The sequence below is a fragment of the Nycticebus coucang genome, chromosome 19 (genome assembly GCF_027406575.1).
Source record: "Nycticebus coucang isolate mNycCou1 chromosome 19, mNycCou1.pri, whole genome shotgun sequence".
Taxonomy (NCBI): Eukaryota; Metazoa; Chordata; class Mammalia; order Primates; family Lorisidae; genus Nycticebus; species Nycticebus coucang.
In genome coordinates, this window is record NC_069798.1 from 55,103,681 (window position 1) to 55,175,769 (window position 72,089).

At 41.9% G+C, this 72,089-nt stretch overlaps 1 protein-coding gene across 1 annotated transcript; it reads left to right on the forward strand.

Moving 5' to 3' along the window:
- Positions 1–13,739: 13,739 nt before the first annotated feature.
- On the forward strand, positions 13,740–30,198 carry SEC11C (SEC11 homolog C, signal peptidase complex subunit). Its single transcript, XM_053571739.1, has 6 exons — positions 13,740–13,921; positions 21,786–21,895; positions 25,656–25,805; positions 27,937–28,056; positions 29,327–29,384; positions 29,997–30,198. The coding sequence occupies exons 1-6, from the start codon at positions 13,835–13,837 to the stop codon at positions 30,048–30,050; spliced, it is 579 nt and encodes a 192-aa protein (XP_053427714.1). The 5' UTR covers positions 13,740–13,834; the 3' UTR covers positions 30,051–30,198.
- The last annotated feature ends 41,891 nt before the right edge of the window (positions 30,199–72,089 follow it).

Below are 72,089 nucleotides of genomic sequence, written 5' to 3' on the forward strand. Positions count from 1 at the left end.
GACAGTTCCTAGAAAGAGAGGAGTGGTGTGAACATAGTCCTATAGATGCCCACCACATCACCCAACAGGCCACCTGCCCTACTCCTGGTACTCTCCACTGATTTTTACTTCCTCTTCTGAAAGCCCATCCTTCTAGGTGACACTTCTGCTCAGAATGTTCTGTGGATCCCACTGATTTGTCTCAGAGACCTAGAATCTTTGAACTTTAAGGGTCTTTAGAGCTCATCTTAACTTACTCTTTAACAAATGCATGAATTTCCCAGCAACCTCTGCTTGTATGCCTCCAGGGACCAGGCACTCAATTATCCCTACAAGAAGATCTGTTCCATTTTCCAACTGCTGACCCATCTTCCCTCTAAAGCAGCAGTTCTCAACCTGTGAGTCGTGACCCCTTTGGGGGTCAAATGACCCTTTCACAGGGGTTGCCTATTATCAGATATTTACATTATGATTCATAACAGTAGCAAAAATTACAGTTATAAAGTAGCAACGAAAATAATTTTATGGTTGGAAGCCACCACAACATGAGGAACTGTATTAAAGGGTCACGTATTAGGAAGGTTGAGAACCACTGCTTTAAAGTGATGTCTTTCACTCAGTTGATGTCCTAGGTCATCTTTTTGGTATCTAATGTCTGGCGTGCCCTTGAACTAGTTCAAGGTAGTTGTGATTCCATCCTTTAGACCCCTTTAGCATGTCTTCTTTTTTCAACCAGAATAGCCTACTTTTCTTTTTTTCCCATCCAAGTCTAATGTACTCTTACATCCCAGTCCTCTCTCTCTGTTTTCAAAGCTTCTCTCTTGATGAGCTGTAGTTTATTTATTTATTTATTAAATCCTAGCTGTGTACATTAATGCAATCATGGGGTACAATGTGCTGGTTTTATATACAATTTGGAATATTTTCATCAAACTGGTAAACATAGCCTTCATGGAATTTTCTTAGTTATTGTGTTAAGACATTTATATTCTATACTTAGTAAATTTCACATGTACCCTTGTAAGATGCACCATAGGTGTGGTCCCACCAATCACCCTCCCTCCACCCATCCTCCCCCTCTCTTTCCCTCCCTCTCCCATTTCCCCTTCTTTTTGGGCTATAAATGGGTTATAGCTTTCATATGAAATTGGTTTCATAGTAGGGCTGAGTACATTGGATACTTTTTCTTCCATTCTTGAGATACTTTGCTAAGAAGAATATTGTGAGCTGTAGTTATTAACATCATAAAACTCTGGCAGGTGGATGCCAAGGATCCTCTTAAAGAGTTCTGTTCAGTGCTAAAAATCATGCTCTGGGGGGACTGCTCAGCCCAGAGAACAGACCCCTTGCTGCAGACAAGATGAAGCTGGTATTCCACCACTGGTGACTCTCACTTAGGGCACTGTCATCATAGTCATGATTACATTACATTTGCAGCCTGTGAAAACTCCCTTAGTTTCTGTCACTTGGACCAGTATTGAGCACAGGCCGCCTTCTGCTCTGCTTTCTCCTTGCATGGCTGTCTTTTTCAGCCTTGCTGCAGAATCCAGAAGTCATCCTGATCAAAAGCAGAAGCCCTACCCTATTGGTGCTGGTCAACCCACTACCCCCAGTTCTGAGAACAGCTTTCTTCCTTATACCTGAAACCTAGTCCCCATCTCATGGAATATAGGCTTTCTGCTACTTTACCCTTGTGGGATAAAATTAAGATCTTGGCCCCCATATTAATGTCCTAAAACTCTGGCAGGTGGATGAGTTGCCTTTCTGCTGAGACACTTCCTGCATGGTGAGCCTGCCTGCTAGATTTCTACCATCTGCCCCTGGTTCTTCTTAGATGTTGGCTGTCAAAGCTGACAGCTGGATTGAACACCTGCTGCCCTACTTCTACCACAAGAGGCGCTGAGCCACATGTACTATCTTCTGAGACTTACCCTGGGGAACAAGGACCCCAAAGCTGCCCCAGGGGATAGGTATATGTTCATATTCAATGTGCCCAAGTATGCTCTCTGTAATTGAACATTTGCCAAAAGAAATTCCGTTATAAAATCAAGGACAATTTTAACAGAAAAAGGTTTTTGATGCACATGTTAACATGTGTGCTATAGATTGTAAACGTGCGCACAATTCTTCATTGTGCTTATAATAGAGTGGAGTCTATCCTCCTAGCCCTTGAGTCTGGGTTGCCTTGTGACTTGCTTGCTTTCTTATTCCCATTACTCCTGCACCCTGCACTCCCCTAACCTTCCTGTGAAGCAGTGATAGCTTTCTAAATACTGTTACAGCCAATAATAAAGGGTCAAATTATTACAGACACTTACAAAATAGCTTTACTGAGATATATTTCACATAATATGCAATCCACCCATTTAAAGAATGCCATTTAATGCCCTCACTAGACACTGAATCTGCTGGCACTTTGATCGTGGGTTTCTCAGCCTCCAGAACTGTGAGAAATAAATGTTTATTTTTTATGAATTAATCAGTCCAAGGTATTTTGCAATAGCAGCATGAACAGACTAAGACATTAGCCTATAGTTTATCTTTTTGCTCTTAATTAGTAGAAATACTTTTTCCAAAAACACTCTTAGGCTTGAACTTCCCCATATTCTGTTTCAAATAAAATCAGTTCTTTTAGAGAGTGCTTCAGAGTTCTCTGTTTTCATGGACTTTGTCCACTTGCCGAAATCTCTGACCCACGACTCAGGGAGCTGAGCAGGCAAAGTAGCCCTTTGTCTTCTTGGCTTATCTCTCTCAGCACAGAATCTGCTGGAGAAGTGAGCTGGGCAAAGACCATCAGCTCCAAGGCTCATGGCTGGTGCACCGGGGGCAGAGGCGCCATCCCCTGAGTGGGAGCTTGATGAAGAAAGGATGAAAGTACACAGACTTTTCGTTGCACTCATCAGAAATTTAGCCTCTACTTGTGGTTAGAAGGGCTGAGAAATGCTGGCGCCGGGGCCCATCTTTGTGAGCTATGGCGACTTCTGATTGGGTGGGGAGAGGGAGTGGAGCTCGGATGGATTGAGAGAGGGGTGGGGTGTGGTGCGAATGCTCCGAACTCTTAGTGTGCCTACTGAGCTTTGACAGATTTTCCTGAAAAAAATGTTTCTTCATTTGTTGTATAACCTTTTTTCAATTTCTAGAGATTTTTAAACAGTCGTTTTAAAGAAAATTTTACCAGTTTTACTTGTTCCACTGGGTCCTATGTCTGTGGAGTTCCTCATGCTACCGTCCTGGAAGGGACCAAATTACTATAGACTCTTTCTTTTTTTTTGCAGTTTTTGGCCGGGGCTGGGTGTGAACCTGCCACCTCCGGCATATGGGGCCAGCGCCCTACCCCGTTGAGCCACAGGCTCAAGACTATAGACTCTTAAACTCCCAGTAGGGGCCATAGTCTTGAAAGTCTGGACTTTAGACAAGAACTAGAATCCACAAGAGAGAAATGGCTTTTGTTTTCTTTTAGACCCAAAGCTTGAGTGTGAAAAGCATTTGCAGACCCCTGGCCCTCCTTCAGTGCCCCTGACTTTCCGTTTCTTCCATACCTGCTCTGGTCCCTGAAGATTTGGGGGGTGGGGGAGTGTATTTAGCACATTGCACCTTAATTGTCTCAACCCCTCCCTTGATTTGTAAGCTTTTAGTGGGTCAAGACCATAATTTTTTCATTTTGTAACCCTTAGAGCTCTTCTTAATTGCTGATACATATAGAATGAATAAATAAATAATAATAAAAGATGCAAACCAGCATATCACTAAATGACATTCTGCTTGCTCCTATTTCAGTGCCATCTCAGTTTCAAGGGACCCAACCTCATTGAAAGTCACCATTCTGTGGCTCAAAGGGGTAGAGCGCTGGTCCCGTATGCTGAAGGTGGCGGGTTCAAACCCAGCCCTGGCCAAAAAAAAAAAAAAAAAGAAAGTCACCACTCTATCTGAATTTCAAAATGTGAGTTACATCTTTCTACAGTCCTGATCATTTACCCACTATTCACAGACAGCCCCAAAGGACATCTTGATACTCCAGGCCTTTCCATTTCAAGCCTTTAGCAGTTGCTGGTCTCTTTGCCCAGAGTGCTTTTCCCCAAGGGCACAGAATGGCTGGCCCCTCCTCTTCATTCATAATATTATAAAGTGTCTGAAATGATCCCATTTTTTTGTTTGCTTGTTTACCATCTGTCTCCATGTTGAGAATCATATAAGCCAGGACCGTGTCTGTCTTGTACACTGTTGAATCTCCAGGTTCTAGAACAATATAAGTAGTAAGGATTCATAAAGGTGGATTCATAAAGTAAGGATTCTTTAAACTCTTCATTTTAAACATAGACTTGACCTTTAACAGGGTCAAGTCACCCAGTCACAGAATTGTCACACCTTCACGTGTAGTATTAATAGTTTTGCTTCATTTCTCCATGTCCACTCTGTTAATACCCAACATGTTCGTTGCCTCACCATAGACAGCCAAGCCTGAGTCACCCACTATGGGGAAGAGGAGTTCTGCAGAGTCTGAGACTAAAGGTGGTGAGTTCTTGACTTCTCAGGTCGAAGGCATCATTCAAATGTAAGATCAAAAAGATACAAATAGGGAAACTATCTAGAATAATCCATTTTTCTTTGAATCCTCTTCAAAATTCCCTAAGGTAAGGCATGGAACGGAAGGTAAAAGAAGAATCAGAAGAGATTACAAGGGCCATCTTTGACTCTGCCCCTTTCAGGTGAAGCCTGAAGGTGGAATGAGGTATAAAGATACTTGTCCTTTTTAAGAGTGATAATTCTGTACCTCTGAGTGTCAACAGCCTTGCCAGTGTCCCCTGAGCCACAATGGTATGGGACAATAGAATAGAGATGGGTTCGTGAAGTTAGTGAAGAGAGGCTTAGAAGGAGAGAAAACTGCAGACTCAAAGACACCTGAGGCTTCGGGTCTGACTGCAAAAGATCAGGGGGGTCTGATCAGAGACATGGACAGAACGTCAGGCATTTTAGTGGGCAGTGAGTGCAGAAGCCAATGACTCAGAGGGGTTGCTATGGAAGAGAGGTCTCACTTAAGCCCAGTTGAGGCAAGTTACACTTTGGAAGATGCTAGAATAGAAGTGAGATAGAGCAAAGCAAGAGGGAGAAGCTGATACACATTGTGTCCCTGAAATCACAATTCTGCTTCCTTAAACTCACTTGCCGTCTGGGGGGGGGGGGAGAGTGGGGATAGGAGAGTTTTAAAATGATGTAAAATTGACCAGTTTTAAAACTGAAAATGATTATATTCTTTTGCTGCAAACTGAGCAGAAAAGGGCTACAATATGACTTTTCTAAACTATAGGAAAACAGAGCTACATTTTTTTTCTGTCCAGAATTCATACTCGCCACAGAACACTAGAGGTCACAACTTTATTTCTACAGGGGAGGAAACTGAAGGCCAAGGAGTAAGATGGGTGGCTCCAAGTGACACTGTTATGTGTGGGCACAGCCAGGAGAACAGCCTGATTTCCCGGGTCTTGTTCCAGGGTGCCCAGCATCACGGAGTGTTGCCTTCCTGCGTCTGATAAATTCCTGCAGAAAGCATTGAGTCTCACTGATGTATCAAGCATAAGAAAATGTCTCCTGAACATTAAAAAAAAAAAATAGAGTATATAGTTAAACTTAAGAGCCAATTTTATTTTATTATGTATGTATGTACGTATGTATGTATTTATTTTTTGAGACAGAGCCTCAAGCTGTCGCCCTGTGTAGAGTGGCATGGCATTACAGCTCACAGCAACCTCCAACTCCTGGGCTCAAGCAATTCTCCTGCCTCTGCCTCCCAAGTAGCTGGGACTACAGGCACCCGCCACCATGCCCGGCTATTTTTTGGTTGCAGCCGTCATTGTTGTTTGGTGGGCCCGGGCTGGATTCGAACCTGCCAGCTCAGGTGTTTGTGGCTGACACCTTAGCTGCTTGAGCCACAGACACAGAGCCAAGAGCCAATTTTAAAAGGTCTTAACTTTTTTATGTCAAGTAGCATGGGACATAAAATCAAATCAAAATAAACATTTTTTCCTACAGTTCTCTCTCCTCTCTCTTTTTTACGTTAGTCCTGACACTTTTCTTGCATAAAATTCCTCAAAGCTGGTTGTAGCAACTACAGGAAAAGGGAAGTAATCAGAACAGTCCACGGTCAGGTGGGGGAGTAGAGGGCAGTAGCTGAGACATGACTGCTTTGACAAGAGCACTTAGGTGGCAGAGGGGGAGGCAGATTGAGGAGGAGAGAGAGGCAGCCCAAATTTCCACCCTCTGCTTATGACATCCCTGGTGAATGTGGTGCTTCTGAGGCATATCCTTCTCCAGAGGCAAACGATGGAGTAGGCAGAGAGTGACTCAGAGCTGGTGTCTGGCACCATTAACCAGGTGCCTCTGATTCAGATTTGAGATGACACTCCTCATTCCTACCCAGTGTCCAGTGTTTTTGCTGGGGCTAATCAAATTCCAAGTCATCCATCAGATGTCTTCCTGTTTGTGCTGCACTAACGATGAGTCCTGCCTCTCTCCATCAGGCACAAGCAGACCAGGTCCCCAAGATTCTGTGGTGCTCGTGATTGGAGCTGCTGTTGATTTCCACCCCTTTCAGGGTGCAGACTGCAAACCGGAAGTTGAAACTCCCATCTGAGGCTGGGTCTGCTTCTGCAGTCCTGGTGATTTCCAAGGGTAGGAAGAAACTGAGGAGAGGCTGTGAGGTGTGGCAGATGGCAGTGAGTTTGGATTGGGCAGGCCTGGATTCAAGTTCTGGCTTTGTCATCTCTTTGCTCTGTGACATTAGGCATTTTGCTTATCATCTCTGAGAACTTTTCCCCATTTTCTGTAACATAGGTCTTTCTTTGGCAAGAATGAAAATGAAAATAAATATAAGATGCACTTAACTAATAAAAATAAACATATAAAAATATTAGCTGTCATTTCCTCTGTAGCAGTTGTGTGCCCTACTCATAAGGGCCACCCTGATATGTGAAGGGGTTTCTGAATTAGAGTGTATACTTTTGATTATGGCTTACCTAACTTTACCTGTTACATGGTGACAGGTGTTACATGGCGCATTTACAGCTTTTACTGGATCTAAAAACTATGTCTTATTCACCTTTGGATTCCTGGTGCCCATTGGAGCAAATAATTTAACAAACAAGGAAGTGAATCAATCGTTGTGTAGGAGACTTCCTTAAGTTCTATTGCTGACGACCTCAACTGAGGGGAGTGGGGGGATCTGGGAATTATAAAGAAAGAATGTGTGGTATCAGTCTGTGTTTAAGGGATTTCATAAGGAAAATCAGTACGTTTCTTTTTCCATGGAAAAGAGAGAAATGCGGAGTGATACTATGCTTTGGTTTAAAATATACTATAATAAATCAAAGAGAACTCTGTGGTGATGAGCACCCACGTAGAGAGAGGAATCCTTGCTTCATAACACCAGTTAAACTAGATCTCCCCAGATATTGGCAGTAGAGCTAAGAATTCAATTTTGTTCTTTTTTGTGGGTCTTTGGGTGGGAACTCTTCAGGTGTGTGAAGATGCTTGGAGACCTCAGTTGACTTTATTGACTTCCTTTATAAAAACAAGTCAAGCAAATAAAACTGGGGGCTGGCAGCATCAAGAAGTGGTCCAAGTGGGGGGTCTGTAAGATCGCCTCTGTTCACATCCATGCTGAGGGATGGTGTGGTTACTGAGCGCACCCTGCCCTGTGAGTGGGGCTGGAGGTCGGAAGGATGGGTGGGTAGGAGAGGTTGATGAGCGTTGCTGCTTCAGCTCTTTTTCCTTCACCAAGTGGGCCTCTGGTTTTTAGGGGCTGCTGCTAAGGAGGTGCAATATGAACTGTCTTGAGCATAATTTTTGCTAAGTGGTAGTTCCTTGCTCCATTTTCATTAGAAAATTTAGGGGCTGTTCAGAACATTTCAAGACAGGCTTTTTGATTGCCTAGTCTTTCAGAGGAGATGCCAGCTTTTGGGAGAAATTTGACCAGAGATGCCAGCTTTTGGGAGAAATTTGACCATGATGGTTCTTAAATCCCTCTGAAGTCATAAATACTAGACAGAACAATTGGCCAATAGTGGGTGATTCCAGCTGCAAAATCACCCATGGCTGAGACACGCAGATTATTTTGTTTGGCGTGTAGGGCTATTGAAAGCATGCTTACATTAAAAATTGCCTTAGTTCTCTTTGGGTCAACAGGACTTAAATATCTGATCATTATTTTAAAAATAATTCCTTAAAGCCTAGTCCAACAACTTAAGTTTTTTCCTTCCTTCTAGGTTTAGCTAAGTGTGATACTGAAAAGTCATTTCTCTCTTTGAGCCTTAGGCTCACTCACTATCTATAGATGAAAAGCTTTAACCATGTCCCTTCTAACTTTGACATACATGACTGTCTAAAATCTTTATAGTATGGGATTCAAAATTAGTCTTTCTTGAGGGAAATGAAAAATTTTTTAGGGGGGAATTTAAATTTTAAATGTTCACCCTTTGGTTCAGTGATCGAATTTCTAGAAATTTTATCTTACACACACACACACACGTACATGTACTGCAACATTGCTTCAAACACAAAAAACTGGAAACAAACTAATACGAAGAGGGAGGGTAGGACTGGAAGGCTCCTCACACTGGAAAGTGACCAGAACTGCATGGAGAGTGGTGAGAAGAAAGGAGATTGCATTTGTGTGTAATGTGGGTTTTCAGTGGGAATATTCATGTGCTACTTGCATGATTAAAAAACCCAAACAAAACTTATTGAGCCAGATACTGTGTTTGGTGGTTAGAGCGGCTTTTTCAATGATTAGTTATACCCTGCAGGGTCCAGTCAAGAGGCAGAGATCAAACCAGTAATTTGAACAAGAAAAATTTAATTTAACTACCAACTTATAATGGTGGATTAACTAATAAGGGGTAAAGAGAACAAAGAATATAGGCGTAGCAGATACAGGGAGGAGTCCCTGCTTATGGGGCTAAGGCAGTGTACCCAAGGAAAGAACAAACGTGGGAGAGACTGCCTCCTGGCGGCTGAGATTTAGAGGGTGTGGCTGTGACCCACTGGGTTCCTGGTGCCCACTGGATGGCACAGAAGTTCTCTGAGGTGTGAAAGGCTGGGAAGACAAGCAGGAAACTGAGCTGGTGTTGGGCTCCACCTCAGGGGTGCTAGCCCTTCCTCAGTGGTCTTCCTGACCCTCACATCCTATTTTCAGATGACTGTCTTTGGGGTCACAACAAATGGTTCCACAGCTTTCCAAAGGCAAAACAAACACGAGCCTCACTCAGTAGTTAGAGGACCTGCGGAATGTTAAAATGCAAGTTTACCCCCTGTTTCTCTAGTCAGGAGAGGACCAAGTGTATGTGAATTACACCGTAATCAAGTGGGACCTGCTGTTAGAGCATCTGTAATGCAGGCAGAGATATGGCAGCGATTTCAGCCACGAACCCCAACTGTGGTGATCATTGCACTGATCATTGATAATAATAGTGAGGATGAGGACGATGAGGATGACGATGGGTAACATTTACTGAGCACTCTATGCCCTACTTATGAAAATGGTTTTTCATAACATACTCCTGCGAGGCATATGTAACCATTATCACTGTCTCCAGTTTACAGATGAGGAAACCAAGGTACAGAAAGGTGAGGTCACTTGCCCAAAAGCCCACACAGCTAGTAAGTTTTAGAACCTGGATTTGTACCCCAGTCTTATGCTACAGTCTAGGCTGTAAACCTCTCTGCTAAGTTATCATTCCAGTACATAGACTGCAAGCTGTGGTTTGAGCTGTGTTCCCCCAAAAGACATTTCAAGTCCTAATTCTTATTACCTGTGAATGCAACCTTATGTGGATGCAGGGCCTTTTTCTGCAGCTGTGATCAATTTAAGATGAGATCATATTGGAGTAGGGTGGGTCCTAAATCCATTGACCTTAGACTGGACTGACCTATGACTGTTGACCTTGGAAGAAACAAAGATCCAGAGGGAAGACAGCCATGGGAAGATAGAGGCAGAGTTAGGAGTTATGCTGTAGAAGCCAAAGCATGCTGGAGACTACCAGAAGCTGGAAGGCTTTGAGGGAAGCATGGCTCACCAGGACAACGAGAAAGCACATTTCTGCAGCTTTAAGCCACCCAACTTGTGGCATTTTGTTATGGCAGCCCTAGCAAGGGAATATACTGCAAAAGTGAGGAAGACTTATGCTAGGATGCTGCGGTGGCTCTGTGCAGGCCAACGTGGCTCAAACCTCCACTACAGCGACAAATCCCCTCAATGGTGTATGCCTAAATTTATAAAATTGACAGTTTACAGAGTATTTTTAAATATCCCGTGATTGTCATAACAATCATGCCTGATTGTTTTTTAAACCATATGTCCAATATGGTTTAAAAAAATAAAATTTAAAATAGACTTTGTTTTTTAGGTCAGTGTTAGGTTCACAGCAAAAATGAGAAAGTACAGAGATCTACCCATCCACCCCCCGCCCCATGCATGCACAGCCTCCTCCATTATCAACTTCCCCTATCAGAGCGGGACATTTGTCACAATCAGTAAATCTACCTTGTCACATCGTTGTCACCTAAAGTCCATAGTTGACATTAAGTTTCACTCTTGATGTTGTACACTCTGTGGTTTTGACAAATGTGTAGAGACATGTATCCGCCATTTTATTAATAGTATCATACAGAGTCCCCCTGTGCTCCATCTGTTCATCCCTCTCTACCTCTAACCCCTGGCAACCACTCATCATTTTACTGTCCCCATACTTTTACATTTTCCAGTGTCACATAGTCAGGATCACATAGTAGGTCACATTTTCCGATGGATGTTTTTCACTTAGTAGCATGCATTTAGGTTTCCCCCATGTCCTTTGACAGCTCATTTCCTTGCAGCTCTGAACAATATTCCATTGTCTGGATGTAGCGAAGTTTATTTATCCACTCACCCAGTAAAGGACGTCGTTTGTTCCCAAGTGTTGACAGTTATGAACAAAGATGCTGTAAACATCTGTGTACAGGCTTTTGTGTGGACGGACGTTTTCAGCTTATTTGTGTAAATATCAAGGAGCACAATTGCTACATCACATGTTGACAGTACGCTCAGTTTTGTAAGGAATTGCCAAACTGCCTTCCAAAGTGGCTGCAAGAAATAGTTCTTATTTAGTGGACGAGGAAAAGAATTCATGGAGGTTAATTGACTAGTCTATGATTTGACAGCACACGGGGATTTCTACTAGTGACTGTACTCTCCTCACCCAGAGCTCAATCTAAGCAGGGCTTACAGGCTAGCTCCAAAGGATTGCCTTGAGGCTATGGGATGGGTTTGTCCATCACAGAATTCTGAACTCTCAGTCTTCTCCCCAAACCTGTTTCACCCACAGATTTCCTCTCCTCTGTTGATGGTAACTCTATTACCAAGCTCCAGCGCAGCTTGTCTTCTCTCAAGTCATACATTTCAAACTTGGTTCTCCTCTTTTACTCATACACGTCTAAGCCCAGGTGCTGAGAAACATTTTCACATCAGATACCACCCCTAGAGCCACTTCCTTTCGTGACATCAGGTAAGTTGGCACTATGCATGTCAGCATTCCTAAACCACGATGGCAAGAAATGACCACGAACCACATAAATATATTCACTAAACCCAATCCAAATGCATCTCAGTTGCTTCTTAGCTGGATCCCCAGAATGCTCCTGGTTCCTCCAACTGGAGGGAAAGTGTGATCGAGGTGATGCTGAATGTGCAGAAATAGAATTCTTACCTAATAGCAATTTGAGTATCTTTATTCTGAAAATTTTACAGAACTATGGCCATGTTTCTTTCTCCCAGGCCTTGGAAGCACCTTTGCAAGCGAATGGTCCCAAAGCTTACCTTTCATTAGCTTCATGGTAAGTCAGCTCCTGGCATATTTTAAATCGCAATCTGTTCCCTTGCCACAGAGCTACCTATCCAACTCAACTGCTTTTCTCTTTTCCATTGCACCACCACTCTTTAGGTACCATTTAATTTACTTATCTACTATGTCTGCCTCTGGTAGAATATAAGTTTTATGAAGGCAAGGATCTTTGTGTAGACTAAAAATAAAATCCTAAGTAACTTACTTACTGGATCCCTTCTTGGCCAAGGGGACCCCCAGAAAAACCTAAAAAAACTGAGATCCTAGCCAGGACAGGATAGGAAGTCAGATATACGTATTATATTTCTCCCCTTTGAGGTTTTGACACAACAACTGACCAGCATTAATGCAGATCATAAGACTGAAGTACAGACTCTTTGGCAAGAAAATATCAAATTATAAACAAGACCTAAGGCCATGCCAGGCAAGGGTTAAGACATGCACCCATACACTTAAAGAATAAACTATCTTCTAAATACCATAAGATTTTTCTTTTTCTCAAGCAGCTAAATGAGCACAAGCTTCAAGATAATCAATATTAAAACAAGTGCAGTTCATGCACCAACAGATGCTGACCAACTAACATCCTGTTCCACAAGCTTTGATTGGACAAGACACTGATTTCCTTAGCTCTCTCCTGATAAGAAGGTAACTAGTTATGGCCAGTTTTACAAAGGCTGAGCACTAGAGGGCCTTTGTGTCCTGTAAAGACATTTTTTGACATATAGGGCCTAATTGTAATATATTTAAATATTAAGCCTCCACCCCAAAGTGAACATGGGTCATATGTTACACGGCTGTTTGTTCAATACATATGTAGCAGGCGCACTTCGTGAATATCCATAAACCCCCGTATATAACCTGTTGAATATGTATAGTTGGCCAACTTGTTTAGCATAAATCCTTGCCTCATCCCCTCCTCCTTGGAAGTGCTTGTTTCTGGTCTTTGCCAGAGGCTACACTTCCCAGCAGGCTACACTTCCCTGCAACCCTTTAGAAAAAATAAAGTTCTCCTTTCTGAACTTACAGATTGTATGATTTCTAAGTTGACACTTGTGTCTCAAGTGCCTACAAGATCAGTTGCATAGGAGGTGCTCCATAAAGATTTGTGCATAAATGAATGAAATAAAAATGTATAAATTAGTAGGCAAATGAACTAAAAGTAATCTAGGATTCGGTCTGTGTCAATCCAGGATTTGGAAATTTAAAAATTTGAGTTCTATTCCAGACTCTGCCACTTAGTCTTGGCCAGGCCAATGAACTGTTCTGGGCCTCTGCTTCTCCGTGTGTAAAATTAGGCGGTTATTTATTCACTCAGTTAGCATCCGTTGCGACACAACTATGGTCAAGACGCTTCAAAGATGCTAATTTGCATTCCAGCGCTACAACTTTTTTCAGAAAGCAGAACTCAGCGGTGTCAAAAGTCCCGCCTCTTTTCGACCCCGCCCACCTGCTAGCCTAACATTAGGCCCCGCCCCGATTCTGCTCAGCCCACCTACAGTGCAGAAGCACCGCCTTCCCTTCGCGGTCATCCAATGGCCAAGATACACATTTAGAGGACTGCGAGGGGGCGTTAGGTGTCTTCATGGTGCCTGACCACAGTCGGGAAACTCAGTTTCTCTTGAGTTTTCACGTACCTGAGCTGCCCCCCGAGATATACAGGATCATCCACTGCCCCATGTTCACTCCGAAGGGTCGGACGAGGCCTCGGAATCCCGTCGCTGCCCTCCTTGAGAGCCCTGGGTCTTCACTGGCCAAGGCTCTCGCCCCGTAGCACTCTGGGAGTGGTAGTTTTCTTCTCCTAGGCCCCTTCCTGACTGACTGGTGGCCAAGACTCGCGGGACTACGATACCCAGACGCCCAAGCGAGTCGTGGTCACGTGTCCACAAGGACGCGGGGCTGGTGGGCGGGGGCCCGGCCGGTGCTCCACAGCTGTCTGTGACACCCGGAGCCGGCCGGTCGCTTGGGTCCCCAGAGACCCCACCATGGTGCGCGCGGGCGCGGTGGGGACGCATCTCCCCGCGTCCGGATTGGACATCTTCGGGGATCTGAGAAAGATGAATAAGCGCCAGGTAACGGAGGCCGGGTCGGGGGCGCGCCCGGGGGCCGGCACCGGTTTTGTTTGCGGGGAGTCGGGGCTTCCCGGCTAGGGCTCTGGAAAGGACAGTTGCTGGTGACTACAGACGGCGGCAACACAAAGCTCCCACGTTTCAGAGGCCCTGGGTTCAAATCTTCCCAGACCCACGTGTGGGCGTGTGTGTGCGCGCTTTTTTGCATTGACAAGATCACAAGTAGAGGAGGGTGGCCAGGAGGGGAAGAGAGTAGAAACCCTGAGCAGTGGATGTCAAATGTGGTTGAGAAAGCCACAGGCAGTCTGTGGGAGAGATGACTCGAACGCGAGTGACAGCTGTCTGCGCGTATTTGAAGGGCCACTCGGTGAAGAGGGAGCAGATTTCTCTACGAGGCTCTAGTCTAGAGGCCTGACTGCCCACTGGTGGAAGTGGCAGGAAGGCGGGCGAAAGGGAAGATCTGACATAGGGAGCTGTCCAGTGGTGCCTCCCAAAGCAGTTTTTCCCTAACCACTCCTCGGGACTGAATAAAGCTCCTTATGCCTAGGAAGCTTACAAGTGTGCTCAATCATTGTGGGCTGAACCAGTGTTCCAAAAGGAATTCCAGAAGTCATGGGTAACTTCTTTCTAAGATTCCATCATTTCAGTTGCACCATCAATGTAGGAGGCAGTTTGGGTCTTTGGGCAATTAAGGTTGATTTCTCACTCCTTTCTAAGAGGACTTAAGGAGGAAACTTTTCTTTTGCTCTCTCCTTGGCCAGTTATTGGTCATCATTACTGTCTTCGGGTCTTTATGTCTTCAATTTAAGTAGGGACTGGTAAGGATGCCCTCCCGGTAAGGAAAAATGATTGCTTAAGCTTTTAGGTAGAGTATCTGGAGGACATATAGGGCCTAAATATCACGATGGTTACTAATAATACAATAGTAAATTGTGCTATGAAAAATGGAACCTTCCTAATATGGAGTTTTGATTGTCTTTGTAAAGGGCATTAATTCTCATATTTTAATGGCATCCAGTTTCATTTGTTCCATTATGGTGAGATGTGGGTTGGTGGCTATGGCAGGACACAACTTACCCTGTTGAATTTTTATGGTGCATATGTGTGTTTCCAAATAGCAGTTCAGACTAGTGCGGTAGTATGGGAGAGTTTGGTGACTTGGATTTCATTAACTGCGTTTAGAATCTGGTCGTAACTAGTGCTCATAATTGATGAACTCGTGAGTTTCCGTGATTAAGATGAGTTCCAATAGAAACTATCACTAGTTGAAAAACCACCAGCCAATGTCCAGAGCTTTGATGTTGTTCACAAGAAGGTCTTCCAAGAGATAGAGCTTTATTTAAAAATCTAGACTTGGCTTGGCGCCTGTAGCTCAAGAGGCTAAGGTGCCAGCCACATACACCAGAGCTGGCAGGTTCGAATCCAGCCCGTGTCCGCCAAATAACAATGACAACTACAACCAAAAAACAGCCAGGCATTGTGACCAGCACCTGTGGTCCTAGCTACTTGGGAGGCTGAGGCAAGAGAATCACTTAAACCCAGGAGTTGGAGCTTGCTGTGAGCTGTGATGCCAGGGCACTCTACCCAGGGTGACAAAAAACAAAAAAAAATTAGACTTACTAGTTAGGTTTCTAAAATATCTAAAATTGGAACTAAGAAAATGCTGGGAAGGCTATGTTAACCAGTGTGATGATAATGTGTCAAACGGTCTATAAAACCAGTGTATGGTGCCCCATGATCGCATTAATGTACACAGCTATGATGTAATAAAAAAAATTGGCACCGATTATTGATGGTTATAATGGGCAAACTTCAGACAAAGGCCTTCTGATGTGTGTATCGATCCCTAAACCAGTTTGCCCTTTAAAGGATCTGTATGTTTCTACTGTCAGTGATAAGGCCTGTCCAATAGCTGGTTTTATTGCTCATTTTGCCAGTTTTGAAATTAAAATTTAGAAATTCAAATCCATTACCCCCTGGTTACTTTCTCTTTTTTTAAGATTTATCCTTCTGTGTGTTTTTCTTCTTCCAGTCCTGTCTTGGAAGCAGGATTTCCTTTCTCTGTTGCACCCCCTTACTATTAATTGAATCAGAAGCCACATGTAAGACAAGGGCTCTTTGTTTCCACAGTAAGCAAGAGAAGAAAAAATACAGCCAGTGGTATTGCTGCTGTTCTCTCAGCCAGAATATCTGGGTTGAAATGTTTGCTTAAAACTCTTATTAGACATTGGCTATTTCATCTTTGATTGACAATGATAGAATATGGGTCTTTTAAACTCTTTTGCAACTTGTAAGTGCCTAATGCACAAAGTCAGTAGGCAGAGATGAACAACAACAAAAGGTACCAGTGAAACTTAGTGGTCTGTTTCTAGATCCCATTCAGCTTTCAGTAGTTCAATAAAAATTGTTTTTAGATTCCAGGATTTTAAACCTCAGCTCAGGTTGGTAGGTAGGTGCCTCAAAATAAGGTGTTGGAAGTATGGGTCTGCCCTGTGGTTTCACAGTTTCATTGTTTGGTATTTGTGTATTTGGCTGTTTCCATAGCAGATAGATGTCTGGCTCAAAGGAAGTTTTTTTGAGGAATCGGTTTTACTTTCCCTTGATGAATTTTTCAGATATAGAAAATCATAAAAATGTTGAGGAATTTTCAAAGATAGAAAATCAAGACTAAGAAAATATTCTTAGTATGAGGTCTTTATTAGATAAGCGGCAAGATTTTATGATTTGCTTTTATCAGGGTGGAGCCTGCTGGCTTGAAAACTTTTCTAAAGGTGGCAGTCTTTGTTTAAAACCATGGTTTGGGGCTTTCCAAATCAGATATATAATTCATATTGAAACAAGGGTTATTTATCAAATCTTTTAAGTCAGGCAGAGCAGGTGAAGTTTTGCATATGAACCCCAGTAGACAACTTCTGCTTTAGACTGACGTGAGCTGCAAGGCTGATTTTACTTTAGAAGCAACAGTTTAATGTGCTATAGCCCAATGCTTTAACATTGTCTGCTCAGCACTCCAGTTTCCTTTTTCACCCTTCTGGGAAGATAATGACAATTTCATAATTTGCTGTTACACACTAACCAAGTAGTCAAAAAATGGTGTGCAACTTTAATATTGAATTATATTTATTTTCCTATTTTCATTTACTGCACCAAAATACCTTAACAGTTATTTTGATTCACATTTTATGTCCTCCCTTTCAGTTGTTTCCTTCATAATTTCCTCAAATTTCTTATTTCATATGATTAGAATATTAGCAAGAGACAGCTTTGAGCTGCGCTTTTCTTACCTTACATCATATCAGAATATGTTTTCATGTTTTTCTACATTCTTCCAAATGATTATTTTAATGGCCATATAATCTTCTGTCCAATGGCAATTCCTTTGAATACTTTTCCCCCTCTATATTTTAGAATGACTTCATGCTCATCATAGGAATTTTAAAGAATAGAGAATAATTTAAAGAAGAAGAGTCAATAAATCATAATTCTGCCATCCTAAGATAGCCTATCAGTGTCTTGGGGGCATCTCCTTGTGTTTGTCTTTATAAACTGTTCTATAGTTTGTTAAGATCCCACAGCTTAGAGTTTTCACTCAACATATTTTAAGAGTTTGGTCTGGTTTATTTGCTACTTGTATTTTCTCTTCGGAAAATTAGTTTTAAAAGTTTAGTCTTTCTGGTTGGTGTTAGAGGGTTTTTCTTACTACTGATTTGTTCACATTCACTATGTATTAAAGGAGTTTATTTTATATGTATTTATTCAACAAATTGAGTACTTTTTGCCAAACCTGTGTTGAATATTGGGGATATATCTATAAGCAAGGCTGAAATGATCCCTTATAGTCTAGTCTGTGGAACTTATAGTCTAGTATGAAAAACACATTAAATAGTTATGTGCATAACTATGATGGTGAGGGTAGTACTTTAAAGAAGTACAGAATACAGTGAGAATCTATAACAGGAAGACCTAGGCTGGCCTTCAGTGGAGGTTGGCAAACTACAGTGCATGGCCTGTTTTTATAAAGTTTTATTGAAACAAAGCCATGCTTATTCTTTTACATATTGTCTATGGCTGCTTTCTTGCTGCATTGGCAGAGCTGAGTGGTTTCAGCAGAAACTATGTGTCCTGTAAACCTAAAATATTTACTATCTGGCCCTCTATGTAGAAAGTTTGGTCAGGGCAGACTTCCCTTAGGCACTGACATTTAAGACTGGCCTCCAAGATGAATGAGTGTTTGCTCTACTAATGGGTCCAGGGAGGGAGCTTTCTGGGCAGAGGGATAGCCAGGTGGCATTTGAAGCACTGATAGATACCACCAGTACAACTGGGGTGTAGTGAGTTTCACCAGCTGAAGTTGGGGTGGGGGATATATCAGACTATGTTAGGTTTGGTCCTCATCCTTGGAGTAGTGGGGATGCAATCAAAGGGCTTTAAGCAGGACATAGATAGGAGCAGATGTGCATTTGGAAACAAGTACAGTCACATGCCACATAACAATGATGTTTCGGCCAACAGACCATATATGTGACAGTGGTCCCATAAGTTTATAATACCCTACTTTTACTGTACCTTTTCTATATTTAGATACACAACTGCTTCTCACTCTGTTACAGTTGTCTACAGTGTTCAGTATGGTAGCACGCGGTGCAGGTTGTAGCCTAGGAGCGGAGCCTGTACCATATAGCCTGGGTGTGTCGTAGGCCATGCCATCTAGGTTTGTCAAAGTGCACTCTGTGATGTTCATACAGTGATGAAATCACCTATTGACGCATCTCTCAGAATGTCCCCATCATTAAGCGACATGCGACTATACTGGCATGGAGAATGGATCGAAGAGGTATGTGTGGGTGTCAGAGGCCTATTAAGCTCTCACAGGGGCCTTTTGGTGACCTGAGGAGAGTGATAGCAGGGTATAGATATGAATATGGATGGGAGAATACATTCCAGAAATGTTTAAAAGGTAGAATGTATCGAATAAATGAGTGGAAGGTGGTTCAAATGGTGGGGCTGACAGTGATGGCATGAAAATCTTTTGAGAAGTTCAGTTCAGTTTTGACATGTTGATTTTGAGGTGCCTTTAAAGACATCCACGTGGAAATGTCGGGTAGGCAGCTAGAAAGCTCAGTTTTGGGAGTGGCTAGCACAGTGGAACAAGGCTGCATTTGAAGGTTCAGATAGAGGAGGAGGAACTGTCAGGGAAACAACAGGAAGTGGTTGAAAGTAGATGGCATACATCCTGGAAGCCAGGGACAGAGGGTTTGCAGAAACGGTCTCCTGAGAAGTCTGCCCTGACCACACTTTCTACACAGAGGGCCAGATAGTAAATATTTTAGGTTTATAGGACACATAGTTTCTGCTGCCAGAAGGGGAAGCACGGTGAGGACCGGCAGTTGCTGTGGGATTTAGTGAGCGTGGTGACGATGGCACAGGTCCAAGGTGAATGTAGATGGCAAAGAAGGGGAGAAGCCTGGGGCAGAAGCTCTTTGGAGAAGGGCTATGAAGGAGACAGAGTGAGTGCAAGCACGAAGGAGATGTGAGGGGAGGAAGGGTTAGGACCGGCGAGTCCTAACTGCGGGGAAGAAGGGAGAGTGCAGTAGGTCAGCTGGAAACATGGACAACAGTCTGCCCCTCCCGCTGACTCAGTTGGTCTGGGATGGAGGACATTATGCAACGTGTCAGAGGCTTCCCAGGTGGTTTGAGCGTGCGAGCAGCATTGAGAACCAACAGCGTTCTCAAACAGTGGTCCCCAGACCAGAAGCTTCACCATCACCCGGGAAGCTCTCTGAAACCCAGGCCTCAGACAGGACCAGCTGATTCTGGTGCATGCGGATGTTTGAGAGCTACTGCCCTAAAGAACAGTCTGTACACCCGACAGAACCCCTTGGCACATCCCTATTTGGACTTTCTGAGTATCTTCAGCCCTGCTTTTCCTGGCCTTGTGTATTTTAAACTATATTTAAACTGTTTGAAACTGCATTTTAAACTGTATTCAATACTGTAAAATTAGAGTCCATATCCTACATTCTATAATTTAACCCCACAAAATTAAATTTGGATATTTGAGGAAAATGCCGTTGCCCACAGCCACATGATCTGGATCCTGGCTCCAGACTCAATTCAAAAGGATGTTCGGGAAAGCTGGTAGGGTAAGCTGCTAGGTGGCTAAGACAGGATCTAACCTGCCTAATGTCACTTCTTTTACAACACTAAAACTACGGTAAGGAGATTTTAAAAGTCATCAGTTACTCCAAGATAAGTCCAGGAAAGGAAATAAAGTCAGCTAGATACTGGAGGCCGGAAAACAGATGGGGGACCTGTAACTGGCATGACCTGAGAAAGCCAGAACCCTCATGGCTGTGTGGGAAGCTGCGGAACAACTCTTCACTCTTTGTGCTGCAGAATCCTCAAAGAATCAGCAGGGCTGGGTGTCCCTGGAACTGGAGGTGAAGGGCAGGGAGGGCTAAAGATTAGATCCCCAGCTCTCCTGCCTTCTCCACCCCCAGTCTGCCTCTCCCAGGAAGTTTCTGGAAGTTTACTCCCTTAAGAGGTAAACAGGTGGTGTCTGGAGGAAGGGTTGCTGGCCTGGGGGAGGATGAGGGTCCCACCCTGTGAGTGATTTTACATTGCAGAAGTGAGGGGTGGAGGTCCTGATGTGTAAGTGAGTTCAGATGCCAGGAGAGCAGCCACGTGTGGCCTGGTGGGAGGGGCCATGGACTAGAGGAAAGAGCAATTTCAGTTCCAGACTGTGTTGCTGAGACACTAGATGGTCCAGGTTGAGGAAGGAAGTTAGTGGTTAGTGTAAATAGAAGAGGTCCAGGAATTGGGACAGCAGAGTTGTATGGGCCATCCGCCTGGCTCTTCAAATCATGTGGATAATGGCAGGGGTTGTGACAAGAAGCCTGCGGCAGGTAGCAAAGTGTGGCGCCTCCCTGGAGTCCTGTAGTACTAGGCACTGCTGTAACTGCTGTAGCCTCTGGGAGGATGGCAGACACTTGGGCTGACAAGTCAGCCCCAGCCCGACAGGGGGTTGGGACGTGGGCAGGTGCTGCTTTCCTGTTTGGTCCCCAGGGGTTGGCGAGAGTGTCAGGCAGCTGTGAGCAAGAAGAGCCTGTGTTTCAGCATGTGCCCCGCAGGAGGGAGCAAGGGAAGCCCCGTGGATCTCCACTCAGGGTCAGAGGTGGAGGGGGTCAGCTTACACCTCTTCCTCAGAGCTAATGTACCTAGTGATTGATACTGTAGTAACTTGAGTGACCCTTCCACCTGTGCGCTTAACCAAATATTTGTTGTTTACCTTTTAAAACACTTTTGGAAAATTTAACCACTCTTGCTTGTAAAGTTTTTGTTCACTCTTGATGTAACTTTCAGATGCAGAATGGCCTCATGGCTAAGTACTGTAGTACTCTGAAGCTTCCACTGAAGCTGCCTTTGGCCATGGGGTTAAAGGACAGTTCTAGATGAGTTTACACTATGTGTGGATCAGGGTTAGAATTCTGGTGCCCTGCTCTGGACTGTGTCTGTGACTAGCCTATAGCAGCAGGCTCTGGTGGTTGAACTAGAGTGGCAGAACTCTTAGGGTCTAAGGTGCTGGAAAATCCCAGACCAGGTAGGTAGAGCATCCTTGAGACCTTAGCAAGGCAGGTCCCACAATGGCTCTGTGTTTCCCTCCCCTTTCCCTCACTTATGGAGAGATGATATATAAAGGCTCTTTCTATTTACAAAAGTTGAAATACTACCTAGTTTTGTACCTTGTATGTTTAGTTTCATGTCCTAAAATCGCATCTTTTTCAAAATTTTATAAGTGCATCTCCAGCTTCGTGCTGGGAATATTCTGCCATTGTTTTTCATTGTGGTTTGCCCTTTTCCATTGCAGCTCTATTACCAGGTGTTAAACTTTGCCATGATCGTGTCTTCGGCACTTATGATATGGAAAGGCCTGATCGTGCTCACCGGCAGCGAGAGCCCCATCGTGGTGGTGCTGAGGTGGGTGCTGCAGGCTGCCCGCATCCTCTGTCACACGACTGTCCTGGCCTGGGGAGCAGCGTCGGCTGAGAAGCCACATGACAACCAAGATTCAAGATTTTAATTGGATAAATCAGTAGAGTCTTCTTTATTGATACTTGTTTTGAGAATGCCTCATTTTTTTTCTGGATTTTCTTGAAAAATCTTATTTTTTTTTAACAGACATTTTAGAGCTTTAGTCATGTTGATGTACTTAATCCACTTAAAAGATTTTAATGATATGGCATTAATGCATTATTTTTGTACAAATTCATTTAAATATGACTAATTTAAAAATGTTTTTTGGTTTTCTTTGTACTAAAAAAGGCAGGGACTGTGTGTCTCCAGCACCTCGCATTGTGTGCAGTATTTTTCCAAGCTTCTTCACTAATACTGGTGTAAATGGCTGCTATCTTCTTGGGACTATAATGCTTATCTGTGTATAATAAGTGCAACATGTTCACATTAGAAAAGTTAACACTAGAGTTAACTTCATGCAGCCATAAAGTCATCCAAGGAGAAACACTTAACAGTGAATTTGAAATCAAATGACTGGGAGTTTGGGAGCCAGTAGGTGCTTCAGGATGTTCTCTGTCCTGTGTCCTGTCTTAGTTCACTGAATCTGACTGTTGGTGGGACCATGTTCCTTTGTTTTCCTGGTGGAATGCGTGGGCCGTATCAGTAACTTAGGCAGAGTTATTGTTGGCCAGAACAGGAGCTGAGGCCAGACAAGGGGCACTTGGCTCCCAAACTATTGCCCTTTCCCTCTGCTGGCCCTGCTGCCACATTATGGGGCCACAGCCACGATCCCCACTTCACCAGGGTGCCCTCGTGTGACTGGCCAGGAGGCATTCTTCTAGAGATACAGCCTGAGGATAGCATAGCTCACAGCAGAACTGAGGGGACCTTCCATTCACTGGTGGTCACCCTGTGCTTGGGGAGGCCCATGGAATCCAGGTAGATAGATTAGGAAGGAGGAGGGCCAAGGCCCATCGATTCCAGATGCCTTGGCCTTGCTGCAGCAATGACAGCTCAATCTTACATAGCTTGTGTGGTTATACTTCCTGGTAAGATCTCTTTTTATTAAATCATAACTATATACATTAATGCATTTACGAAGTACAGTGTGCTGGTTTTATATACAATTTGGAATGCTTACATCAAACTGGATAACCTAGCCTTCACCTCTCTTACTTATTGTGTTAAGACATTTATACTCTATACTTAATAGATTTGACATGTACCCTTGCAATACCCCGTTTTCCCGAAAATAAGACATCCTCCAAAAAATAAGACCTACTTACAGGAAAGATAAGACGTCCCCTGAAATAAGACCTAGCGCATCTTTGGGAGCACACCTTAAAATAAGACACTGTCTTATTTTCGGGGAAACAGGGTAGCACCATAGGTGTGGTTCCACCCTTTACTCTCCCTCCATCCAACCTCCCCCCTCCCCTCCTCCTCCTCTTCCCTCCATCCTGGGCTATAGTTGTGTTTTATCTTTCATATGAAAGTGTGGGTTATTATATATTGATTTCATGATAGTACTGAGTACATTGGGTAAGATCTCATTTGAAGGAAGGATTTTGAGCCTTTTAAAAAAGAAGGGATTTAAAACCTCAAGTTTAGAGGTAATGAGGCTCAGCGAGGCCAAGCTGCGAGCATCTCTCAATCACTTTCGGCAGAGCCCACGCTGGATCTGAGCTGTGCTGGCTCTCCTCCTCAGATCACACAGTCACACAGGCGCTGCCCACAGAGGTGGTGTGAAATTGCTGTACTTTAGGGGCTTTTTAAAAAGAGCATCCTTCATAGTGCTAAGGCAATTTGGTTTGTCTGCATAAACCATTTACGTCCCTGAGGGATGTTTGGCCTTGGGGGCAGCCCTGGCCTATCGGGAAGGCAAGTGCAAGTTGGCATCAGAGAGACACTGGGAAGAACTGCTGTCCTGGTGGGACACAAAAATGACCCTGATGCCAAACTTCAGCACCCTCTCCTTGCCTGCATGGTCTAATCCTCACTGCAGTCCCTGAACTGTTCCTGTGAACCAAGAGGGTTTTCCATCAACATCTTCAGGAATTTTGTTGAAGGAGTAAAGGTAAAGCCATAGGTGAAGAAGCAGTTATCTTTAGTGCTTTAGCTGTTGTGCATTAGAAGAAAACAAGACCCTGAAGCAATTATGTTTTATTTTCAGGAGAAGACAAAATGAAATTCTATTTCAGGGGACAGAAAAACCCCAAAGTTGTTTTTACTCGGATGTTTTCTCTTTCTTTCACTCTTAGTTCTGTTTCTAGCCCTTTCTCCATTTCTATTTAGATTTCTTATTTTTGATCGCTGGATCCATTACTGGTCTTATAGACACTAGTTTCACTTAAACATAAACCTATCTGTGGGCACTTAGTTATAGGCTGCTTTTCTTTTTGCTGACTTAAGTGTCTGCTGAGGCATTTAAAGTGTGCTAGAGCGGGAGGGCAGAGAGGGCCACAGTTTCCTTTAAAGCGTCCCACGGCTTCAGTAGCCTGGTTCCTTCTCTCTCCTTTCTGTTCAGCAGCCGTTACTCATGCTCGTTGCACAGCCCCATAAGCCATATTCCTAGGCCTCCTTATTTTCTCGTGCATTAAAGCAGAGCATGAGAATTACACAATGAATTCTATTTATTAAATTTCAGCTTCCAGTAGATTATGATTTACGTTGATTCCAGCCACAAGTTTAAATTGGTATCATGTGGAATTATCTATTGACCACCCCATCAAAACCAATTAATATCCGTTAGCATTGGGCTCGTGTGGAGTATGGTACAAAGGTTGATGCTGCAGGAGGCACGTTTCATCTCAACTCTCAGCTTGGCTCCGTAAACATATTCATGTGTTTGTTGCTCATTCCTTGAACAAGTATTAGAGTATCCTAAGCACTGGGGATATACTATAAAACGAAAAGAACCACCCTTTCAGGGGTGTCCAACCTTTTTTCTTCTCTGCCACACATTGGAAGAAGAAGAGTTATCTTGGGCCACACATGAAATACACAAACACAAACGAAAGCTAATGAGCGAAAGGAAAGGTCCGTGCAGACTTTTCACGATGTCTCACAGCACAGATAAGCAAAACACACTGTCAAATACGCAGCATGCAGCCGACGGGCTGCAGGTAGGACACTCCTGCTGGAGTATTAATCACTTGTAAGAGTCTGCAGTTCTGAATGAAAATAATGGTGTGTGGAGAGTGCTAAAACATCTATACACATTTTTTAAAAAAGGAAAAAACGAAACTGTATTAAAAGTGTAATGTTCAATATATACTGATAACAAAAGATGAATACAGGCCAAATTGAGCTCCTCTTGTAGTTGCAGAAGTCAAACATGACTTGAGTATTACAAATTTAATAGTTTTTTTCTTTCTTAAAATGTGTATATACCCTGTATTTGTAGCAGGAGGACTTTATTAAAAAGTAAAAATTGGCAGCTTTTACTTCAGAGGCCTCATTATTCTTGGTTCTTTTTCTACCTAATATTAACTGCAGAGGGGCCTTCCAGTGCCTGTCCCATGCTTAATTCTGAGTAGAAATCATTTCCTTTCTCCCCAGTCGTTATTACCTTGGGTGGTCAGAAGGAAACCACTGCGGCTTGTTTATGGCTCTGAAGTCTTACTTGACTATTGAGGAGAGTTTCAACTCTAACTTCTCTGTTTATTCTTGTCACCTTTTGGACACAGGGTAATGCTAACGTTGACTTTGTGTTTCTTTCTAGTGGCAGCATGGAGCCGGCCTTCCACAGGGGAGACCTTCTGTTTCTCACAAATTTCCGGGAAGACCCCATTCGAGCTGGTGAAATAGTTGTTTTTAAAGTTGAAGGACGAGACATTCCAATAGTTCACAGAGTAATCAAAGTTCATGAAAAGTAAAGAAACTTTATTTCTTTCTGTTTTTGTTTTTTGTAAGTTTTTGGTTGATAGTATTAATGGTTAATTAGAAAGTAATGAAAGCAATGGTTTGTGTTCCTAGTTCTCTATTTACTAACGGGGTGACCGGATCAGCTACTTAACTCATTCTATAGGACAGGAGTGAGAATATTTTACCCAATATTTTAGTCCACAGGTTGATTATGAGAGTTAAGTGAACTAATGTTTGCTAAAGCACCTAAAAAACTTAAATCGCCACAAATATAAGATGGGATATATTATAACATGTTAGTTATTTGAAGGAGCTCAAAGGAAAATCACATTGTAACAGAGGATTATATTGATATGAAAATTATTTTCTGAAATGCAGGAAAGCAAGCTGTTTTTCTGTCGCGTTGACCAAAGTAGCATTCTCAGCAGTAATATCCCATGCTTTGGTCATGGCATATCCTGCATTAATTTCCCACCTTCCCAACAGTCTTTCTTTCCCCTTAAAAGACTTACTTATTACGACCCTTTTCTTGGAACCAGAAATGTTTATTTCTAGCTCAAATATGTAAAGTTCCCATGAGAGGGTATTTCACGTGATTAGCAAATATGTTACATTTCACATACTTGGTTATTCATGTATCTTTATGCAGCTTAGTGTAGATTTTTACCTGCATGCGTTACAGAATTAAAATTAGATGTCAATAGTGGAGCATTTAAATAATGGAGCATTTCTCACTCTGTCTGTAGCAAGTGTGTGTATTTGGAGATACCTGGCATTAGATTCCCATCGCGTTCACTGTTCCCCAAAGATATTGAAACTTAAACATTCATCTCGTTTCACTCTAACCATGAGACAATCCAGTTTCAGTGTGTGTTGATACACTGGTACTGCACTAAGGGTTACTTGATGTCTACTTAACTTGCTAAGGAAGACACATGCTTGGTCATATGTGACAGTAGAGTCACCTGATTGGAAAATAATTTCTAAAGGTGATAAATTGTTCAGAGTTGCGGAAACATGACTTTTTGCTGTGATTTTCATGAATTATGAGAGTATCCCAGGATTTTTGTCCTCTTTATTTCCTTTATAACTATGGCTGCAAACCAGCTTGCTTTTTTGATGTGGTTTCAAATATTCGGGGGCTCTTAGTATTTTATCTCATTATCATAGTATATTTGTTCATTTGTCTTATTGAAAGAAGAGCTTCTGTCTTGCTCTATAATGGTACAATATTGTGTTTCTAGTGTCAGGCTATCTGAGCACCTGTTTAGAATGCTTAAAATTAATCCCACATGTCTTTTTAACTTGCTGGTTTGATGCCATTTGTGATTCTTGTTTCCTTGCAAACTGGACTTTATACCACTGTGCTCAGACGTGAAGGAAATACTGTATTAACACATTCTGCATTGGCAAGTAAGATAGGTTTGAGGACAGCTAAGAGCACACTTGCATTTAAATTACCTTGTGCTCAAATCTGTGTGATCTGGGACCAAATCTATGTCTAGAGTGAAGAGGAATATAATCTGTGTGGACAAACTGGTCTGTGAGGACTGAGAAAGAATGAAAACAGTTTAAGTTCAGCACAGCTTATTAAACCAGCCTCATGTCTCAACTTCTGACCTATTCTGACTTGAGGTGACAACTGAAGTGAGCCTAGAAAAATCTCCTTGTCAGCAACATTTTGGGGTATTCTGAATGTAGATTTGAAAGAATTACATGATGGTTATTCTCATAATTTTGCTCACGGATGAATGCCACTAATATTCTCATTTGAAGACTAAAATATAAGTTAGGTACTAGCTTGTTCTTCATTCCAAGAAAGCATGAGCTGACAAGTGGTTCTTTACTATGTGCTGTGCTGGAAGCGAATCATTGCCCTTGTGCTTGGCCATGCTCTTTGGTTGTCAAGGTTACTTGAGTGTTTTAGAATTTAAGTCTACAAAACTGACATTAGATTTGTCAGATAACCATCAGTTGAATGGTTATCTGTAAACCATCATCTTAGACCAGAGGAAGGTCAAATTATCTTTAACTGCTTTTCTAAATGGTTTGACGGTAAAGTCTTGGGTAAACTATTATTTTTTTTAATGATGATATGCTGAAAATCATTTTTGAGAGGACATTATTTTGCTTTCCAGAGATAATGGAGACATCAAATTTCTGACCAAAGGAGATAATAATGAAGTTGATGACAGAGGCTTATACAAAGAAGGCCAGAACTGGCTTGAAAAGAAAGATGTGGTGGGACGAGCTAGAGGGTGAGAATTCACTTTTATGTTTTATAGAAGGTTAAGAAACCAGAAAACCATTCAGAAACAGAGAAACTAAATTTATAGGATGATAGAATCATGCGTTACAAATATATCAGAAGGGTTCTAAGCAGATCTCATTTGTACTGTGAAGATAAATAAAACATAAAACTTCCTAAAGACATATTAATAAAATCTAAAACTGAATCCTCTTCGATTATCTCTAATTTGATGCTATTTAAAAATTAATCCTCACCTAGAGATTAGTCATCTGTGGATTATAAATAACAATTACAAGAAATCCTCCTGGAGATAATTGCTACTTCACATTTCAGTAAATGCTCTAGGCACTATCTGTGCCTTTACAGATGTATATGTATGCAAATATGATCTATGATTTCACCTAAAAGAATTTGGTATTGTTCACCCACTAGGAAACTGGAAATAGCTTTTTTGTATCAAATCTACATCTGCACCTTTTTAAATGGCTACATGCTCTTCTACTGAGAATTCTAGCTTATTTAATCAATCCTCTTTAGATGGACATTTAGGTTATTCCCTATTTTTATTGACTAAAAACAGTTCTGTGATAAGTCTTTTATATAATTGTTTCAGTAATGAGTTCTGCTTCTGATCGAGAAGTAGAGGATGTGTCCTCTCCATTAAAAAAAAAACAAAAAGGATTCTTTTCCTTTCTTGGTAACCCTTTTATGTTTAACACTTGTCAGCCTAATTATTGGCTGGTTTATGCACTGAACTTTCTCTCTCTGGGATCATGATCATACTTGAGCATAAGTTATGGTATTCACTGCCCAATAAACTTGTTAGTTTCATCTGAAAAGCACTGTAAAATGAAAATGATGTTGTAATTTAAATTACAAATTAATTATCCACATGCTTTTAAAGCATCATCCAACAGCAGTTTTTATGTAGGCTATCTGAATGTTATTTTTCTTCTAAAAAAATAAGAACTAGATTTGTAAGTTGCCCATTCTGTTTGTATACTAGATCAACTAATTATTATAAATTGTAGCAAGTGAAGACAAGTAGCACCACACTCTGGAATCATGTGCTTATGTAACAAAATTGTCCTGGCTGTCAGCTGTGATGGTTTTCACTAATGAAGCCATTGGACATGGGGGTGAATTGTCCTTACAGCCTCAGTCAGTATATCCCCTGTAAGATTTATTTCTCAAACGGATTTATAGTGTTTTCAAATGCTGCCCTCATCGTATTATAAACAATTTTTATATTTCTTGTTTTTTATCCCACAATTTAGGTTTTTACCATATGTTGGTATGGTCACCATAATAATGAATGATTATCCGAAGTTCAAGGTAGGAATTTATGTGTGTGTCTGTATGTTTTTTTTTTTTTAATATTAGAGCTTTCACTTGTACAGTTGTAAAGATGCAATCTTCTTAAAATGTTTTGCCATTAATTTTTCTGCAGAATATTTATAGTTAACTAGAAATTAAGATAATCATTTAAATTATCAACATTTAAATTAATTATTTAAAATAGCTACTTTCACCTTTTGTGTTCACAGTGCATTCTAAAATGGTATTTATATAGTTGTTACTTTTTATTATGGAAAATTTCAAACATACAAAAAATTAATATAATAAACCTAGTAATCTCTCAACTTCAACAACAATGTATCTGTATATTTTTAAAAATCACTTGATAAACAATAGGAAATCTACTCAGGAGTAAGCACCTCATTGGCTGTGTTTGTCAGGTGTTTGATCCTTAGTCCATAAATGTATTTTTGGATTTTTAACTAAAATGTGCCATTGAACAGCTAATTTGGAGAAATAGGGGATGAAGGAAAAGGTCATCTTTTGATTTTGTTGTCAGCCAATATTGAACCAACTTCATCTGAATATATTTACAGACCAATTTCTTTGTAGGCCTCACAGTAATTTCCCCCTGTGTTTTCTTTGCAGTATGCTCTCTTGGCTGTAATGGGTGCATATGTGTTACTGAAACGTGAATCTTAAAATGAGCTGCAGTTCCTGAAACCAGACCGACGTGAATTCTGTTGAAGAAGAGAAGAACTAATATATTTGAAATGTTCCACTTTCTGTATAAAAAAGAAACAGTGTGGAGATGTGTTTGTCTTGTCCAAATAAATGATTCATCAGTAAAGATGGTTTTCTTTTGTGGACTTGATTTGAATCTGCCTGGTCTTTCTGCCATTTGTGCTAGACTCTGAGTATGAGGGTCTCAGCCACTTCAGGAAGCAGGCAGGCAGTTATGGGCCTGGCCTGTTGCCGGGACAATGTGCAGTTCACATGTAGAGTGGTAACATCTGGGTTTCAAAAGTAAAATTCTTAATATAATGGCATTTCTGGGAGAAACAGGCCCTTAACAGGAGATGGTTTCTTATTAAAATGTCATCTCATCAATTAATAGAGCCTGACACCTTTCAGAAGGAAGGGATGCAATCTGCTTTGTTTTTGTAGCAAGATAGATCTTAAGATGATTTGTTAAATTATTTGAAAATTGTTTAATCAATTATAAAAATTGTGCATAGTCCTTTGAAAAATTGACAAAACTACATCAGGGTGAATGAAGGGTGCACACTGCGAAAACTACAAAAGGTCCCTTTCCTCAGTCTCCCCTTCCCATTTCCCAGGGATCTCCACCGTGAAGTTAGAGATTTGCACTAGATCTAGTCCTGCATATAAAAGTCTCTTGTGCAAATGTTTATCCAGCACTTTCATCCCAGCCACTGTCTGAGGTGCGGGAGGCACAAAGGCCCAGCCCTATGGGGCTTACACTGGAGTGGAAGGAGCAGATGATACCCAAGGTCGTGATCACTGCTGTGAAGAAAGGTAAAGCAGGGTGAGTGCAAGAGGGTGACAGAGGATGCTGCTTTTCAGATGGAAGTCAGGGACACCCGTTGGAGGGGTGACATTAAGCAGAGTTAAGAGAAATGAAAGGGAGTGAGGCATGGCAGTCCCAGGAATAACATTCTAGAAGTGGGAACAGCCAGTGCAGAAGCCCTGACAGGGGCAATCTGTGGGCAGGTCACCTGGCTGTTGTTCAGGTCAGACTCTGACTCAGGAAGATTGGGGCAGGGCCTGAGACTGTGCATTTCCAATCTGCTCTCAAGGGATGCTGCTGCCACTGGTGCCCAGACCACACTTTGCCTAGGCAAGTGTTACAGGAATAAAGAGGAAGCCAGTGATGTTTTAAAATACACTCCACTTGCACAAAAATGTTCTCTTGTCACTGAATGATAGGACATTGTCATCCTTTCAATCAAAACTTACACATCTACCTCATTCTCCGAGGTTTGTTCAATTCTGACGTAAGAATAGAGAGTCCCCAAAAGTCACTTAACCACTATGTGGCTTTGAGCAAGTTACTTCCGTCCACCTCAGATGGAGGATAGGAGCTGCCCTTACAAATTGGGCTGTCGTGCGCTTAAGTAGCATGGTCCCTGACATGTGCCCACTCAGTCACTGCTGCCCTTTGTTACATGTGCCGTCCTTTTCTGCGTAAACCTGTGCCACATGACATGCCTACTTGGCTACTTTGCCTGAGTCAGCTCCTGGTTTGGGAAGGACCAGCAGGAGTGATCCACGGGGGGAACTTGCCCTTTTAATCCTCTATCTCTGCTAAAACAGCCTATTACAACAATAATGGGCCTCCTCCTGTTGAAATCAGCAAAGTGAAAGGAAAAAAAGGCTTATAGAATACTTTTGAAAAACATTATTCCCCTGTGCCCTTTAATAAACTGTTTTCTTAAGAAAAAATGGATTTTTCTTCCCTTAACTAAAAATGAAATTTTTAAATGTTAGTTCAAAACGTTATTATTTTATCATCTTCCTGGGGTTCTGTAGTAGGTTCATATAAACTTTAAAAAAGCTTTTAACATGGCTAAGCTTTTTGGTGATTCTTTGAACATGCCTAACATTCTGAAATGAACTTTGCAAGGACACACCAGAGCCCTGATGGGGCTCAGCAAGTGCTGGATACTGGATCAAAGTTCTTTTATCTGGAGGTTTCAGTTGCAGCCTCAGCTTCTAGCAGATAAAATCAGTGCTGCGGCATCCAAGTTGCTTACAGTTCATTCCTCAGGTTGAACCTCTTACTGGGTTTTTTTTTTGATGTTCATGTGACACACATTTGTTTTGTGGTTAGGCAATTGCTTTTCCACTTTGCAACACCTTAGAAGCATCAGAGTAGAACTGGGAGGCGCTAGCCAAACAAATGATACCCCTGAGAACATTGATGACGAAATGTACAAAAAGGATTCGAGGACTTCAGAACACCACCTAGCATAGGGACAGTCCCCAAAGGCTCCTCTGAGTTGAGTTAAACTCAGGACACTTTGAGATGAGTTAAACAGTGTTTACCATACTGTGTTTAAGATCAATTTAGGTTTCCATCGAAACCGGAAAGTTTATAAAGTGGGATAATTTCAGTTTTTTTAAGAGCTTAGGGGTAGAACTTCTGACTGTCTAACCTACAGGCCTTAGCCAAGCTCTTCTACCCTTTTCCCTTTTGACAATTGATGTGACGAATTTAGACCAGTGCTAGAAAAACACACCTCTAAGTATGTGCATGAGCACATCCACATACACACACTCCAACCACCCCACTGGATTTGCCACTATCCCAGCAAAGCTAGGCCAATTAAGCACAGTTGGGAAGAGGAGGAAGTCTAACCTTCCTAAGAAGCAGGGTAGGAGAATATTCGAATAAGGGGAAGCAAGCCTGGGCACTGGCACTTTTACAAAACTCCCTGGGTGACGAACGTGCAGTCAGCATTGCAGACCACTGAAATCTTGCTAGACCGGGGGAGTCTAGGGTGGGTCTCTTTTATTCTTCCTTCTAGGAAAAAAAAAAAAAAGAGAGAACTATCATGAAATGTCTGCACAAGTTAGTTGGGAATAAATGTGATTAGGATGCTTGATTGTTCATATCCTGCTCATCTTCATGAAGTCATTTTCAGATTGCATTATAGAAAAAAATCCAGAAACTGGCGGCGCCTGTGGCTCAGTGAGTAGGGCGCCGGCCCCATATGCCGAGGGTGGCGGGTTCAAACCCAGCCCCGGCCAAACTGCAACAACAACAACAAAAAAAAATAGCCGGGCGTTGTGGCTGGCGCCTGTAGTCCCAGCTGCTCGGGAGGCTGAGGCAAGAGAATCGCGTAGGCCCAAGAGTTAGAGGTTGCTGTGAGCCGTGTGACGCCATGGCACTCTACCCGAGGGCGGTACAGTGAGACTCTGTCTCTACAAAAAAAAAAAAAAGAAAGAAAAAATCCAGAAACACGTTGCATTTATGTGCCATCCTGCCACACCATTTCCACATCACACCAGTGCTCCCCTCTCTACTGATGGCCATCTGGTTTCTAGTCCAACATCTCATCTTACAACGCAGCCTTTGGCCCAGGGCATTGGACACTTTAGTCTCATCCCAAAATTCTGGGTGGAGATACATCCATCACCACTCTTTGGGATCAACATGTTCCCTCCATTTCAAATGAAAGGCATGGGATGGTGCAGGAAAACAGGGATTTGGAGTCCCAATGTGGTTAAAGGCTGCCCAGGCTCAGTTTCTTTATCTCCAGAATTAGCATCCAGCTGGGTCAAGAGTTTTTAGATGCCTGGATTTAATCAAATAATGCTTTATTATTGTTTCCTCAAGATCACTTGAATATGAATACTTAGAATTAATTAATGAAAGCCTCTCAATCCTCTTAAACATTCTTCCCTATTGTCTTTGGCCATGAAATACTACCTAAATTTACCTATTTTTTTCTCCAAATTCCACTGAATAGTTTTATTGGTAACCAGTGATCATTTTACTGGCTCTAGAGTTTTGCCTTTTCTGTTATGTCATAAAGCTGGAACCACACAATGTGTAGCCTTTTCAGATCGGCTTCTTTTACATGTTTCCTCCATATATTTTCACATTTCTATAGCTCATTTCTTTTTAGCACTGAGTAATGTTCCATTGTCTGGATGTACCGCAGTTTATTCATTCAGTTGATGTCTTTCATACTGAAAGACATCGTGGTTGCTTTGAAGTTTTGGCAATTTGGGCTTACAGCTGCTATAAACACCCCTGTGCAGGTTTTTGTGTGGAGATAAAGTTTTTGGCTCATTTGAATAAATACCAAGAAACATGATTGCTGAATCATATGGTAAGAATGTTTATGGAATGTATCAACAAGAACCAGTGCTGTATCTGAGCAGATAAAATCAGCGCTGCAACATGTTTTGTAAGAAATTGCCAAAGCGTCTTCCAAAGTGGCCGAACCATTTCCAACAACAGTGAATGAGAGTTTCTGCTGTTCCACATTTTTATCAGCACCTGATGGTGACAGTGTTTTGGATTTTGGCCACTGTAATAGGTATGTACTGCTATGTCATTGCTGTTTTAATTTGCAACTTCCTAATGACATATTATGTTGAGCATCTTTTCACGTTTATTTGCCATCCATATATACTTTTTGGTTAGGTGTCTGTTGAGGTCTTTTGCCCACTTAAAAAATTGAGTTGTTTTCTTACTGTTGAGTTTTAAGAGTTCTTTGTACATTTTGAATAACAGGATTTTATCAGATATATCCTTTTTAAGTATTTTCACTTACTCTGTAACTAGTCACAATCTCTGGGCATTGCCTTTCAGAGAGCAGAAGTTTTTAATTTTAACAGACTCCAGCCTATCAATTTTCTTTCAGGGATCATATCTTTTTATGATAAGTTTTTAAGTTTTATACCTAAAAAATCATCACTGTATTCAAGGTTATCTAGATTTTCTCTTATGTTATCTTCCTGGAGTTTTAATAGTTTCACATTTTATGTTTAGGTCTATGATCCATTCTGAGTTAATTTTTGTAGAAATAAGGTCTGTGTCTAGATTAACTTTTTTTGCATGTGGCTGTCTAGTTTCCAGCACTGTTTGTTGAAAGGACTATCTTTTCTCCATTGAATTGCCTTGCTCCTTTGTGAAAGACCAGTTGACTATCTATGTGTGGGTCTATTTTAGTCTATTCTGTCCATTGACCAAATTGTCTATTCTTTTACCAACACCATCCTATCTTGATTACTTTAGCTTCATAGTCTTGAAGTCAGGTAGTGTCACTCCCCCAACTTTGTTCTTTTCCTTTAATATTGTATTGGCTATTCTGGGTCATTTGTCTCTCCATATACATTTTAGAATCAATTTGCCAATACTTTCATGGTGGGCTTTTTATTAAAAATTTATGTTTGCAGAAAACATATAACCTTCCATTGCCATATTCCTTTGTACATTTCATTTCTCAAGTCCATCTATGAGGGAGAATGTTTCTCCTCTGTAAAGTCTCAAGGTGATTTTTATCTCTCTTCCTGGACTTATGCATTGGTGTAGAAACATCTGAGTTCTTCCTCCCCTGAGAGTTACTGGGAGCTTCATCTGTTATTTTTCTGTTTCACTGTGGCATGGCTGATATCATCCATGGGCATACGGTTAATCTGTTGTGGATGGGTATACATTTCCCTGCCCCCTTGGTTGTTAGTTTCAAGCCCTCTTGATTAGATCAGAGGATTTAGAGCCCGAGAGATTAAGTCTGACTTCTCACAAAGGAAGAAAATGATCATAATAGAATCAGCTTGCCATTTAGAACTTTTACATGGTAGCACCAGGAGCAGTCAACTGGAGCTCAGCAGTGGATTAGAGACCCAAGGAGAGTTTCGTGATTCATTCTCAAATTTAACTAATTTCCCTTAAGATGGTATATTTTAGTTCCTTGTGCCTCATGGTCCCACTTCATGCACTATACCTAGGCCAGATGCCTTTTCAATCAACATGGGAAATAGCAATGACAAACAGCATTGAAAGACCATTTTCCTCCTTTATATACCTGAAATGTTGTCTTCTAGATGAATAAAATGCAGTGAAACATTTTAACATAGAAACTTCTTTCTATGTATGTAGGAAGTTATGATTCACAAAGTGCTTGCTTATTATTTGCTCTCTGGCCATCAGGAGCAGGGTAGGCTGCTGCATAAAAGCCATCAGGAGTAACCTTGACTATAAGAAACTAAATGGAATAACATTTCCCTTAGAAAATGTTCTCCTCTGTGCTTTTGAATTTTATTTTCAAAGAACCTCTTGAATCTGTTGTTTCCAACATGACTCCTCTGACTGTATTCTGCTCATGAGATGCAGAATATACATCTGCAGACTTATCTAGACTCTCTGCCAGACTGAATACTATCCTACAGGGGGAAAATCTAGATGAGAGAGTCCTTGTAATGTCCAAAGAAGTGGTGGAACTTCCGGGAGTTGTGGATGCCTGGGGTTTATCAGGCTGTCTCACTTTCCAAATGAGATGTGGTAAGCTGTTAGGTTCAGTTAGCAAAACCACCCAGAACACTTCTCAAAGTATTTGCCTAGAGAGCCAGCTGTGGTTATCCATAATAACTTCCTGTTTCCCAGCAGTGAGGAAGACAGAACTTTGGGATACATTGACACTGAAAGGGTGAGTGGAGAAATCTAGGAAGGAACATGCCTGGGAGTGGCTGATGTGCATGAGAGCTCAGGGAGGGAGGGATCCAGGAAGTCACTTGCTGCCATGAGGTCATGTGAAACAGAAAAAGCACCTGCTAGATCCTCACCAGTGACCAGGTGAGAGTTGGTTTAACAGAGGGGCAGAGGTTAGAGATCAGTGGGGTGAAGATGGAATGATGCCAACATTACACTGAGCATCGTATGCAAGGCTTTACACCAGGCAGCAGCCCCACCAGCAAGGTTATACCTTCCATGTACTCACTCTAGTAACTTTCTATTTGTTTCATTTTAATAACCCAGTGATCTCTAACGATGTATTACCTTACTAAATGTATTCACAAACTGTCAGAGCCCTTGGGATGGACAGTAATCCAAAGGTTACCCCATCATATGAAGGCACTAGGAACTAAGGAGTAGTCTAAAGGCCTGCATCCTCCCATTTTGGGGTTCTCTAAAGAGGTCTTGAGTGGTGACAACCATTATAACTAACCCAGGAATATCACATGCAGTCCCTGGTGAGTGGCTCTCTTTAAGGCCACATTTCACAGGTGTGTTTCTGCTGTTGCGCTCTCTTGGACAGCAGGTAACGAGGGCTCTCACATTCACGGAAATGTGAATAACACCAGAAAAGGAAAGATGAAGATTCCTAGTCCTAATTCCCTAGGAGTCTGATAAGGTGAAAGAACCAGGGCTGTTCCTGCAGAATAAAACATTTTTGCAGTGAAAGAAGTGGCCTTTGCATGTTTGGTTTTCTTTCTTTCTTTTTTTTTTTTTGTAGAGACAGAGTCTCACTTTATGGCCTCACACAGCTCACAGCAAACTCCAACTCCTGGGCTTAAGCGACTCTCTTGCCTCAGCCTCCCGAGCAGCTGGGACTACAGGCGCCCACCACAACGCCCGGCCATTTTTTGGTTGCAGTTTGGCCAGGGCCGGGTTTGGACCCGCCACCCTAGGTACATGGGGCCGGCGCCCTACTCACTGAGCCACAGGCGCCGCCCTACATGTTTGGTTTTCTTTATTGTGAAGTAGGGACTAGCAGAGGCTACCTGGGATTATCTCTAAATTCTTTTCCCAGTTCTGTTCTATTTTTTCATTCAACAAATATTTACTAAGCATTTAGTGGGTGCCAGTTCCTATTCTACATACTGGAAATATAGCCATGAACAAAGGATAGAAACATTCTATGTTCATGGAACTTATATTCTAGCAGGGAGAGAAAGATAATTTAAGGGGAGGGAGAGAAAATAAAGCAAAATAGTAGTCTATCAGAGGGTGTTAAATATTAATTTAAATAAAGCAGGAAAGGAGGACAGAAAGTGCTGTAGGTAGTTGTAACATGGGGGTCACTATGAAAGTTTTGAGACAAACAGTGCTATGGTCCATTATTTCACTTCCAAGAAACACAGCAGCATCCTTTCTGATTCACTCATGCAAATTTCAACTTGCTCAGCTTATCAGTGTTGCTGGGAGGGCTTACTTTGCTTCTGTCTGCACAGATTTTATGTTTCTTGATTTTGTGTACCTCAAAACTTTCACAGTGACCCATGAATATTAAAAACCATGGCCAGGGAAAACCTTTCTGAAAAGGTAGCATTTGGGTAAAGAGCTGAAGGAGGTGGGGAAGTCAGGTTGGCAGGTATCTGGGGGCAGGATTTTAGGTGCAGGCAACAGCAAGTGCAAAGGCCCTCTGAGTCAAGGAGCCGCCAGATCAGTGTGGCAGCACTGAGTGAATGAGAGTTTGAGGGGCAGGAGACACGATCAAGGTAGAGACAAGATCTTGGCCAGGAAGACTATTGTAAGGATTTTGGCTACTATTCTGAGATTGCGAGACTTGGAAGGCTTTGAGCAAGGGAGGGACCAATATAAAAAGAGTTGGGGAGCAGAAAAGAAAGTTACAAAGGTGAAGAGACAGGAGATTGTTGCAGTAAGGTAGGTAAGGAGGGATGGTGGCTTAAACCAGTTAATAGCCATAGGGGTAAAGAGAAAGAGATTAGGGATTTACTTGGAAGGGGTCTTGGTCACAGAAACTTGAATGTTTTGGTCACTTGTGCAGATGGGGAAGAGTGTGAGAAAAACTTTAGGTATTCAGTGTAAGGCAGGTCAAGTCTGTGATGCTATTCAACACTCCAGTTGAGATGCTGAGGAGGCAGTTGGATGAACCGGTCTGGAGTTCAGGGATGACTTTGAGGCTGGAGGCATAAATCTAGGAATTGTTAACGATACCATTTAAAGTCACTAAAATGGATGAGTTCAAAGGAATGAGTCTAGATATTTCTTTGTGTCTGAAAAACTTCATTTTTGTAGTGCAGATCTGCTAACAATAACTTCTCTCTTTCATTGTCCCAAAAAGTCTTCAATCGCCTTGATTTCGGAGAATATTTTCACTGGGTACAGAAACGGGGGCTGACAATTTTGTTTCCTTTCAGTTCTTTAAAGATAAATTTGCATTACCTTACAGTTTGTGTACTTTCTTATATAAAGTCTGCTGTTATCTTCATTCATCTGGTCCTAATACGTTCTTTTCTCTGGATGCTTCAAAATTTTTCCATTTATTACTAGTGTTCAGCAGTTTGAATATGCTTTCTGACACTTTCTTTTTTATATTTATTTCATTGGAGTTCCTTGAGCTTTTTGGGCCTGTGGGTTTATTGTTGTAATCAAACTCTGCCCATTTTTGGCCACCCAATCATAAATACATTAAATGTCTCACAGATCACTGATGCTTTGTCAATTTTTTTTCTAGTCTTTTTCTCAGTGCTTCATTTTGGATAATTTATATTGCTATGTTTTCAAGAAAACTAATTTTTTCCTCTGCAGTGTGTAATCTGCCAGTAATCCCACCCAATGTGTTTTATACTTCGGTTATTTTATTTTTCACCTCTAAGTAGTCTGTGTCTTCTAAAAATATATATTTTATTGTATCTTCATTATGATAATGTTTTTCTACCTTTTTAAATATAGGGAACATGTTTGTAAAATCGTCTTTGCCTGATTTCTGAGTCTGTGTTATTGACTGATTTCTCTCCTGGTTCTTGATATTTTTCTGCTTCTTTATGTCCCTGGAAATTTTTGTAAATTTTTCATTGTTGGGCTATAGATTTTTTATCAAATTCCTTTAGGTCGTGGTGTTTGGAGCATTTTTCATTGCTTGTCCTTCAAGATTTGTTCTTGAGATTTTTTTAGGGTAGGTTCAGACTAACTTTTAGCCCAAGGCTATTTTATTTTATTATTTATTTATTTATTTTTTTTAAAGTTTCTTGGGTTTGGTATTTTTTTTTTTTTTATTAAATCATAGCTGTGTACAATAATGCAATCATGAGGTACAATGTGCTGGTTCCATATACAGTCTGAAATATTTTCACCGAACTGGTTAACATAGCCTTCATGGCATTTTCTTAATTATTGTGTTCAAACCCTTATACTCTATACTTAGTAAACTTCACCCTTCCAAGATGCACCCTAGGTGTGGTCCCACTAATCACCCCCCCTCCACCCCACTTCCCCCTCCCTTCTCCTCCCTTGCCCCCTTCCCCATATTCTTGTACTGAGATTGGGTTGTAGCCTTTGAATGAAAGCTATAAATTAGTTTCATATTAGGGCTGAGTACATTGGGTACTTTTTCTTCCTTTCTTTGGATACTTTGCTAAGAAGAATATGTTCCAGCTCTATCCATGTAAACATGAAGGAGGTATAGTCTCCATCTTTCTTTACAGCTGCATAATATTCCATGGTGTACAAATACCACAATTTATTAATCCATTCATGAGTCGATGGGCACTTGGGTTTTTTCCATGACTTAGCAATTATGAATTGGGCTTCAATAAACATTCTGGTACAAATATCTTTGTTATAGTGCGATTTTTGGTCTTCTGGATATATACCTAGTAGAGGAATTATAGGATCGAATGGCAGGTCTATTTTTAGATCTCTAAGTATTCCCCAAACATCTTTCCAAAGGGACCCTACACAGACACATGAAAAAAATGTTCATCATCCTTAACCATCAGAGATGTACAAATCAAAACTACTTTGAGATATCATCTAACTCCAGTAAGATTAGCCCACATCACAAAATCCCAAAATCAGAAATATTGGCGCAGATGTGGAGAAAAGGGAACACTTCTACATTGCTGGTGGGAATGAAAACTAATACAGCCCAAGGCTAATTTAACCCTACTAGGAAGCTGCTCCCTCCGAGGACTATCAGTGACCAGCCATGCACAAAAGACCTTTCCCTCTGGCTGGAGGGCTACAAACTCCTCCCACTCTGTGCCTCACTGTTTTGCCTTTTCCTTTAGGATGGTTAATTTCTGGCCTTGTTGACATATGTGCAGATCAGTTCTCAGTCAGAACCTCAGGAGGTTCCTTCCACAGACCTCTGGACTTCTCTGTGCAGCTCTCTTCTCACCAATACTCTGCCCCACAAATTCTAGCTGTCTTGGCCTCTCTGAACTCTGATCTCTATCTCTTCTACTCATCAAGTAACCTGGAGCCTTTTTGAGTTCTCCCTCTAGAGCTGTGGCCTGGAAACTGCCTCTAGGCAACCAGCAGGTGCAAGTGTAGACCTTACTCTTTCTCTCTGAGATTCCAGGCCGACACTGGCTGCTGCCCAGTGTGTAAGAACCATCCTTCCATATTTTATCCAGTTACCTAGCTGTCTAAAGTGGGAGAATAAATCATGTGCCTATTAACTCCATTTTATCCAGAAGTCAAAATGGTTATTTTTTAATTCCAGTTTTATTACCACCTAATAGTTTTTAACTTATTGAATTTTATGCATGATCTCTAGTCTTAAGTTGTAGACCACAGAAACTGATTCTCATTCAATCAATGATAAAAGTAATTATCTAGAAGGTTGTAACTCATCAAATTGCCATGGAAGCAGAGTCCCAGACTCAGAAAATGGAGGAACAGAAGGAAGTTAAATTTACAAAACTTAAGAAAAAAAAAGCCACTAACAATCCTATGAATATACTGAGTCTATCACCTTGGATCATGACTTCGGTGCTTTCACCACTAACCATGAACCCTGGATAATGGATGCTCTCAGGGGCATGGTGGTCTCAGTGTTTTAGAGACTAGACATGGTTATCTTGGTCACATTCTTCTGTCTCTGCTCCTTTAGAGGCAAAAATTCCGGATGGGTTATATTTGGTTGACTGAACCTCAGTCACATACTCATGCCTTGATGTAGAGGAGGCTGGGAAAGAAAATATCTCACACGTTCAGCTCTTATGGTAGGAGGAGGGCTGTCCCTTCCACCAAAACTCATGTGGTGGAGTCCTAGGATGAGGCACATGGGTGCAAACAAGTACATGGCTTGTTCTTCCGGAGAGTGTAATGGGGACAAGAAAAGATGATATTTGTGAATTCCTCAAGCCTATGGAGTCACACATTTGCTTTCATCAAACAGGGTATCTAGTTAACAGAGTTTAGCACCTTCCACAATGGTCCACGCTGACAGACTTACTTCTCATATCAGCGATTGACTTTATGTAAAATGCCTTGTGTTCCATCTGTCCTATCACTGCGCATGCGATATACACACATATGCCCCACATATGATGAGCAAGTGTTTTTTTGCTCCATTGGTTAGTTTAAATTTTTGATCCAAATTGGTTTAAAAAGAAGCAAAATAAGAAATTTGTATCACGTAGGCAACTGATAGAAACTTACGACCTGAGAAATCACTGCAAGGTCCATGACAGGTAAGATGTAACATGGAGATTAAGTGGTTTAAGAGGAAATTACAAAAACAAATAGCCGAAGATAAAAAGGTAAGTAACAAATTGTCTGGGAGTGGAGCTCCAGACAGTTCTTATAATTTTCCCTGGCTGTACACTGAGCAACTCTGGCCCTGGCACTGGCAGAGGTGAGCCCCCTGGGTCACCTTGGGGGCTGCAAAGGGTTTTCCCATCAGAAATGCCTCTCACCCTTGCCACATGGCACATGTCCCCTCAGAGGCAGCCTCTCCCTAAGAGCCACACTCTTCACTCTCCTCCTCCTTGGACTTTCTCCCCAAATCCCTCTCCCCACAGCGGTACCTACCTGAGAAGGGCACTAGGGTAGCATGTGTGTGCAGCTGGGGGAAGGTGTCGTCTTAGTCCATTCAGGGTGCTGTGACCGTACTACAGTATATGTGGCTTATAACACATGGAAATTAGTTTCTCACAGTTCTGGAGACCGGGAAGTCCAAGACCAAGATACCCACAGAGTCTGGTGAGGGACTGCTTTCCAGTTTACAGTTGGCTCTCTTATCCCTCACTGGGAGGGGCTGGGGGACTCTCTGAGATCCCTTTTATAAGGTGACTGATTCTATTTGCAAAGGCTCAGCCCTCCTGACTTCCCAAAGGCCCCTCTGCTTAATACCATTACGCTGGGGATTGGAGCTCAACCTATGAAACTGGGGATGGGGGCACATTCAGTCCATAGCAGGTAGAGAGGTTAGCACTTCGGTTCCCACCCATATAAATGCCCCTAAGTCAGTGTCTCCCTAAACTTCCCTGCATTGAAATCACCTGGGGGTCTTGTTAAAGTGCAGATTCTGATTCACAAGGTCAAGGGTGGGACCTAAGATCCAGCATTCCTCACATGCTCCCAGGCGATGGTGATGGACTTGGAACAGCAAGGTCCCAGGGTGCTGCTGCCCTTCAGCTCTTCCTCTGAAGTTTTTGGGGTTTGGACTTGAACCTGCTGGGTGAGATGGTTTCATAGGTGAGGGCACCAGAATGAGAGGAACCTGTGATCCCAGCTTGGTGCAGGATGTTGCTTTATTGATTTGATGCAGACAACCAGAAGCCCAGGTGAGAGGTGCTGCTTCTCCTGCCAGGTAACAGAGCATGAGGCTCATCCACAGAAAATCAAGTATGACCGCACGGCAGCATGGAAGACTGTCCCTCTCCTGCCCAGGCCCTTCTGTGACTCTGTCCCCGCTGACCTGACTATACTGGTACCATCTGATATAATCTGTCCTTCAACCACATGCTATTTCCTACCCTGATCCTTGGAGCTTCCGGAGACATCTCTGCAAGTCTGCAGCTGAGAGTGGGGGCTCAATAATTACATTTTATGACTAAAACAATTTCCTTGAATCTTGCACTCTGTGTTTCCACAGTCCCAGCATGAGGACAAAGTGGTTTCATTTGGAAAATATTAAGCAGGACTCCATGTTTTAAACATTCCATCACAGCTACCACTAAAGGCATTCCTGGATTTCCTTTCTTACCCCCAAACTGCCTTTCTTAGCCACTGAGTTCTCAGTCTCTCATCATCATTGTCATCACCTTCCTAGGTTCTCTGCATAAAGCCCCTTCCCCCAGAAAAGGGATCAGGCAGGGCCTTGGTGACCCTCCCAGGAAGGCTGAAGCTATTTACATCTCTAACCACAAGGAAATCACTGCTGACAGCCCAAAGTAAAGCAGAAATATTAAGAATGACGGAGTGGAGTTTCTGTACCAGAAGAAAAATGGAACATTAATAGAAAGAGTGCAGCAGTAAATTGCAGATTATTAATTAATATTGAAAGTCTGCATGAAAGTCAGCTGCCTTTCTCCCTTGGAATATACAAAAGTGTGTTAGGTTTCAGTTGATTGTTTCAGAACTCCTTGATTATGATAGCTTAACATATGACACTCATAATTTCCTTATATTATTGTCCTTCAGAAACACTGACTCATCTTCATTTTAAAATTCTATAAAATTTTATAGTCCTTATAAAATTATATAAATGAGTAAGATATTTAGGGATTGATCACTCAGTTTGTAAATGGGCCTGACGTTTGAATTTTCCTACCACTTGCTTCTGGTTAATGCATGCAAAAGAAGAAAAATGAAGGGAGATGAAACTCCAATCAATATATTTTGTATTTATTTATTAATAGTTCTAGTGGAAAATATGTAGGCTGCAAAGAATACTGAGGTTGTCTATTGCTGGTAAACTTGAGGCTTCCAGGTTCTCTGTGGTGGATCTGAACTTTCCCTTCTGCCTCCTCTGCTCACTGTGACATGCTCATGTAATATTAATTTGTTGGAGCAATGCATGACATTAATAAATATTATTGAATTAGAAAGTAAATCTATCCATCATGTCCTGTTTTTATTGTTCAGTACAAAGCACCTTTTGATGATTTTGCTTTGAGCTTGTGCATTAATGAAGGATCAGCACTCACTAGGATCCCAACCTGGCCCCTGTGATAGGTGAAATTGAAACTTCTACATGAAAATTTAAATAGATTTTCATTTCCTGAGAAGGTAGCAATGACTTTCACAAATCCCAAACTTCTTATTTAAGACCAATGTATATCCTTACCAAAATGTCTAAATAAGACACTAATTGATGAATAATCTTTTTATTTCCCACTCTTAAATGAAGGCTGATGTCTTTAGCCATGATATATTTAAGGAGCTGAAATCAAATATATAATTAAACTCTATAAGAAAATAAAATGGAAGCTCAGCTGTCTGTGGCACAGCACACTGAAGCCATCAGCGATTCTTTGTCCCATTGATATTGGAGTTGGTTCATTTCTCAGCCTTCTGGCTGAGATCAAGAGTGATATCAGAGATGGGTCTTGAGAATGGGTTCCTCCATCTTGGAATGTCAGCTACAAACATAAAATCTCACCTGTGAGTACTTCCCAGCTGTAATGTGGGTAGAAATCAGGGAAGTCCATGTACCTTTGCACAGAGGAAAAAATTAAGGGCCCAGGAGAACGATTCACAGGAAGGATATATAGTTTGATAGAGCACTGGGCAAGACCTGTTGTGAAATGCTACTTGGAGCTGTTATAATACCATCCTGAGTGTCAGCCAAAATGGGGAGATGATGAATGTGGGTGGCATTGATAGTTCAGCCTTTGAAGACAATCCTCCTCATTAGCATCACCTCTGCAGATGCTGGCCTGCAGGGCTCTTGGCAAAACTGGTCTGGGGTACAACTCCTGGGGGCCATAGGGATTCAGAATGCTATGAGGAGGGAAATGGGGTAAGGGTCTCTACCTAAAAGCAAAGCAGAAATGTGGCTTCCCTGAGTGGAAAAAAAGAGTTGGAGAAAGCTGCCGCAACAGTTGATTTGAGTTCTAATTTTTTCAGAGGTGCATGCCTAGGAAGGAAGGTAGGAAGACACAGGTAGACCCTTTCACATTGGACCTGAGCTATGCTGTCACTTGATTCTGTAAGTACAGTATCTCTGAGGTTTTTATAAGAGCTGGTTCTGAACTGTTTGCTATGGGGATGTGGAAGGTTGGTAGAGATGGTAGCAAAGCAGAGAGAGAGAGAAATTTTCTGGAAATGATGAGCCACCTAAAAACCAAAATTTGAAACTTGAGTAGGAAAATTAATATCAGGAAGATGAACATAATTAATTGATTCTCTTTGAAATTAAAATAATAAAGTTAAAAGATTTTTAAGTAATTATGCTAAAGATAATTAAAGACAAATGAAGGAAAATCATGTGTAAATACCAACAAAATATGATGAAATATCTATGAAATCTATGAAAAGTCTATGAAAAATAAGCAATCTAGAAAATAACAAATATATAGTAATTATAATTAAAAATTCAATGGATAGGGTGGCACCTGTGGCTCAGTCGGTAAGGCGCCAGCCCCATATACCAAGGGTGGTGGGTTTAAACCTGGCCCCAGCCAAATTGCAACCAAAAAATAGCTGGGCGTTGTGGCAGGCACCTGTAGTCCTAGCTACTCGGGAGGCAGAGGCAAGAGAATCACTTAAGCCCAGGAGTTGGAGGTTGCTGTGAGCTGTGTGAGGCCACGGCACTCCACCAAGGGCCATAAAGTGAGACTCTGTCTCTACAAAAAAAAAAAAAAAAAATTCAATGGATAGGATAAATTTTAGACTAGAAACAGGCAAAGAGATAACTAGTACATTAAAGGGAATGTTATATAATGCATCTGAATGCAGGCAAGAGAAATGAAGAGACTTGGAGACAAGCAAACAGACAGACAGGAAAGCTGGACTGAGAGACTGCATGCACCAATAAAGGTTTAAGAAAGTATTAAGGAGGAAGTTCCAAAGAAGCATTATTTAAAGATGTTATAGGTAAGAATATCACAGAAGTGAATAAATCCATGAGCCTTCATAGTAAAAGTATTCTTTATATACTTAGAAAAACAAATAAAATTAAATCTATATGTATGAGATCTGACAATTAAGTTCATAAACTCAATCTAGAAAAAGTGCTATAGACCTAATTGCTAAATATAACAATGCTCACCTTCTAATTACTCCCCTTAGGAAGCTGTACACCATCGCCAGTACCTAGTCCACCCTTCAGAGCAATTTTGGAACTTTTTCTGGAATGGCCATCAGAGCTGTCATCATATTAGCCTTTATCTTTGGGTAAATAAAAGAGTCATTGGCTGCCAGATCAGGTGAGTAGGGAGAGTTTTCCAATACAGTTATTTATTTACCAGCTAAAAACTTCTTCACAGGGAGTGTTGTGTGAGCTCCTTTGGGACCATTTTTTGTATGCATCTTTCTCATGCCAAGATTTTCAGTCAAGATTTTCCTGTTTCTCTATTGATGTTTACTTGGCCTACTACACTTCCTACTACACTTCCAGGCCTACTACAGTCAGCTGATGATTTTGACACACAATTTGATGAATTTTTGCAATGTTTTCATCAGTTCTGGTCTTACTGGCTTCCCTGACCTCTCTCTTCATCAGTGACTCTTTCTCATCCTTCAGAAAAACATTTACTATATTTTTAACTGCCATTTTCTTCATGGCATTATCCCCATAAACTTGGACTAACATATCCCTGATATCACTTCCACTCTTGCCAAATTTAACAAGAAATTTAATGTTTGTTGCTCTAATTTGAGTTCTGAAATTCTCATGATGGCACACAAAAACATGCAACAACAATGAATGCCACGCAGCAAGACACCGCCATACATCGACACAAACACAGCCATGAGACACTGTATATCACAGCCATGATATACCAAGGTTATAAAACCTTACTGAGTTGTTTGTACAGTGCTGCCAATGAAAGCATAAGTTCACAAACTTAATTGTCAGACCTTGTAGACATAACTATGAAACTGAAGACCATCAATGATAAATAGAAAAATCTTTGGACTATCAGAGCAACTTATTACCTACAAAGGAACTGTTAGGTAGATAGTGAGGAATTCCCGCCCTCCCAGGGGACAAAGGCAGGGGCCCCACCTTAATGCTGCCTCAAGCAATTGCCACACCTGGGGAAGGACAAGGGCAGGTTTCCTGACTTGGTACTGTACCACCTTGATCCTGTCCCAAGCAAATGCACACCTGGGAGAAGGAGAAACCACTGGCAATCTGCAAAAAATACAGGGGTGCCAGGCAGCCTGGGAAAAATAGGATCTGGAAAGTGACTTGGAGTAACCTAAGGCTAATTAGCAATTCATTAAAGTGGTGACCTCTGAATCACAAGGAGGGCCCAATTCAGACCATAACCAGAGCCTCTTGTTACAACAGAGGCCTGTTTGTTGTGTGTGGCAGATGTATCTGTTCCTGCTCTATAAACATGACTTGCTCTTCCTCCTAAACTTTGTTTTGCATTCATCCTGCTTTTGGTGTGTCTGGTCATACTTTGGCCAAGAACATACCAAGAACTGAGAACAGAAGGCTAACCCAACAGAACATGTAAATTGAAAGCCAACCTCTCATCAGCAACAGTCTATTCCAGAAGTTAATGGAGTAAAATTTTCAAAGTGTTGGAAAAATGTGTGGTAAATGTGAGGAATTGTACCCAGTTTTATGGTTGACGTAACAATAGGGACACATTGCTGACCTTTGTAGACATAGAAAGACTAAGGGACTTTACTACCCAGACTCACAGAAAAGCCACTAAGCAAAAAGAATAATGGATCCAGACAGAAAAACAAAGGGAATCAAGAAAAACATCAAACACAGAAATAAAGAAGAAATCAGTAAATTAAATTAATTAAATTAATTATTAAATTAAAATTTAATTAATTAAATCTTAAACTTATTAATTTAATTAATTATGTTTCTTCTAACACTATAAGAAGAAATCAAATGAGCACATTTTTGCGCATTTTATCTTAAAAAAAAAGAAGCTCTGGTTAATACCAAGATGAAAAGGCCTAAGTATGTCTGTTTACCATTGAAGATGTGAACTAGAATTAAATCTTAAGCCTTCCCTTACCACCAGCTGACTGGATGGACCACCCCTGTTGGCCAAGGGGACAAGGAGATACCATAAAACTGAGTTGCAGGCTATGAGAAGGGAGGTCAGACAGGCCTCATGTGTCCTTCTCCCTTTTAGGAAATGTCCTTTGTAGCTCATTAACAAGCTTAAGGCCATGCGAGACAACCTGTACTTTCTCAATATACATAACAAATTACTTGAGTCTGGGTATGTGTCCCTCAGCTTGGCTCTTATAATAGACTTCCTTATCTTAACTCAAAACATTCTAAGCCTTTAAACAAAGCTTCATTTCTTCAACCAATTACAAATCAAAGTCTTTGAACCCACCTATAAGATGTAAGCCCCTACTTGGAGATGTCTCACCTTTGGGGTCAAAACAATATATGCCTTCCATGTATTGATTTATGACTTTATGTGTTAATTCCTGTCTCCACAAAATGTATAAAAACCAAATTGTAACCCAAGCACAGTGAGTACTTGCTTAAGGTTTCTTGGGTGTAGCTCTAGATCATGGTTCTCAAATTTGGCTCATAATTAAACCTCTTTAAATTATTTTACAGAGTTTGGCTTCTGTTTCCTTAACAAACATAAGCTCTCCAGGAGACAGGATTTTACTTTGCTTTCTGCAATACCTTCAACATTCAGCATAGTGAGTGTCACATAGAAAGGATTCAAAAGGTATTTCTTGGCCGAGTATGGTGGTTCACACCTGTAATCCCAGCACTTTGAGATCACTTGAAGCCAGAAGTAAGATCAGCCTGGGCAACATAGCAAGACATGGTCCCTACAAACAAAATTTAAAAATTAGACGGTGTGATGGTGTGAGCCTGTAGGATTGCATGAGCCCAGGAGCTTGAGGCTGCAGTGAGCTAGGATTAGGCCCCTGAAAGATGATTTAGCCTGGGAGACAGAGAAAGACCATGTCTCAAAAACAAACAAAAAACCAAAAAATATTTGTTGAATGAGTAAATGGAATGAGATTAGGTAACAGCAAAGATTTAATGGGCAAGATACCAAGTTTTTTGTCTTGTTCTGGAGGAGACTAGGTGAGCTTGGCACATTGTTAGAAAAAAATAAGGTTAATGCTACAAGAATAAAAATACTACAAGAAAAATAACCATCAAGAGCTTCTGAAATAGGAGAGGAAAACAAAGAGAACATTAAAAATATATATTAGTTTAACAGAATGCAGAGAAAAAAAAGAAAAGAAAAATAAAATGCTGGTAAAGAGAAACCAGATGGTAGAAATAAATTCAAATGTAACACTAATGATAATAGATATAAATTGAATCAACCTACCTATTAAAGGACAGAGATGATAAAATTGGATTAAAATAAATGAACAACAACAATAACAAACCAAACCTAGATAATTTCTAAAAATGAATTTACCAGTGAAAGGTTAAAAAGGAAAGTTTGGGGCAGTACCTGTGGCTCAGTGAGTAGGGATCCAGCCCCAAATACAGAGGGTGGTAGGTTCAAACCTAGCCCCCATCAAACTGCAACAAAAAATAGCTGGGTGTTGTAGTGGGCTCCTGTAGTCCCAGCTACTAGGGAGGCTGAGGCAAGAGAATCACCTAAGCCCAAGATCTGGAGGTTGCTATGAGCCATGATGCCACAGCACTCTACCGAGGGCCACAAAGTGAGACTCTGTCTCTAAAAAAAAAAAAAAAAGAAAGAAAGAAAGAAAGAAAAGTTTGGAAAATGATATTAATCAAAGGAAGCTTTTGTAACTAATAATAAAATAGAATTTGATTTAAAAAGGTTACTAAGGATAAAGGAAGGCCCTTCATTATGCTGAAAACAACGCATGCCACCAGCATAATCATGTATGCACCTAACACACAAATCTGAAATATATCAGGTAAAAAATAAAAGAATTAGAAATTAGGTGGCACCTGTGGCTCAGGGAGTAGGGCACCAGTCCCATATACTGAGAGTGGCAGGTTCAAACCTGGTCACAGTCAAAACTGTAAAAAAATAAATAAAAATTAGAAAAAAAAAAGAATTAGAAATTAACAAAACCTGAGTAGAAGATTTTAACACACCACTATCAGAAATTGCCAGATCAATTAAACAATCGTTAGAAAGTCTATGGAATATTTGTTCAACATGATAAAAAACTTGACGAGAGATATATGTAGAGAGGTCTGTGTCCAACAGAAATAGATAATATGTGCTCTTTTAAAGAACACCTAGAATATTAGGAAAAGGATTATAAATCAGGACACAATTTTCCAACAAGTTTTTTTTTTTACTAAGTTACTATTATTAAAAGCAATTAACTAAAAAAACAAGTAAAAATGTTTATGTATTCAGAAATTGAAACATGCACTCCTGAAGAACTCATGAGTTAAAGATTACCTCATTAAAAAGTAGGCAAATGACATGAAGAGACATTTTTTGAAAGAAAACATGCACGTGGTCAAAAAATATGTGAAAAATATTGTACCCTCAATGAATCCCCAACAACAACAACAAAATAATAAAATAAAAAACAAAAAAAAAAACAAAAAACAAACAAAAAAAATGTGAAAAAATGCCCAACCCCGTAAATCATTAGAAAAATGTAAATTAAAACCATAAGAAGACACAGTCATATACCATTCAGAATGGATGTTATTAAAAAGTCAAGGAACAATAGATGTTGATGAAAATGCAGAGAAAAGGGAAAGCTTAGACACTGTTGGTAGGGATATAAATTTGTACAACCTCTACGGAAAAGAGTATGGTGATTTCTCAAAGAACTAAATGTAGACCTACCATTGGAATCTACACAAAGGAAAGAAGTCATTATATAAAAAAGACACCTGCACATGTGTGTTTATTGCAGCACAATTCACAACATCTGAGTCACGGAATCAACCGAAGTGTTCATCAGTGGATGACTGGATAAAGGAAATGTGTGTGGATCCAATGGAGCAATATTTAGCCACAAAAAGAATGAAATGATGTCCTTTGCAGCAACATGGATGGAACTTCAGGCCATTATCCTAAGTGAGAGAATTTAGAAACAGAAAGTCAAGTGCTGCATGTTCTTACTTGTAAGGGGGAGCTAAACAATGGATACACACAGGTGTGCAGAGTGAGGGATAGACCTGGGAGACCGCAACGGGAGGCAGAGAGGGAGAGGCGTGAGGGATGAAAAATGACCTGTTGGGCACAGTGTATACTACTTGGCTGATAGGCACGCTGAAGGCCCAGACTTCACCATTACGCAGTATAAATCCAGGCAACTAAACTACACTTGCATCCCCTAAATCTGTTAAAAAAAAAATTTAATTTTAAAAAATGAAAAGCAAACGTAAAAAAATAAATTAAATCACTGTACAATAGTCTCTACCTCCATAGATCCAGATGGTTTGCAAAGGCATTTCACATAATATTCAGGAATTGATACTTTGTGTATTTTGCAAACTTTTTCAGAAAATAGAAAGAGTGAGTAGGTCGTTAGGCCATTTCCACATTCATCCTTTGATTCCCAGGCTTAAGTGTTCAGCTCCAAGAGAGACAGAACCCTATACTGTTCTCTAACCCTATACTGTTCTCTGATTCAAACCCTGCATGCATCCTCTGAGAGACAGCACCACACTTTTCAGGTGTCATATTCAATGGGTGTTATAACTGAGTCTTCAGTAAAACCTCCAAGCTTTCCATCAGGCTAGCTGCCTCTTAGTGAGAAGATACGGAGCGAGAGTGGCTGGGTCCACAGGTCTGCACCCATCGCTGTGGACTGAGTTCCTGGACCAGGGGCAATGAGGTTCCACAGCAGTAAGTCGGGTGTTCTGTGAAACTGGTGGTGCTGAAGGATACACTGAGGGTGAGAAGGTGAATCCATTTCCAGAAACAAAGAAGATGCCTGTTTAAGTGAGACAGATCCTGCCCTCCCCAGGACAGGAAGTCCAGTGTACCAATCAATGAATGTTACCTACTGAGGACCCAATGTTAGTCAGAGGAGTAAGCACTCTCACTGGTAGCATTCCCCAGGTCAGCCTTGGCAAGGGCAGTCCCGGTCACTGAGCCCCTGCAGAGCCTCCATACACACAGCCACTTTGCTCCTGGGTGCACTGAGCGAGCACTGGGGTGCCTGGGGAAGAAAGCACCAAGCAGGTGTCTGCAGTGAGTGCTTTCTGTGCAGCACTCGTGTTGGACACAGATATCTTCACAGTCGGTGTTCATGGACCCATTCCCCCAAGCTCTTCATCACCAAGCTTTCAAGACTATTTCCTAGTCCCTGACTATTCAGCCACTAACTATTATCAATTTCCTGTGTGTTAGCATATGTCTGGGCATCTTTCATTCCAGCTGTAATGGGCAACCAAGTGTACTGGCGACAGTTTTTGCTCTGGGAGGATTTCCTTGCTGCTATCCTTTGCAGTTGTCCCTGAGTGAGCCTGCAGTGACTATGCTGTTCGGCAAGCAGATCATGCAGACCCATCTGTATTGGGTTTGAGGTTTTTTCCCTTTGGTCAATTTCATCATATGGAGCTTCTGAGGAGGCAACAGAAGTGTTGAGGTGATCTGAAGCACCCCTTCATGAAACTTACTTGTACTTTGTAGACCTGCCTGCACTCTCCCTCTCCTGTGCTGATCCTGCTGGATGACAGGCTGCTGTTGCACATGACCAGTCTCAAGCCTAGATGGACCAGACAATATGCAATTCATTACAGGAAGCTCAGGCTGAACAATGAGAAAGCGTTCAGTCTCAATCAACAGCAAGGCAAAACCTTGTGACTGAGAATAGTAAGCACTCTCACAATAGTTAGCTACACAAAAGGGCAGAGTTGTTAGCTGCACAAAAGGGCAGAGTTGTGTTCTGCTCCTAAATCCCTCGGGTCTGCACTGTCATTCTCCTATTGAGCTTCCCTGGCGATCCATGTGACATCCTTATTTGCCATGGACATGTCTGGCATCATTAGACTTGCAAGGTCAGAAGACCCAAGTGGTGGTGAAGTTTGAGCTGCAGCCAGAACATGCTGCAATGCCTTAACTTTTTCTGATCTCCACTTAAAGCAGGCATCATTATGGGAGATGATAGATTGGTCAGAACTGTACACTCAAATGTGGTGGATGTAGCTTATGAAACCCAGAAAGAATAATCAAGCATTCTGTCTTTTTTTCATGGTAGATGGTGCAAGGTACAGCAACTTATCTTTCACATGGAGGGAAATAGCTTGACATAGTTCAAGCCGTTGAACCTCAGAATCATTAGTGAAGTGGAGGACCCTTGTATTTTGTAGCATCTATTTCCCACCTTTTAGTTAGTAAACTGTCTACGTCTTGCTTATCGGATTCAATGAAAATAATGTCAATGCAGTGTATGGGTGTGATGTTTTGTGGACTGTTAAGATGACCAAGCTGTCTGTGGACTACATCAGGGCAGATGGCGGTAGAATTGACAAAGCTCCAGGCCAGGGCTGTGAGTGTGTACTTTTGACACTGACAGGTAAAAGCAAATTGCTTCTGGTGGTTTTCACAAAAGGAGCCAGAGAAAAAGAGTTTGTCTAAGGCTATAGCTGCATATCACATGTGTTAATTTTCTTATGTTAAGATACTATATCTAGGGCAGTAGGTACAATTTGAGTTCTAATTAAGTTTATGATAGTCCACAGTCATTTCCCACGGTCTATTCAATGTCTGTCTGCACAGGCCAAATAGGTGAATTAAATGGGAATGTGATGACTATCATTAGCCCCACATCTTTTAAATCTTTGATGATATAATTTTATAATTTTCCCAGAGATGTTTCTGGTTTATGACGTTTATTATGAAGGAAAGTTCCAAGGGATTCCAATTAGCCTTTCCTAACATACTGGCCCTCATTCTATATGTCAGAGACCCAGTGTGGGCTTTCTCACCAGATTCTTCCAGTTTCCAAGGATATTTATTACATTGTTGCATTTGATGCTTGAAGAAATAATCAGAGTGGTCTGTGGACTAAGTGGGCCCACTGTATATTGAACTTAAGCCAAGATCCCATCTATCACCTGACTACTGAAGGCCTCCACTATTATTTGTGGACACACTGGTGTTTTGTGTCCTTAAAAATTAGAGTTTATTCAGATTCAGTTTATTCAGTTTTTTCTCTTTCTTCAAAGGTCTAGCTAGGTATTTTTCCTATCCCAATGCCCTGTTCATCTAATAAATGATCTCAGGTTTCTCTGTGAAAAACTTTGAGGATGGGCGGCACCTGTGGCTCAGTTGGTAAGGCGCCAGCCCCATATACTGAGGGTGGCGGGTTCAAACCCGGCCCCTGCTGAACTGCAACCAAAAAATAGCCGGGCATTGTGGCGGGCACCTGTACTCTCAGCTACTTGGGAGGCTGAGGCAAGAGAATCGCTTCAGCCCAGGAGTTGGAGGTTACTGTGAGCTGTGTGATGCCATGGCACTCTACCGAGGGCCATAAAGTGAGACTCTGTCTCTACAAAAAAAAAAAAGAAAAACTTTGAGGAAAATTTATAAAATGCACATCAAGAATTTGTACATTCATATTATGTAATGTTAAGTACATAAGTACATTTGTACATATGCATTTCTTCAAAAAGACCCAAGTTCCCTTCAATGAAAGGATTCTGGGTCTGTTGATTGATGTATGCCTGGAAATTCAGGGAATGATCATGACTTTCCACGGTGGAGACTCAAGTCAGGTTTGGAAATACCAGTAGAGGAGACACCTGAAAAGAAACACCTTGGTAATAAGGGAATGGGGAAGGGATTGGTCTCTGATTAAAACGCGCGAGAGCACCAGTGTATATACATTATTGCTTGGCAGTCCTCACACCTGTGGTACAAATAGCCATGGGATCACGTCTATAAATAGCCTTGGGAGAAGTTAGTCGGGACTCCTCCTACTAAGACTGACTAATGCGCCTCTGACCTGACTGAGACAATGGGCTCCCGGACATCCATGGGGAATGATACCCCAAGCGAAAATGTACTGCTGTCCATGTCCTGGCAGCTTCATGGGCCAGGGCTGGCCATCCAGGGTCCCGGCTCGGACAACCAGACTTAGAATTTTTCCTGTTACATGAACCAAGCAACACCATGGACACCATGATCATTTAACCACCATTATAGATCTTTGAAGGTCAAGGAATTCTCATCAGAACATCTCTGCTTGCCTTTACAGGGGAGTTGCCACCTTGACTTTACACAGCCATTGTCTTCTGCTGCTCTGGGGTAACATTATGCCCCCTGAAATCATAAAGGCCATCTCAGTGGTGGTTTCCATGTCTGTCATAACTATTCTATGAAAAAGAGCAACCACAAAACTTTTCAAGGATTCGAGTTCTCGCTTCACTTATGTATTTTTTTTTTTTTTTGCAGTTTTTGGTGGTAGTTTAAACCCACCACCTCCAATATATGGGGCCAGCGCCCTACTCCTTTGAGCCACAGACGCCACACCACTTATGTATTTCTTAATGCCTTAGTTAAGGGAGAGTCCTCTGGACCTTTTAGCACAAGGTAGGTGGGGTTGGGTAGGCTGCTGACTGCACACGATAAAACTGTCCAACATTCCTGTCAAAATACAATACAGATATTCATCCCAGGAAGAACTGGGGACTATGTTTCCTTCTTTGAATCTGAGCATGGACTTGGAAATATTTTGACCAAGGGGTATGGCTGAAGTAATGTAATGCACTCTCTCTCTCTCTCTCTCTCTCTCCGCCTGCTCTGGGAGAGGCCAGTTGCCATGCCAGCCCTGTGGAGAGGTCCATGTAAAAAGAAAACAAAACAACAGCTAACAGCAACCTCCCAGGTCTGTTAAGTGAGCCAGGTAGGAAGTGGATCCACAAGCCTGACAGTGACTGCCGCCCCCACCAACATCAGATTATATCTTCAGAGAGGCCTTAAGTCAAGTCAGATCAATCAAGATGTTCTTGAATTCTCAGCTCACAGCAACCAGGAGGGAGATAAGCTCTGATGATTTTAAGCCACTATGTTTTAGGGTGATTTGCTACACAGAAATAGATAACTAATACATATTAGCTACTTGCGGATATGGAAACATTTCATAAAAATAGAGGGAAACACTCATGGATGTTTCTTTATGGGGATAGCGTAACTTCTAGAGATAGAAAAGAGGAATGGGACTGGGAAGGAGCTCAAAGTAAGCTTCAGAGGTATCAGAGAAACCAGAGATATTTTATTTTTTAAAAAAGAAAAGACCTAAAACAATAAGACACAAACTAAGATTTGTTAAATCTCCCTGGCATATCCAATGAAGTATATATAATATCATTCTATGACCCAGCCCCAGCCAAAAACTGCAAAAATAAATAAATAAATATAAAAATAAAAAATAAAGCTTTTCTATATGTTCAAAAAACTAAATTAAAATAGCAAGGGTGAGGGGACTGAGATGTACTTTTGCCTAGATGGCCAGTTTGCCCAAGGTTAAGTTTGCCCCAAATTCTCAATGGCAGGGTCTGATTTTGGCCGTTGACACTTTACTCAACCTGCCTGGGCTTTTCCAGTGAGACCTCTCGGTTTCTATTCCTGCTGCAGAGAACATGGCAGAAGAACATCCCCAAATTGCTCTGGCAACCCTCCTAGACGCAGAGCTGTGGGAGTTTATTTTCTAAAGCCACATGCACACTGGAGAAGCTGTTTATAACCCTCTCGGGGATTGCTTTATGGGCTTTATTTTTGTGAGTGAAAACATACATAAGGGAATTAAAGGAATTTTAAAGTGGAGAGGGAACTCCTGCTCCCCTCCTCTCCCAGAGCGGGGATGTCTTTACAATGTCCCTGACAGGTGGTGAATCAAGCCCTGCTGTGACACCTACCAGTGACTGGGGCTCACTCCTTCATGGAGCAGCATGTTCTGTGGAATGGCCTGGAAAGTGCTCAAGTCCTATTGAACAGAAGTCCCTGTGACTCTCATCCATTGCTTTTAGCTTCTAAAGCGACACATTAGAAGTTTACTCACTTGTACGTGACAGCCCTTCAAATGTTTGAAAACAACAATCTGGCCGTTCTTTAGGCTTCGATCCTCCTGGTACAACATCCTGAACTCCTTCAGAAAAGACAAGACTCCACCAATTCTTGACACCTGTTATACGTGCCTGGTGCTTACATGGGTTTTGTAGAATCCTCAATTTTTCTGTGATTGTCCATATTGAAGAGAGGGACACTGAGGCTCAGGGAACTTAAATAACCTTGCCTAAGGTTTCAAGGGCACTAAAGCAGCAAAACTGGTTAATCATGAGAAACTAAGCCATGGGCTTTCTTCTACTCAGTCCTCCGTGTGAGTCAAGGAGTCTTGTAGGGACCAAACCCTCTCTGCCTTCTCCAATTCCCATGTGTTCTACCACGCAGACCTGCTGAGATATGGACATGATGTAATGATTTGTAACGGGCCTCTGTAGTAGTTTAGCTTATAGCATTGTCTTTCCAACCATTTGAGACATGCAGGAAAGGCATTAGAAGTCACAAGTGACAGACCAGGAAACTGAGGCTCAGAGTGATGAATTGCCTAAAGAAACAACCCAACCATTTGGGGAAGAATTGGGATGCAAACTCCAATCTTCACATTCAATATCAGCCCTTTCCATGGCACCAAGATACCTTGACACCTTCCAGAATCTCACCAGCATTAAGAACTAGTCCTGCCCTGATTAATCCGGATTTAAGTATCAATTAACCCAGTTTAAAATGGCCTTGGCTTCTTTGGCAGTCATGTAACACTATTGCCTTGTGTAGATTCTGTTAGTAACGTTCCTCACCCAGCATCTCCCATTTTGTTTTATAGAAATTGCTGCAACATCATAATCTCTTCTGCAACTGAGTTGCAATGATCCCAGTAGAACTTCCTCTTTCCTTCCTTCCACTATCCTTACAATGTGCCCAGTCCCACAGCTCCAGCCTGAGAGGGTCTCTTGAAGTACTGCTGTGTCTTCCAATGTGGTGTCCACTCCTGTTAGAGCTGGGCCACTTGCATGTTTGATAGGCACACATTTGCTCTCACAGTGGAGTTGTTGATCACGTTGCTGGAAAGCACAACCTTGTGAGGGTGGAGGCCGAGGGTGTGGATTCTAAGTAGAGTTTCCTGAGGAAATATGTTTGCAGAGCAGGGAATCCAGTGTTTGTTCAGATGCTACCACTGCGTCTTCACTGTGCCAACTGTGGGTGTGTGGAATGTCAGCTCTCCAGAAGTCTAGTCCCTCCCTATGGCAGCGCGAGGAATGAGACACATATGGGGACATCTCCCACATCCTCCTGAGATAGAACAACCTAATACTTCCCTAATACTTTGTGCTTGAGGTCACAGTGAAGGTTATGCAATACCATTGCATTTTCCTGCCTCTGCCTCACTAGTGGACTTCAAGTTGCTTGGAAATCCTATCCTAGCTTCTTCACTTTGGTATCAAAAACTGCCCCCACCTCAACCCCACAGAGCTTGTCTCTAATTGCTTAGCACCCTCTCCTTTTCCTGTAACCATTTTCTCCCAAACAGATGGTGTTTATAGACAAGAAAGAAATGGAAGTTATTCACTTGCAAGGCTGGTAATCAATACCCCCAAACCCTCTGAAGATGCCAGCCAGAGTGGGGCTTTCATGGATGCATCTACTAAAATAGCTCTGAGCAGCAACCCACCAGCCTAGTCGGGGCTGTGTCCGAGGGAACAGGATGACAGGCCAGTGCGTGTAGTTAGTTACATGGGATAAATATTTGTGGTCTGCTGGCTTTTCCTTGGTTCCCTCTGGATGTCCAGGGCTGTGTGTGAGCTCCATGCAGCTTGCAGCAGAGACCTGCTCTCCCCTGAGCTGGTGCTTGGCCCCATTGCCAGGAGGTATTATTGAGCTCCTATTCCATTTTCATTCTCTGCTCTCCACTTGTTGCTGTGGGTGACCCAAGAGAAGTGCCAAGGCTCTTGAGTTGATGGGCAGGCTGCCCTGCAGGGGCACTCTGCCCTTTTAGTCATGCCTTTAGGCAGAGGTATTTCAAAATAGGGCAGGAGGCAGAGAGGGAATGAGGGAAATAGACCATTCGTATATTGGGAACCATAGGAATAATCAATAAATGTGAAATAACACACACACTCTCTCTCTCACATTTGGTACCCAGGAATCTTGAGGGGAGATGGAAAGAGAGGTTTGGGTTGAAGGTGAGAGAGAGGCCTAATTTTGGAACCAGTTGTTAGGGGAGTTCTGATGAAGGGGCCCAATAGTGGGTAGGAACTGTGAGGTGGCAGGGGGACCCAGGCGCTGAGAGAGATCATAGGAAGTAACACAGGCTCCTCACTAATCCTTGGATTGAGGCTCTACTGGTCACAGACAGGCTTCCTTATAGCTCAGGGGCCTGTCTGTAAGAAGATTTAGCAATGAGATTTAGCCAAAAGCAGTCCCTAAACCTTAACCACTACTAACTTTAGGGACCTCTCTGTGCCTCCTTTCCATTCCCATAAAAAGATAATTTCTTTTTTGGCCAACACCTTAAATGTATGTGGCAAAGGGAAATATTTTTAAACCACAATTATACCAAATTATAGAACTTTATGCAAAATATGCCCAAAGACCATAATGAGATAAGGCCTAAAAAGCAATAGGCACAGAAGGGCATGAAGGTCAAAGTAAGGTGTCCAAACAGAGGAGACTATCTTCCATCTGTGGGAGCCACCACCACAAGCAGGTGAGACGCGCCGGCTCTGCACTGAGGCAGGATCTAGGACCCATCTCAGCTCTGCCATTTGCTTTTTAGGTGGTTTCTATCACTCCCAAGCCTCATCATCTTAGTCTGTAAATCAGAGACTAAAATGTATACCATCTTTATGGGGTCCTCTTTAAGAATTAAAAAAGCTATTATTATTTTTTTTTTGTGCTATCATGTTTGTAAACCAATGACAAATAGCAGCTATTATGAGGCCATCCAAGCAAGTGTGTTTTACTTAAGGTGTGAAAGGTTCATCGATCAGCACATAAATGGAAGAATTTCTATTTATGTAAGAGAACAAGTAAAAAGAACTCAAAAGACACTGAAAGGTTTAATGAGGGAGAAGGAAGAAGAGGGAAGGAAAGGAAAGGAGCAAGGATGACCAAGGCTGGCAGCTAAAGGGACAGCACATGTGAATGATCTTGGCCAGAAGCAGCTTTTGGCTCTGGTGAGCAGGTTGACTATGCTCAGTGAGGAACTATCATGCTCCATTTACTGAAGCAAATAGCTCAGCTTCAAGCTACTTCTGTGAATATTTGACTTGGGCAAAGGAACCTTATTACCAAGTTAGTTGCTAACTAAATATCTTTCAGGTTGAGACCTGATCCCTGACCTCACGCCATACATAGGAGAGGCGAGTCTGGGTGAGGAGATTAAGTTCCAGCAAAACAAGAAGAAGATGATGACTGGTAGAATTTGAAAAGTGCTGACTCAAGCACTGGAAGCAGGGCCTGGGGCCACCTGGAGCCTTAATGAGTAGGGTGGGTATAGTTAGGGCCAGTGGAAGGACATTCCTGGAGGGCAGAATAGCATACATAAATGGACTTCCCTGGAATGAAGGGCTGGTGGCCAAAGGTGGCAGGTAGCAGCTTAGTTCCAAATAAGGCCATGCCTAGGGAAGGTTCTAACATGTGCAGATCATACAGAGTCAGATTCTTGGTGAGGTATGTTGATTTCCTGAGGGTGGGGCAGAAATTGATGGCACAGAAGGGCATGAAAGTCCAAGTAAGGTGTCCAGCAGAGGAGACCATCTCAGAAAATACAAGGACAGTGGGCCATTCTGGGAGTGGGGGGATATGCAAAGGTCCAGTCAGGTGACAGGGGCACCTGGGTTAGGGGAGGTGAATTTGAGGAGTCTCCAAGTTGGGTGACAGTTTTCCTGCTCCCCCATTTCTAGCTTAAAGGGCTAACAAATTCTACTACTATTAAAAATATAAGTTAACCGAACTCATCAGAAAGAGTACAAACTTTTGGGAAATGAAGCAATAAGTCTACATATGCAGAAGAGAAAAAAAGGAAGAAAAGAAATTTCAAGGTGGTTTGTTTTTTTCCACTCCATTTTTTGGATTCGTCTCAATAGTACCAAGCATGCATAGATAGCCAAGTCCTTAGCATCAGATTCTAGCATATGCAGATCTTATCAATCCTGTTCTTGGAAGTCACTGTAACTACCTTATTATAAGCTGAATGATGACAAATATGTGGCAGTTTTCATCTTTTGTTCTTGTCATTTCCATACATACTATTTTAATGGCAAAGCAATGAGATTACTAGCATTAATGTCTTCCTGTCCCCAAGCTCATTCCTGGATCATTTTGCCTGAGGTTGAAAAACAAAACAATCCAAATCAGTAAGGCCTTTTCCTTCAAACTAAGGAGATATTCCTTGGTATTCATATTTTAAAAATTGATTAAAATTTGCTTGTCTGGTTCTTTAGAATAAAAGAAAGTTAAATGGTGATTCGGGTGGGGGGGGGCTCATAATAAAGAAGTTCCTCATGATGAACCTTACTGTTAATTCAACTTGTTTTGTTAAAATATTGAAGTTTTATATAAAGAATAAAAACTCAACATAATGGGAGAATTGGGGTTAAATTCATGCCTGTGTTTACCGACTATGGTGGGAACCCCCCTAGCCAAGCCGAAGCCAGGTTTATCACCCCTACTCCATTCATAAAAATCAAGTGTTAACTTTAATTCAAAAATATTCATATAAGCAGATACTCCAGAGAGCCTTCCTGGCCACAATGGACCCAGTACATTAATTTTCTGTCCTTAGCTCTTTTACTCAAGAAGTCAGCATGTGATGAAAGCCCAAATATTTTAGGTAAAAGTGATATGAATGACACTTCACCAGGTTCAACCACACAGTTGTACTTAAAAGTTATCCCCTGGGCAATTTTGACAATACGAGGAAAATTTTTAAATATGCACATATTTAGGTAAAGCAATGCCAGTTTTAGGACAATGCCATGCAGAGATACTCACAAATGTGTACCAAGATCATGTATAAGGATTTTTGTTACCACATTATTTGCAGTAGGAAGAAATTGATAATAACTTAAATAACCTTCAATAGGGAACAGATTAAATATCTTCACACAAAGGGGTAATATTCCTTCAAAAGGATAAGGTAGGTTTATATGTGGTGATGGGAAAACATCCTCAGCATGTTGTTTAGTGAGTAGAGCAAGCTTCAGAATAGAGTGTGATCTTAATAAAAACAGGAAAAAAATAAAAGACCCATATATACCATTGTGGGTAAGAGCATACTCTTCTGGTCAGCCTGCCCGAGCTTGTACTACTTACCAGCTGGTCACCATGGAAATGTGAAGGAGGCCTTGTTTTCCTCTTCTTTAAAATGGAAATAATAAGTACACCTGCCCTGTAGACGTACGACAGGCTTTCGAAATATGTCAGACAAACTGTTAGTAGTGATCAACTCTGGGAAGCTGGACATGAAAGAAGGGGGAACTTTAACCTTTATCATATTCACTTCCAGACTGTTTTATATTTTTTATAAGAATGTTCAAATAGGCTTTTGAAAAGATGTTCTTTCTGAACTAGAAACTATCCATTAACAGGTGACAATTCTTGGCACACCTTCAGGAGGCTGAAGATTAATGAAGGGTGAAGATATTTACCAATTCGGTGAGACCCTCAAGACACCTTGGGAACATTCCTCCCAGGACAGGGTGGCCTTGATGAACAAGGAAGCCATGATGAGGGGAAGGGGCTTGGCCCACAGGAAAGCCATGATTGGGAAGAGGAGGACTGACTCCACAAGAAAGCCACAAGATGCTGAATATGAAAAGATTAGCACATTTCCTGACAATAATCCAAACCTCAGAAAGCCATGTCCACCTACAACTGCAAAACTCTGAGCACAAGTGACTCCATCCAACCTCCTCGCACTAAGCGACATCATCACACTCTCTCAAGGCCTCTATCAGCATAAGACTGTGTTCCTGGGATAAGCCCAGTCCCCCTTAAAATGCCTGCCTGAGAAAGTTCAAATACTACCAAAGGAATTTACTGTTTGTTCCAGCTAAAACCTGACTATAGGCCCCTGACCTGCCTTTCCTTCCAGTAGTTACTTTGGAAAACTCAGTTATAAATCTTTTCTCTGCTCCTTGGACCTGTAAATCCTTTTCCACCCAGAAATGTTTCCTCAGTGGCCTGGGAGCCATCTCTTTGAAATGCAAATCTCGCAGGGGTCCTCAAACTATAGCCCCCTGGGCCACATGAGGCACTGTGATTGTATTTGTTCCTGTTTTGTTTTTTTACTTCAAAATAAGATATGTGCAGTGTGCATAGGAATTTGTTCATAGTTTTTTTTAAAACTATAGTCTGGCCCTCCAACTGTCTGAGGGGCAGTGAACTGGCCCCCTGTTTAAAAAGTTTGAGGACCCCTGTGAGACGTCTCCCAGTCTCTGTGGGAGCATAGAGACTAAATTCGGGGGGTGGGGAGTGTCTCGCTCCAATTTCCAAAACCACCTCCTGTCATAAAGATAGATGTTTGTTTCTCTTCCATAAGAGCCAATTAGCAAACACAGGTGGTTAATCACATTGACCCACCCCCCCCAACACTTTTACATCCTTCAGTGTTTTCCTTGAGCACAATCCGGTGTTTTAAAAGTCTCCCACCTGTTATTTCAGTGGAGTGGAGTGGAGTTCTGTACTGAAGTCTCTCTCCCCTGCTGCGGTGTCTGTATAACATCGACCCTGCTGCCTTTAACAGCCGTTGGGCTCTGTTTCTCTTTGGTGCCACTGGTGAAGGAGGATCTGGTCAATGATAAAGCCATGGGTTTGGAGGAGAGGGGAGTGGAAGAGAACTTAGCATCCACCTGAATGGTATTTTCTAATCCTCTGCCTCCTCTTAAACAGCAAGGGGAGTGAGGAGGGCTAAGGTGTTCACCAGGCAAAACGCAACTAAAATGTGCAAGAGACTTTGCTCCCATGAACATTACAAAAGCTGCTTTATTCAGTAAAGTACTAGGAAATGTGCTAATCCCTTAATTTAAACTTTAGAGCAGCTTTACAAGGTAGGTGTCATTATCCTTTTTTTTTTTTTTTTAGGTGTCATTATCCTTTTGGAATCCAAACCTCAGAAGGATTAAGAAACTTGCTCTATGTCACACAGCACATAAATAGCAAACCCAGGAGTCAAACTTTAGCGTCTCTGTCTCCAGAAGTGTTTGCATGGTCCAGATAAAAAGTACTGTAGCTGTGCAAATGAAGTTCAGCAGCCCTGTCTCTGCATGGCACCTGCTGGTCTCTGAAATGCCTTCCCTTGCATGTATCATCTCTCTCCCCAGCTAGAATTCCAGCTCCCTATGGGCAGGGATTTTGTCTGTTTTGTTAACTCCTGCATCCATCTACTGTGCCTATGAATGTGACTGGTTAAGAAGAGAGGAAGGAAGGGAGAAAGGGAAGAAAAGAGGAAGGGAAAGAAGAAAGGAGGAAGGAAGGGAATTTAAATGGGATTGAGAAATGTACTATTTCTGGTTCCGTCTCCACCCCCACCCAGGCTTAATGGTGAAGAAGCTGTGACCAGGCAGGTAAAGTCACAGCCATCAGGGAGCAGATGTCTATTTCTCAACCAGGTTAAGGATTCCCTCACCACCACCAGGCAGCGGAGGAGGGGAGGAAGCTTTGAGAACAGCTTAGAAGTTACACGGTTTCTCATCTTCAGCATTACTTGAGCGGAAAGGGTGGGGTTGGAGAAGCATCCCTAAGAAGGAGAGGAGGTCAATCCAGGCATCAGAAAGAATTTCTTAGCAGAGAAAGGAGAGAAAAAGAGCAGAGTGGAGTCTGACCAGGAACCAGTTCACTTTCACACAGTTTCAAGAGGCTTTTATTATCCCTTATGAGTAGGGTTGAATATGGGAAGGGGTTCCCAGAGGGAGTCATCCCTTCTGCAGAGGGACTGATTTTTGCACTCAGGGCAAATCTAGGCCATTACTCTCTTAATTGTCCCCTAGCTGGGTCAGGGTAAAAGTTACCGTTCCGTTTTTTTCCTAGGAATATACAGGGGGTGAGAAGGGGGTGAGCATACAGTTGGTTCCTGGCCTGCTTTTTCATACCAGCTGTTTCCCAAAATGGCTGCACTTTTGTTAGGGTCTGTTCCTTTCTCACACTACTGACATTTGGGGCCAGAAAATCCTTTGTTGTGGGATGCTGTGCTGTGCGTTTTAAGATGATTAGCAATATCTCTGGCCTCTACTGACCCCACACTACTAGCATTGCCCCTCTCCATTCAAGTTGTGACAACCAAAATATCTCCAGGCATTGACAAATGTCCCGGCAGGGGTGGGGGCCAGATGTGTGGATGAAATTGGCCAAAGTTGAGAACCACTGAATTAGAAGATAATGTAATTGCTGGCCTAGCGCTAGTTAGAGAGTATTTAAAATTCAGCACTCAAACAGAAGCAGAGGACATTTTCAGCTTTGGGGGTCTTCCGAGATATGGCACAAACTGTAGAGACAACAGGAATCTCGGGATCTGGCCTGATTCCAAACTCCTGAGGCAAAGGACAATTCATCAACATGATGACTCAGGAAATGAATGTTCTCATGATCTGCCTGCCATTCCAGGTAAGAAGTTAAGAAATTTAATAAGAAAATTGATCTCTACGCACATGGGGAAAGAGAATCTAATGAGCAACAGGCCAGGCTGATTCAAAAGCCTCCAATTATTCTGTCTAATACAGGCACAACCATTTCTGAACACAATTATGAACTTGAAACCCCACAAGGGAATTCAGTGGAAATCATTTAAACATTTATTTGATGTGAAACCTCTGACCCAAGCAATTACAGAGGTAGGGCCTGGAAGAGGCAAACGGTAACAGAGTTTTGGGTTTTGTTGACAAATGGTCAGTGCAAGTAATAATTGGTGGCATCTTAAATTAGATCCAAATGTGAATAAGGATCAGGAAGGATACTATAGGGCTCAGTACTGGAGACCGTCTCATCGAATATGCAGTGCTTATTAACAACCTGGAGGAGAAAGTAAATTGGACTTAGATTAAATTTGCAGATAATGCACAATGAGTGAGAAATGGCAAATACGAAAGATAAATTAAAGTTAAAATTACCAGAGGACCTGGATATTTGAGAACCTTGGTCAGAAGAAATTTATGTGAAAAGGGAAATATTACATGGTTGGGTTGGATTACACGTGGAGGTCTGAGCAAGTGGCACACACAAGGGAGAAGTCTGGGTGGTGGTGTACTTGGTATTCCTCCACCTTGGCAGGTTGGCTGAAGAACTTGTTAGATTGGATTTTTAAGGAAATTTTGCAGCAGGAGAAGCAGGAAATGGCGGATATAAATCTACCACTCCTGCAATCCTAGTCCAGAGGTCTGAGGTTTTGCTAGGAACACACTATTGTTCTATCATCACCACCGCCACCTACTGTGTTCCTAGATATGTCAGACTGTGTTCTAGGAACTTTATTAAGCCTTCAAACAAAAAAAAATCCTGGGTGGCACCTGTGGCTCAGAGGAGTAAGGCATTGGCCCCACATGCCAGAGGTGGCAGGTTCAAACCCACCCCGGCCAAAAACTGCAAAAAACCCCCCCAAAATCTTCACAACAACAAGTATTATTATTCACATTTTACAGAAGAGGAAAGTGAGGCACAGAGAGGTTAAGTGTTTTACCCAAGGTCACTCTATCAATGGCAGACAAGGGATCATCAACCTACATTCTTTGGGAAACAAACAGCAGTAGAGGGAACCTGAAAGAAAGCCCAGGCAGAAGTAGTGAATTGAGAAGTAGTGAATTCTATTTGTAGGCAAGATTGGCCCCAGGCAAAGAAACATGACATTAACCTTAAATATCTCCCCTAATTGGCTAGGAATTTATGTGGCTATAACAAAAACCTTAACTGTGGCATAAAAAAATAGGAGCTGATTGTCACATGTAACAGGAAGACAGCAGTGGACAGATACTCTGGATGATTTCTCATTTCAGCCATGTTGGGATTGAAGTCTCTGGGTATTTCTTGGCCTTTCCTCATGATTACAAGATGGCTGCGAGGTGCTCAGTGGAATGTGAACAAAAAGGTGGAAGGGCAGTGCCATCTATATTTGTTCCCTTTATCACAAAGACATAAACCTTCCCAGCATCCACTGTGGGCAGACTTCTTCTTAGGTCTCATTGGCCAAAACTAGTTCACATGGCCACCACTGCCCATGGGGAGACTGGGAAAGCAGAAAGCAGAGTTGATTCATTGCCTGGGCTTGGGCCTGGGGTTCTCTGCAAGAAAGAAAGAAGTGGTATTGAATGAGCTATTAATGGCTTCTACCACACCCTCTTTCTCTCCTCCCTTAATTCCTGCAGTGCCTTGATCTGAGCAGCTGACATATTCTAGCTAAAGCGTGATCCAGGAGGGGACTAAGATGTCCCCATTCTTATTGTTTATATCCAGTTGAGTGTATCAAAAGGAACTGAAATCACAAATCTTTAGGAGTGGGTTCTGGAAAGCCATCTCTTTGAAAGGACAAGTACCCACAGAGAACTGTGAGCATTCCCTAGGATAAAGGCTGGTCAGGCAATTTTCTGTGCAGTAAATAAAGTCAGAATTAAAGGCATTCTCAAACACGGGAAAACAAGCAGATGGATTCTCCAAATATGGGGATCAGCTTATCAGCTTATGTACCAGGAAAAGATTCAAGCCAACAAACAAACAGAAACCAAAACAAACAAACAAACAAAAAAAAGCCCTGGACAAACTCAAATACCCACTGACTGAGGGATAGCCACCCAATAGAACACCATTGATCAGTAGAAAGAGGGAAACATCCGAACACACAATGGTGTGTCTGAATCTCAAAGCATCATGTTACATAAAAGCCGCAACACAGAACAGACTACATAGCGTAAAATACCATTTATATGAAATTCTAGAAAATATAAAACTGATCCCTAGGAACAGAAAGCTTATCAGTGATTTGCTAAAGTTGGGGGAACTATTTGAGGGGACAGGAATGTTTAATATCTGGATTTTGGTGGTGTGTACATCCTTAAATAGGTACATTTTAATATGTAAATTATACCTCAATAAAGTTGATTTATATTTTTTAAAACATCTCCATTTTCCTGGTTTTTTAAAAATTTGTTTCCATCGTTTCTAGCCAAATTCCTTCTGGCAAATTTTACTGTTGTTTAGGCAGAACTCCAGGGAAAATGAGATCTGCCCAGTACTTAGGTGACATCCAGGGTACTGTAGGGGTTTCAATAGTACTGACAGCAGTTACCCCAATTGGACAGTAGGGAGAGACAGTGTGATGGTTAACTTTGTATGTCAACATGCCTAGGCCATGGTACCAGATAATACTAGATGTTTCTCTGAAGGTAATTTAAAATCTGCAGTTCCTAACCCCTGGATCACAGACTGATGTCAGTCCATGGCCTGTTAGGAACTGGGCTGCATAGCAGGAGGTAAATGAGCAAAGCTTCATCTGTATTTACACCACTCTCCATTGCTAGTATCACTACCTGAGCTCTGACTCCTGTCAGATCATCCCCAACCTCTGTGTCTGTGGAAAAATTGTCTTACTGGTCTCTGGTGTCAAAAATGTCAGGGACCACTGTTTTAAATGGTTAACATTTCAGTGTTAACCGTTTGAACACTTTGAGTAAAGCTGATTACCCTTCATAATGTGGGGGGCCTCATCAAATCAGGCCTTAGTAGAAAAGGACTGACCTTTCCAAGCAAGAAGGGATTCTGGCCAGCAGATTGTCTTTGGACTTGAACTGTAGTTCCTTCCTGGCCTCCAGGCTGCTGGTCTGCCCTGCACATTTGGACTTGTCAAGCTGCCACAATCAGTTGAGTCAATTTCTTAAAATCGTTCTCTCTTTCTGTCTGAGAGGGAGATTGATTTTTGTATGAATATACACACACTCGTCCAGCAGGTTGTGTTTCTCTGGAGGACCCTGACTAATGCGGACAAGTAACACTGTGGGATCAGAGTAGTGAGGCTCTGAGGCCTCCATGTACAAACTGTTGCTGCAGGTTAGCAAGGAGGAGCAGTGTTCAGAAGGGAGGGTCTGTACCATGCTGCCAGCTGCTCAGCCAGGGACAGATGCTTATGTTTTCTAAAACTCCCCCTTTCCAAGAAAGCAACAATAAAATCATCTACCCATCAATAAGGATTAAATGAGATGTTGATAAAGCAATTTTCACTTTACATTAATGATAGTTTCTATCAGAGGGTGACTTACCCAAGGTCACACAGAGTTAAGTTTCTCAACTTTTGGGACAATTTCCTTTTCACTAACTCTGGATATCTAATAAAGCACCTCCCCTTTTGTCTCTGATGACAATAGAGACCATACTCCTTTGACCCTTAAAAGGGCCAATTCTAGTTTAAACTTGAATTAAGATTCCAGTTTTGGTGGGAAGGACTTTCATATTATAATATTTGGAGCCATGATCAGTAGTCTTATGTGGCTTCCTGCTAACTCATTTAAGCTGACTTTATTCTCTCCACCACCATGGTCAGCAGGCCACAGAAACCTCATTCCTGCCTCATGACACTCAAGACTCAGCCACTCTTGAGTGCATCAGGGACTGTGCAGGGCAGCTCCATGCAATACTTGGTCCTCCCAGACACCCCTGTTTCTGCCATAATGTAATATACTGGTCTGAATACTTGGGTACCACAGTGATAGGCGCCATCAAGAGAGAGAGCAAGAGAGATGGATGGATGTGTCTTGATTTGATAAGTCAAATCAGATTAGACTAATGGCATTTCAGAGATTTTTCTGAATAATTTTTTCCTTAGGATCTTGCTACTAAACTTGATTGCAACTTTGCCTGGCTAAAGTTGAGAGACTATGTCTAGGAGAAAGAAACCAGCCACCTGGGGTGGGGGTGAGGGGTGATGACTCGGAAATGATCATGCCTTATATTTGTACAATCAGCTTATGAAAAACCTATGGATCTCTTTCATATTCATAGTCTTTTATTTTTGTCCTAAGACAGGAAGAAAGGCAGGATGAGGAGCCTCTGCAAACGGGTCCTTAGAAGAAAGAACGAGAGTTGCTTAGCCCCAGAACTGTGCCAGACTCACCCTTTGCCACCTCTTCTCTCTGGCCAAGCTCCTGCCTTTAGTCCTTACCACTTCATTATCTGAGGAGTGGGTAAGATATTGGAAGCTGCCCAGTCTTCCAGGCAGGGTTGACCTGGAGTATGCCACTGGCTTTCATTTTCCCAGGCCTGGGTCCTTTGACTAAGAGGCCTAGAACTGTTCTGTTATTCCAGTGTTCCAGAAAACAGTGCCCCTTCCCCAGATGATCCCTTGACCAATGTCCAGTTTCCTCTAGGGGTGATCTGAGGAAATAACTCCTTTGTGGTCACACCCAGCACCCCTGTCTCTCATCTTCTCAAATTTAAAGGGGGAAATAGTCACACTGGAGGGTGCTCAAAACAGATTAACCAGGACAAGGGAGGGAGGAGCAGTTGTCCAGGTAAGGAGCTGTTGACAGCAGAGGGGATGTCAGACTCAAAAGGTGGCCACAGGAGTGTTGTGAGACTTCTTACAGACCGGAGGGGCACAGTAGAATAGGACCATGTGATGGGGAGATGCTAGAAATATTCAGGTTCAATAGAAAGGAGTTTTTCTCAATCCAGTGTTCTCCAGAGATGGGAACATGTGTGTTCTCTAGCATTGGAGATGCTTGGTGTGGGCATCAGGAGAGCCCAGAAAGGAAGAAGCTAAGGAGATGAGCAGTAGGTCTCAGCTGGGGGTCATTTCACTTCTATCCCCTGAGGGGGACACATAGTAATATCCTGAGACATTTTGGTTGTCACAGCAGAGAGGTGCTACTGGTACCTGATGGGTAAGGGGTGGGGTGCTGCCTATCATCCTACAATGCCCAGGCCAGTGCCCCCCACAGCAACACAGAATTATCTGGCCCAAATAGTGAATGGTGCTGAGCTTGAGAAGCCCTAAATTAGATAAACTGTAAAGCTGGAGTTGAGGGTAATCGCCCCCTTCCATCTGTTTGGTAACTCTGAAGACCATGGAAGGTAATGGGTGACATGCTAGGAATATCAGGATTTCAAGGAGGATTTTCACATAGATGAATCTCAGAAATATATTTTCCATTTCAGACATTGTGGGCTATATTTTGGGATTCTGCCCATTTCTTCTGTAGCCAAAACTATGAGCCTGTTATTTTCCACAAAGCAAATTTTATGTTCCCACCACTTCCACCTACTTCCGCATACAAATTGGAAGGCGATGTGCCCAAATCTAGAGCTAGAGTGGGCTGGGGGTGGGGAACAGATGAAAACAAGCAGAGGGGACTGCAGGTAGATTTTTCTGTCGTGAACCAGCATGGCCAAGGGGAGTGAACCAGTGTGGAATTGGTGGGGAATGAGGAAAATACAGTATAAGAG

Bases quoted from the DNA above. Each gene is read 5' to 3' on its own strand.
- SEC11C (XM_053571739.1), top strand. From the start codon at position 13,835: ATGGTGCGCGCGGGCGCGGTGGGGACGCATCTCCCCGCGTCCGGATTG. The intron at 13,922-21,785 runs GTAACGGAGGCC...TTTCCATTGCAG, and splicing joins GAAAGATGAATAAGCGCCAG to CTCTATTACCAGGTGTTAAA. The intron at 28,057-29,326 runs GTGAGAATTCAC...CCCACAATTTAG, and splicing joins GTGGTGGGACGAGCTAGAGG to GTTTTTACCATATGTTGGTA.